Genomic DNA, 72089 nt, shown 5'->3' with positions numbered 1-72089 from the left:
AGAAAAGGTTTAGTTGGTTGCTAAATTGCATTGCGGAGGAAGACTGAAGATTACTGTAAATATAATAATAAAATGTTTTATCTTCTTGAAGCTTATTGTGTGGACTTAATAAATCACATCATTTCATTTTTATATATATGTACACATAAAAGAAAACTGCTTACTGATAGGAGACATTTAATGTTGACCTTCATGCAGTACTACTTGTCAACCAGTAGGTGTCCCACCTGATCACAGGATCTACATTTCTCAATGGAACAGTAGGGAGACCAACCTTCACATGCTACTTGTGTGCACCGTGTGAGTGCCTGCGCCTTGCGTGTGTGCGTGTGCCGTGTGTGCGTGGGAGCTCATTCGTTCTATTGCCTTCTGGAGGCTATTTTGAAAATGCTGAAACATTTTGTGTAATTTAGAGAAATTGGCAGTCTAGTTTTCCTTCGGGTGTACAGTGGACTTAGATCTTCATGTATGTGGGCTTACAGATCTTCAGAAGTGTGATCTTTTTGTTAAACATTTGTTTTTGGGCTTTTTATGCCTTTATTGGATAGGACAGTAGACTGACAGGAAAAGGGGGAGAGAGATGGAGTGACATGCGGCAAGGGTCGTCGAGATCGGGAATCGAACCGGCGACACATCAATATGTGGCAATGTGTAAGTGCTATGCGCCTGGACCAGTAGGCCAGCAGGCACCCCCAGGTGTGTGATCTTACAGATCTTCAGGTGTGTGTGCTTACAGAGCTTTAGGTGTGTGATCTTTTTTTTCTTAATTTTTATCCCACGATTTTGCAACCCATTTTCACCCAGTGCCAATTGTCTATGTAATCCTGGGCTCTGCTCTCCCTCTGCCGCGCCTGGGGAGACAACGGACTGACCTCATGCTTCCTTCAATGCATGAGTAGTCCAAGTTGTTTCTTTTCACCTGACAGGGGGGATTTCTCCAGGATGACATAGCGCGTGGAAGGAACACGTTATTCCAACCAGTTTCTTTCCCCTCCATCAAGCTCCCCGGCTGGCCAGGGGGAGGCATTATCGAGACCAGGATTACTGCATGTTTTTGTGAGGGTATCAACCCTAGGAGACACGGGGAGAACATGCAAACTCCACACAGAAAGGCCCTATCGCCGACCCCACCTAGGGTGTGGGCGCTGATGACGCGGAGGGAGAAACACGCCCCCAGCACCCACAGCGTCCCCCGGCGGGAATCGAACCCAGGACCTTCTAGCTGTGAGGCGAAGCGCTAACCACTGGCCATCTCGATCACCTGTTGGTGACAAACACAAATGCATTGTTATTCAGGTTGTTTGTTTTCATATCGGCACTGACGAGCGCCGATATCCTTGTATCTTTCATAAGTCATTGTTTTTTCTTCGTCCCTAAAAGGAATGCTCTATTTTATACACATTCATATGACAGTGTCATTCAAGAGTAGTGAAAATGGCTCATCTACGGTACAAGCTCACACTGCATCGTGACATGTTGATATAAGATATTATTGATCCTGGGGGGGAAATTCAGGTGCCAAAGACAGTACAATACAGTTAAGAACAGGACAAGGAGAAACAAAAGTACAGTAGAAACATCAAGCTTGAGCTTGATACATCTGCAATTTTAGTTAAAATTTTCTCCAAAAATCTGGACACTAGGTTTAAATGTTTAAAAGTTTGTCTGTGGGTTTTAAATAATAGCTACATTGGATCCATTGGAAGTTGAAGGTGGCCTAGCTTCTCTTCTATTAAGAATTGTAGATCCTGTGATCAGGTCAGACACCTAGAGTATTTTACAAATATCCATTGCAGCATTGCAGCTCAACAGTAGAACTTTTGGCACTTGCGCATGGGTTGGTTCAAATCCCAATTCCAATTCACAATTCCATGCTGTATAGAGGGATAATACTTTGTTTACATCCTAATCAAAATTATTAAAATGATTATTTTATCATTATTTTATGCTTTTTGTGATAATTTTTGAATAGAAAAACATGTATGAAGCTTATTTTTTTATAAAATATTTTCGAAACAATATTTTTATTTTAGCATCCGTTTTTCAAGAAAAAGTTGACTATAGCTCCTTTAACAAAGACACAGATGTCTTCCGCTTGAGTCAAGGCACGCGTGTAAGCAAGTTGCATGTCTTCAAACGAAACGACTCATGACTTATGCCCGTTTGAAGTTTGAATTTTCAAACGCTTCGTATAGCACCCCCCTTTGGCCAATTGGAATAAGATTGGTTTCAGTGATATTTGGACTAACCCTCTATATCTTTGCAAAATGCCATGAACGTGTAACTTTGCATGTATGATTTAGAGGCAGAAGAATAATTTGCATAAAACTGCAATATTCAGTGAATTAAAAAAAAATGTTTCGCCTTAAAAGAAATCTGACCAGACAGTTTGACCGTATGGTCCAAAGTTCATGTAAAAAAAGTTTTGTGCACGTGACACGAAAATCCCAGGAGGAGATAGATTTTTACTGTTTTTCATTATAATTCAAAGTGGTGGGAGAAGTAAAGGTCAGAGGTCAAAAGTCAGAGGGTAAAAGTTGTTTGGCATGAGGAGACGCATAAGTGTAGGTTTCATGGCTGTACCTCAAACAGAGCATGAGCTATACCTGTTCAAAGTCAGCCGATCCCCGTGTTATCCTCCCTTGGGATGGGTCTGTTATCACCCCTGTCATGCCTTGGCCAAGGCTCAGTAGTCAGACTACCAACTACCAGGAGCTGGTAGTTCCGATATCACCCATAGACTTGTCATTGCAATGCGCATGCGCCAACGCACGTTCTCTGGAATAACGTACTGGTGGCTCCCTGTGAGAATCGAACCCGGGTCTGAGTTTTACTAGTCCCATGCTCTACCAACTGAGCTAACGAGACGGTTGGAAAACACTCGTTCTTTTGTCTGCTCTTATTTTTGACAACGTGGATAGGCCTACTCCTTTATTTGAGCAGTCCCCTGGTCAAAATTTACTATTCTGTCCATAACGGCACATAATTCGGTAACGCCGCTGAGTCGGCTCAGGCGCCGTTCGCACCGCTCGTCGCGGCGACTCGGCTTCGCTATCGCTCGCCTCGGCGGCTCCTCACGGGGCTCATCGGCGCCTGAGACGGCGCGGCTCCGTCGTCTATAGTGGCGTGAACGGTAGCGTCGGGTGGCTGATGTCACTGGGCGCGGTATCGAATCTCGCTTCGGGAGCAACTTTTTTTTTCTTTCTTCTCGGCTGATATTAAGGTTGATATTGGGACTACCCAGCTACTGGTAGCTGGTAGTCTGACTACTGAGCCTTCTCTAAGGTATGACAATTTTGATAACAGTCCCATAGCAAGGATATGATAACACGTGTATCAGGTGTCAAAGTTTGCATTTTCAAAGGCTTCCTACAGCGCCACCCTTTGGCCGATTGCTCAAAAAAGTAATAGCACACGTTGCCACAGTAAGCTGAACACATTGATGTTTGTAGAAAGGTGCCAAAGTTAGGAGAACTGATAGATAAATAATGACAATAACCTTTCAGGCCTTTCAGGCGAGCCCACAATAATGACAATAACATACGTGTGCTCGCTTTCAGCGAGCCCACAATAACATACGTGGCCACTAATAACATATGTTGGCCACTAATAAATAAATAAATAAATAAAAACTATGTTGTTTGTATAGGTGAAACCAAATGTGAAAACCTTCCCAAATCAAGGACAGGTGATCAATATTAAACATTTATTACATTTTATGTTGTTTCAACTAAGCAATGTTAGTCCAAGTCTCAACGTGCGGTTCATTCCAATAATGTACACTCTGATGAACAGTTAGCACCACTTTATGTGTTGCTATGTCAACTATAATATATAATCAGAAGGCTACCTAGCATTAGTTACCATTTTATTTTGTTCTATTACTGCATACATGTGTATGCACTTCCAGACAGAATAGGCCTACATAAAATAGTAACCATTACATTGCAATAGTATTTGCGACTAAATGGTGGAAAGTCTAGTGAGGCACAAAAGGGTGTGGCCTGTATGGGAAGTTACGTTATGATCCAATGAAACCAGGGAGAAGAACCACGACCCCAAGGTGCATAGTCACACACGCACGCACGCACGCACACACACACACACACACACACACACACACACACACACACACACACACACACACACACACACACACACACACACACACACACACACACACACACACTCACTCACAACCTTCTTTGCCTATTTGAGCAGTGGTAACACCGTCTCATACAGTATATGCGTGACTGTCTTTATATGCCAAACTTTGCACACACACTCCTTGGCTGCCAAACCACAACCTCCAACCTCATTTCTCACATGCCCCTCTTCTAGCGCCACCATAGGCCGATTCTTGCAAAACACATTTTTGGACACTGCACCAACAGATTTGGCCCTAAAATCACGCAAAGTGGTACACAGTATGTCTAGAGTCCTGTCATCAACATGGATCTGTCCCATTTAGCGACACCATCAGGCCGATTTTTTCAAACACATTTTTGGACCCTGCTCCTACAGATTTTGCCCTAAGATCACGCAAAGTGGTACACAGTATGTCTAGAATCATGTCATCGACATGGATCTGTCCCATTTAGCACCACCATCAGGCCGAAATGGCACTTACAGGCCTATTTGTGTATACATGTGACCTGACGGTCTCTTATCTCCCGATTAGGGAGTCTTACTGGTAACTAGCTTTGTAGCCTAACTATGTAGCATGAGCTGCAATACCGCTGGGTGACCAGTGGCAGGCCTGACCATAAACATAAAAAGGTAGACGCCTCCACCGGCTCTGTGGCGTTCATAAAAAAGGATAGGCCATTTTTAAGGCAAGCTCCAGAAAATCATGTGTGCGTCACAGAAGGAGACATTCGGTAGGCCAATCAGAGGGGGAGCGTATCATCATTTCCACTTAACATCTGTTCGACGTACCATCTTTTCGACGCGGGTGAATGTTAACCTGGTGAAATGCTAACCTGATGACGTATGCTAATCTGGTGAATGTTAAGAACTATGCCTAAACCTAACCCTAACTCTAACCCTAACCCTTAAAAAGTATGGGAAATGTCACCAATCAGAGGCAGGACTCCCTCTTTCCCAGAGGCACTTGCTTTGGCAATGTGAATGTTTGTCTCCTCATGCCAATAAAGTTCATTTTATTTGAATTGAAGGCCTGGAAAACATGCACTGTGATTGGCCAGTAGTCACTTTGTGTGGCAGCGTGCCTTCCACACTTCTGCACTTCCGCCAATCCAAAGAGGTATCTAGCTTTATGTGGGTGACCAAGTGGCGCTGTTGAATCAAACGCACGCACGCACGCACGCACGCACGCACGCACGCACGCACACACACACAGGCGACCCGCGACCCCAACCCCCCCCCCCCCACACACACACACACACACTCACACACACGCAAAAGCCCCTTTTCGACTGAAGCTTTAGCACCACATTACACAACACTACACTACACTACACCTCACCCCACCACATAAAGATATCTACATTTTCCATTACACAAAAGTACCCATCGGTAAGAAACAAATTTACCCTTTTAACTGTGATTATAATACAATATAAATGTGTATTACAACTATCCTAATTATAATACACTATAATGGATTATGACTGTGATTATAATACACTATTAAGTATTAATGTATTAATAACTATAATACACTATAATATATTATAAAAGTGGTTATAACACAATATCATCTATAATCTTGTATATCATGGTGGTCTAAATGAAAAGTCAGTGAGTGATCAGTTATTATGAAGTGTTTGGCCCTGTTTGGCCTAGCTCAGACCTACTCAGCCTATCAAGTTTAGTACCACTTTCACAACATGGTCCTTGTAGTGGAAAACCTGGCGTGTGTGGGCGGTGTGGAGTGGTGTGGTGTTGTACCATGTAAGTGGAAAAGGGGCTTTTGCTTCACTTCAAACTTGGTTTGATTTCTTTTTACTATTTTGAAAAACATTGTGAACTTGTAGATCGTCTAATTGAGGTACTTCTAAATGTTTTTCAAAACAGTAAAAAAAAAAAGGTTTAGAGATAAGGAGTAAGGCATGGACGAAAATAGGCCCCAATATCTGCATCCCTGCCTGGCAGTGGAGTAAGGAAGTACTGATTTATATACGCGATTGCGCAATAAAGGGTGAGGCAGTGGGCATGGCCTGTCACAACTAAGAGACTGTCTTACAGATGCACAGTGTGATAGCTTGGACAAGAAGGTATTCGTCTACATTTTGATCGATGTCCAGCTGTAACTTCAAAACAGAAATGTGAGTTTAAATAGGTTGTGTGGATTTGTTGGTGGCAGCACTATTACTGTAGTATTTATATTTAACTCTGCCTGAGGTAAGCCTGAAGATCCATCTAAATTGTGTTGCAGATTTGTGAAGGAGTTAAATACTTTGTCTGTTAAAACTGACTCTTGCAGCAATCACTTTTAACGTGTGCTAACAGTATGTGATGAGTTATCACACTTTCATAGATTTCCATTGTAAAATAATTTCCATGTAATATATAGCCTACTGTATGGCCGAAAATGCAGTTGATTGCACATACAGTTGATTTGAATAGATATGTGATCAGTATGTGTGTGTGCTTGCGTGCGTGCGTGCGTGCGTGTGTGTGTGTGTGTGTGTGTGTGTGTGTGTTGCACGGTAAAGTCCAGAGTCCAGATACGCTATCGCTATGTATGTTAGTAGTAGACGGTGCAGTAACATACTGTGTAGGGTTAAAGCAAAGGAACGATGGCAAGAATATTCAAGAATATTGAAAGTTCAAATATTCAAAAAAAATATTATTGTTTCCAAAAATAACTCAAGAACAAGAACAAATGTAGAACTAGAAATACTGTTCCTTCGAAACAGTGTGGGCTCGATTCCAACCCAACAAATAGGATACTTTAAGGTACTGTAAGGTACAGTACCCTACAGTATTGTACTGTACCTTACTATACTGTACTGCACCTTACTGTACTGTACTGTACTGTACTGTAACTTACTGTACTTTACTGTACTCTACTGTACTTTACCTTACTGTACTTTACTGTACTCTACTGTAACTTACTGTACTTTACTGTACTCTACTGTACCTTACTGTACTGTACTTTACTGTACTCTACTGTACCTTACTGTACTGTACTGTACCTTACTGTACTGTACCTTACTGTACTGTACTTAACTGTACTCTACTGTACCTTACTGTACTATACTGTACTGTACTCTACTATGCCGTACTGTAACTTACTGTACTGTACTCTACTGTACCTTACTATACTGTACTTTACTGTACTCTACTGTACCTTACTGTACTCTACTGTACTTTACTGTACTCTACTGTACCTTACTGTACTGTATTGTACTTTACTGTACTGTACTTTACTGTACACTACTGTATCTTGCTGTACCTTACTGTGCTGTACGTTACTGTACTTTACTGTACTGTACTTTACTGTACACTACTGTACTGTACTGTACCTTACAGTACTGTACTTTACTGTACTCTGCTGTACCTTACTGTACTCTACTGTAACTTACTGTACCTTACTGTACTGTACTGTACTTTACTCTACTCTACTGTACTGTACCTTACTGTACTTTACTGTACTCTACTGTACCTTACTGTACTGTACCTTACTGTACTGTACTTTACTGTACTCTACTGTACCTTACTGTACTATACTGTACTGTACTCTACTGTGCCGTACTGTACCTTACTGTACTGTACTCTACTGTACCTTACTATACTGTACTTTACTGTACTCTACTGTACTTTACTGTACTCTACTGTACCTTACTGTACTGTATTGTACTTTACTGTACCTTACTGTACTGTACTCTACTGTACCTTTCTGTACTGTACCTTTCTGTACCTTACTGTACTTTACTGTACTCTACTGAACCTTACTGTACTTTTACTGTACTCTACTGAACCTTACTGTACTGTACATATTCTATGTGTTCTAGATCTACATTTTTGATTCTGTGTTTGGGAACCAGCAACTGTCAAATGGACTCCAACTGTAGTGGAGTATATTGAGTGCATATACTGTAGGCTAACAATCCCAGATCACATCTGTCCTCCACTATGTCTATAACCAAGGCGTTCTTCTATGTGGCCACTCCAGACTGAGGAGTGGAGCATGGCTTTTATTGTGTTTGTGGATCTGACTTGGAAATGCATTGGTTTTGATATCTCCCTGACAACCAACAACAACCACTAATATGGCTGACTGTCCCTGCGGGCTCTAGGATATATGGCTATGGGATTTACATCCCATCGCCCGGACTTGATTCTTGATCACAGCTGTGTAATCAGTAGAGTGGAGAGGGACATTTATTTATAGTTTTAACTATAACTATAGTTTTATACATCACACAGCTTAGACATTTGGATCAAATCAGAGAGCAGACCTGTGTGAACGCAATGATATAGATAGCATATCTGAAGTGTGAACACTGCAGCCACAGCGCCTTAACATAAACATGGGTCTATTATCCTTCTCTCCACTCTGTCCCCACTCACTAAACCCATTGGAAATGCATTGGGTGCTTAAAGTTAAAGATTTTTATTTTTTTATATTTATACTACAAAACATTTCAAAACCAAAAGTACAAGCACACGTGTCCTCAGTAAGCTGAACACATAAAAATTTGAATGGTGTTGAAAGGTGTAAGCGTTTAAGAGATGAAGCGCGCCAAAGTTTTGAGGAGATACACATATAGCTATAAACTAGAAAACTGTTCCTTCGAAACAGTGTGGGCTCGCTTCCAACCCAAAACAATAATAGTAAAAGTGTCAAGTTCCCAGGCAATGCTCTCTTTCATTTTACTGACGTAAAATGGTAATGCAAATACAATGTAGACAAGCAGTGTTATTACATGAACTTAAAGGACCAGGTCACCTTTGGGACAACCAGATCTTATTTTATTGTTGTGTGGGACACGATCAACACAATGTTGAGTTATTTTTTGTGTTCAATCTGTGTTTTTAGATATTTTAGTATTTCAGTATGCTACAACTGGTCATATGATGCATTTTGCATCATATGATGCATGAGATGATGCAATATCATGCTACAAAGCATCATATGACCAGTTGTAGCATGCTGAAATACTAAAATATCTAAAAACAAAGATTGAACACAAGAAATTACTCAGGATTGTGTTGATCGTGTCCCACACAACAATAAAATAAGATCTGGTTGTCCCAGAGGTGACCTGGTCCTTTAACGGTATGGACAATTAAATCAAAATAAAATTAAATTAAAGCTGCAAGCAGCGATGACCGGGCCCTCGCAGCTCTACCCACGTCACAAGGGGCAGCGGTTACACTATTACACTTATTGCCCTTTTACACTTATTGCCCTATTACACTATTACACTATTACACTATTACACTATTACAATTATTACACTATTACACTTATTACACTATTACACTATTACACTTATTGCCCTATTACACTATTACACTATTACACTATTACACTTATTACACTATTACACTTATTATACTATTACACTATTACACTATTACACTTATTACACTATTACACTTATTACACTATTACACTATTGCACTATTACACTTATTACACTATTACACGTATTGTGCTATTACACTATTACACTTATTACACTATTACACTATTACACTTATTACACTATTACACTTATTGTGCTATTACACTATTACACTTAATACACTATTACACTTATTGCGCTATTACACTATTACACTTATTACACTATTACACTATTACACTTATTGCACTATTACACTTATTGTGCTATTACACTATTACACTTATTGCCCTTTTACACTTATTGCCCTATTACACTATTACAATTATTACACTATTACACTATTACACTTATTACACTATTACACTATTACACTTATTGCCCTATTACACTATTACACTATTACACTTATTACACTATTACACTTATTACACTATTACACTATTACACTTATTACACTATTACACTTATTACACTTATTACACTATTGCACTATTACACTATTACACTATTACACTTATTACACTATTACACTATTACACTTATTGCGCTATTACACTAAAATCATAGTCGACTATACAAATCCTTAGTCGGGGACTGTGTGTGTGTGTGTGTGTGTGTGTGTGTGTGTGTGTGTGTGTGTGTGTGTGTGTGTGTGTGTGTGTGTGTGTGTGTGTGTGTGTGTGTGTGTGTGTGTGTCCCTCTTCTGTGTTGCCTAGAACTGGAGGATTGATTTTGGGGTTTGTATTGTAAAGTACAATGTGTGATGTCATCAAGTTGTAATTTGCAATACAAACCCCAAAATCAATCCTCCAGTTCTAGGCAACACAGAAGATGGGGAACTTTCTTTTTATTTCCACACAACTCCTCTAAGGTATATTAATGACATAGTTCAATATTGAAAATGGGTGGTCTTCCCCTTTAAGACGTGTCTGCCGAGACTTTCGCATTGTCACTGCAGGGCCGACTTATGTAAGGCTAAATCACCACAGAACAGCCAATGACAGCCAAGCCTTTAATCACAGCTGTGTCAATCAGTAGAGTGCAGAGGGACATTTATTTATAGTTTTAACTATAACTATAGTTTTATATATCACACAGCTTAGACATTTGGATCAAATCAGACAGCAGACCTGTGTGAACGCATTGATATAAATAGCATATCTGAAGTGTGAATATTGCAGCCACAGCGACTTAATATAAACATGGGTCCCTTTCCTCTGTCTCACTCTGCTAAACCCATTGGAAATGCATTGGGTGCTTAAAGTTAAACATTTTAATTTTTTTATAATTAAACTACAAAACATTTCAAAAAGAAAAATACACGCACACTTGTCCTCAGTAAGCTGAACACATAAAAATTTGAATGGTGTTGAAAGGTGTAAGCGTTTAGGAGATGAAGCGCGCCAAAGTTTTGAGGAGATACACATATAGATATAAATAAATAAACAAATAAATAATGAAGATAACATACGTGTGCTCGCCTTCCAGGCGAGCCCACAATAAATAAACTAGAAAAATATTGTTCCTTCGAAACAATTGTGGGCTCGCTTCAAGCCAGAAAACAATGGCTATAAAAGTACAAAATGTCAAGATCGCAGGCAGTGCTCTCTTTGACGTTACTGACGTCAAAGATTGGTCCATTTTGTTCCAAAAATGTGTTGTGCAAAAGTTGACCCGCTGGTGGCGCTATAACAGGCCAATGTAAGAAGGGTGGTATCTGTTCCTTGACCTATTGGGAATGTGCTTGCAAGATTTCACGCACATTGCAGGCTGTGTTCATGATTTGAGGTGTTTTTGGCTTTGGCCACTTTATCGCTGCTTGCAGCTATATTCATTATTATTATTTTTTTGTGTGTGTGCACTTCATAGGCATATTAGATAAAGGTCCTTAGATTGTGTGTAGAATTTTTCATGCAAATTGCAAAAAAAAATCCTAACGGGTTTAAGCGTTTCACAAACTGCTCAAAATGATATAGCGCCCCCCTTTGGCCAATTGGGGTAAGATTGGTTTTAGTGATATTTGGACTAACACTCTACATCTTTGCCAAATGCCATGAACATGTTACTTTGCATGTATGATTTAGAGGCAGAAGAATAATTTGCATAAAACTGCAATATTCATTGAATTTATTTAAAAAAGCATGTTTCAATTTTAAAGAAATCCGATCTGACAGATCTTTAGATATCGGTCCAAAGTTCACGTAAAAAAAGTTTTGTGCACGTGGAGCGAAAATTCCAGAATAAAAGCGGGTTTACGCGTTTTACAAACTGCTCAAAATGGCGGAAAATTGAAGGGCGGAGCTTACTTAACAACGACACAGATGTCTTCCGCTCGAGTCAAAGCACGCGTGTAACAAGTTGCATGTCTTCAAACGAAACGAGTCATGACTTATGCCCGTTTGAAGTTTGAATTTTCAAACGCTTCGTATAGCGCCACCCTTTGGCCAATTGGAATAAGATTGGTTTCAGTGATATTTTGACTAACCCTCTACATCTTTGCCAAATGCCATGAACGTGTAACTTTGCATGTATGATTTAGAGGCAAAAGAATAATTTGCATAAAACCGCAATATTGATTGAATTATTAAAAAATTATATTTCACTTTAAAAGAAATCCGACCAGACAGTTTGACCGTATTGGTCCAAAGTTCATGTGAAAAAGGTTTCGTGCGCGTAACGCGAAAATCCCAGGAGGAGATAGATTTTTACTGTTTTTCATATAATTCCAAATTGTGCGAGACCTAAAGGTCAGAGTTCAAAAGTCAGAGGGTAAAAGTTGTTCGGCATGAGGAGACGCATACGTGTATACAGGTTTCATGACTGTAACTCAAACACAGCATGAGCTATACCTGTTCAAAGTTCGCACTTTCGAAGGCTTCCTACAGCGCCACCATTTGGCCGATTGCTATAGAAAATAATAGCACACTTCGCCACTGTAAACTGAACACATTGATGTTTTTATTTTCATTTTCTCACTAAGTATGTAGGAGTAGAAAGGAACCGAAGTTCCCGTCTACTGATTGCCTGCCTGATAGATAAATAACTAGAAAATATTGTTCCTTCGAAACAATTGTGGGCTCGCTTCAAGCCAGAAAACAATCGCTATAAAAGTACAAAATGTCAAGATCGCAGGCAGTGCTCTCTTTGACGTTACCGACGTCAAAGATCGGTCCATATTGTTCCAAAAATGTGTTGTGGAAAAGTTGACCCGCTGGTGGCGCTATAACAGGCCAATGTAAGAAGGGTGGTATCTGTTCCTTGACCTATTGGGAATGTGCTTGCAAGATTTCACGCACATTGCAGGCTGTGTTCATGATTTGAGGTGTTTTTGGCTTTGGCCACTTTATCGCTGCTTGCAGCTATATTCATTATTATTTTTATTTTTTTTGTGTGTATGCACTTCATAGGCATATTAGATAAAGGTCCTTAGATTGTGTGTAGAATGTTTCATGCAAATTGCAAAAAAAATCCTAACGGGTTTAAGCGTTTCACAAACTGCTCAAAATGATATAGCGCCCCCCTTTGGCCAATTGGGGTAAGATTGGTTTTAGTGATATTTGGACTAACACTCTACATCTTTGCCAAATGCCATGAACATGTTACTTTGCATGTATGATTTAGAGGCAGAAGAATAATTTGCATAAAACTGCAATATTCATTGAATTTATTTAAAAAAGCATATTTCAATTTTAAAGAAATCCGATCCGACAGATCTTTAGATATCGGTCCAAAGTTCACGTAAAAAAAGTTTTGTGCACGTGGAGCGAAAATTCCAGAATAAAAGCGGGTTTACGCGTTTTACAAACTGCTCAAAATGGCGGAAAATCGAAGGGCGGAGCTTACTTAACAACGACACAGATGTCTTCCGCTCGAGTCAAAGCACGCGTGTAACAAGTTGCATGTCTTCAAACGAAACGAGTCATGACTTATGCCCGTTTGAAGTTTGAATTTTCAAACGCTTCGTATAGCGCCCCCCTTTGGCCGATTGGAATAAAATTGGTTTCAGTGATACTTTGACTAACCCTCCACATCTTTGCCAAATGCCATGAACGTGTAACTTTGCATGTATGATTTAGAGGCCGAAGAATAATTTGCATAAAACCGCAATATTGATTGAATTATTAAAAATTTATATTTCACTTTAAAAGAAATCCGACCAGACAGTTTGACCGTATTGGTCCAAAGTTCATGTGAAAAAGGTTTCGTGCGCGTAACGAAAAAAACCCAGGAGGAGATAGATTTTTACTGTTTTTCATATTATTCAGAATTGTGGGAGACCTAAAGGTCAGAGGTCAAAAGTTAGAGGGTAAAAGTTGTTCGGCATGAGGAGACGCATAAGTGTATACAGGTCTCATGGCTGTATGTATAACACAGCATGAGCTATACCTGTTCAAAGATCGCACTTTCGAAGGCTTCCTACAGCGCCACCATTTGGCCGATTGCTGTAAAAAGTAATAGCACACTTCGCCACAGTAAACTGAACACATTGATGTTTTTATTTTCATTTTCTCACTACGTATGTAGGAGTTATAGGAAACCGAAGTTTGAAGGAGAACTTGCTCTAGTATAGTATAGTATAGTATAGTATAGAAATAATTGTGGGCTCGCCAGTAACTGGCGAGCACACTTTAGATATTGTCATTATTTATTTATTTATCTAGTATACTGTAGACGGGAACTTCGGTTCCTTTCTACTCCTACATACTTAGTGAGAAAATGAAAATAAAAACATCAATGTGTTCAGTTTACAGTGGCGAAGTGTGCTATTATTTTTTATAGCAATCGGCCAAATGGTGGCGCTGTAGGAAGCCTTCGAAAGTGCGAACTTTGAACAGGTATAGCTCATGCTGTGTTTTAGGTACAGCCATGAAACCTGTATACACGTATGCGTCTCCTCATGCCGAACAACTTTTACCCTCTAACTTTTGACCTCTGACCTTTAGGTCTCCCACAATTCGGAATTATATGAAAAACAGTAAAAATCTATCTCCTCCTGGGATTTTCGTGTCAAGTGCACAAAACTTTTTTCACATGAACTTTGGACCAATACGGTCAAACTGTCTGGTTGGATTTCTTTTAAAGTGAAATATCATTTTTTAATAATTCATTATATATTGCGGTTTTATGCAAATTATTCTTCGGCCTCTAAATCATACATGCAAAGTTACACGTTCATGGCATTTGGCAAAGATGTGGAGGGTTAGTCAAAGTATCACTGAAACCAATTTTATTCCAATCGGCCAAAGGGGGGCGCTATACGAAGCGTCTGAAAATTCAAACTTCAAACGGGCATAAGTCATGACTCGTTTTGTTTGAAGACATGCAACTTGTTACACGCGTGCTTTGACTCAAGCGGAAGACATCTGTGTCGTTGTTAAGTAAGCTCCGCCCTTCGATTTTCCGCCACTTTGAGCAGTTTGTAAAACGCGTAAACCCGCTTTTATTCTGGAATTTTCGCGTCACGTGCACAAAACCTTTTTTACGTGAACTTTGGACCGATATCTAAAGATCTGTCAGATCGGATTTCTTTAACATTGAAACATGCTTTTTTAAATAATTCAAACAATATTGCATTTTTATGCAAATTATTCTTCTGCCTCTAAAACATACAAGCAAAGTCACATTTTCATGACAAAATAGTGTAGAGGGTTAGTTCAAATATCACTGAAACCAATCTTACCCCAAATGGCCAAAGGGGGGCGCTATATAATTTTGAGCAGTTTGTAAAACGCTTAAACCCGTTTTTATTCTAGGATTTTTTTTGCAATTTGCATGAAACATTCTACACGCAATCTAAGGACCTTTATCTAACATGCCTATGAAGTGCACACAAAAAAATTATAAAATAATAATAATAAATATAGCTGCAAGCAGCGATAAAGTGTCCAAAGCCAAAAACACCTCAAATCATGAACACAGCCTGGGATGTGCGTGAAATCTTGCAAGCACATTCCCAATAGGTCAAGGAACAGATACCAACCTTCTCACATTGGCCTGTTATAGCGCCACCAGCGGGTCAACTTTTGCACAACACATTTTTGGAACAAAATGGACCAATCTTTGACGTCAGTAACGTCAAAGAGAGCACTGCCTGCGATCTTGACATTTTGTGCTTTTATAGCCATTGTTTTCTGGCTTGAAGCGAGCCCACAATTGTTTCGAAGGAACAATATTTTTCTAGTGACAACTAGAAACTAGAAAAATATTGTTCCTTCGAAACAATTGTGGGCTCGCTTCAAGCCAGAAAACAATGGCTATAAAAGCACAAAATGTCAAGATCGCGGGCAGTGCTCTCTTTGACGTTACTGACGTCAAAGATTGGTCCATTTTGTTCCAAAAATGTGTTATGCAAAAGTTGACCCGCTGGTGGCGCTATAACAGGCCAATGTGAGAAGGTTGGTATCTGTTCCTTGACCTATTGGGAATGTGCTTGCAAGATTTCACGCACATCCCAGTTCATGATTTCATGATGTTCATGATTTGAGGTGTTTTTGGCTTTGGACACTTTATCGCTGCTTGTAGCTATATTTATTATTATTATTTTATAATTTTTTTGTGTGCACTTCATAGGCATGTTAGATAAAGGTCCTTAGATTGTGTGTAGAATGTTTCATGCAAATTGCAAAAAAAATCCTAGAATAAAAACGGGTTTAAGCGTTTTACAAACTGCTCAAAATTATATAGCGCCCCCCTTTGGCCATTTGGGGTAAGATTGGTTTCAGTGATATTTGAACTAACCCTCTACACTATTTTGTCATGAAAATGTGACTTTGCATGTATGTTTTAGAGGCAGAAGAATAATTTGCATAAAAATGCAATATTGTTTGAATTATTTAAAAAAGCATGTTTCAATGTTAAAGAAATCCGATCAGACAGATCTTTAGATATCGGTCCAAAGTTCACGTAAAAAAAGTTTTGTGCACGTGACGCGAAAATTCCAGAAAAAAAGCGGGTTTACGCGTTTTACAAACTGCTCAAAATGGCGGAAAATCGAAGGGCGGAGCTTACTTAACAACGACACAGATGTCTTCCGCTTGAGTCAAAGCACGCGTGTAACAAGTTGCATGTCTTCAAACAAAACGAGTCATGACTTATGCCCGTTTGAAGTTTGAATTTTCAGACGCTTCGTATAGCGCCCCCCTTTGGCCGATTGGAATAAAATTGGTTTCAGTGATACTTTGACTAACCCTCCACATCTTTGCCAAATGCCATGAACGTGTAACTTTGCATGTATGATTTAGAGGCCGAAGAATAATTTGCATAAAACCGCAATATATATTGAATTATTAAAAAATCATTATTTAACGTACAAACTTCTCACCACATAGCCTGTGTAGATATAGGTTCAAAGTTCATGTGAAAAAAGTTTTGTGCAATTGACGCGAAAATCCCAGGAGGAGATAGATTTTTACTGTTTTTCATATAATTCCGAATTGTGGGAGACCTAAAGGTCAGAGGTCAAAAGTTCGAGGGTAAAAGTTGTTCGGCATGAGGAGACGCATAAGTGTATACAGGTTTCATGGCTGTATGTATAACACAGCATGAGCTATACCTGTTCAAAGATCGCACTTTTGAAGGCTTCCTACAGCGCCACCATTTGGCCGATTGCTATAGAAAATAATAGCACACTTCGCCACTGTAAACTGAACACATTGATGTTTTTATTTTCATTTTCTCACTAAGTATGTAGGAGTAGAAAGGAACCGAAGTTTTGAGGAGAACTTGATATGACTAGTATAGTATAGTATAGAAATAATGACAATATCTAAAGTGTGCTCGCCTTATAGGCGAGCCCACAAATATTGTTCCTTCGAAACAATTGTGGGCTCGCTTCAAGCCAGAAAACAATCGCTATAAAAGTACAAAATGTCAAGATCGCAGGCAGTGCTCTCTTTGACGTTACCGACGTCAAAGATCGGTCCATATTGTTCCAAAAATGTGTTGTGGAAAAGTTGACCCGCTGGTGGCGCTATAACAGGCCAATGTAAGAAGGGTGGTATCTGTTCCTTGACCTATTGGGAATGTGCTTGCAAGATTTCACGCACATTGCAGGCTGTGTTCATGATTTGAGGTGTTTTTGGCTTTGGCCACTTTATCGCTGCTTGCAGCTATATTCATTATTATTTTTATTTTTTTTGTGTGTATGCACTTCATAGGCATATTAGATAAAGGTCCTTAGATTGTGTGTAGAATGTTTCATGCAAATTGCAAAAAAAATCCTAACGGGTTTAAGCGTTTCACAAACTGCTCAAAATGATATAGCGCCCCCCTTTGGCCAATTGGGGTAAGATTGGTTTTAGTGATATTTGGACTAACACTCTACATCTTTGCCAAATGCCATGAACATGTTACTTTGCATGTATGATTTAGAGGCAGAAGAATAATTTGCATAAAACTGCAATATTCATTGAATTTATTTAAAAAAGCATGTTTCAATTTTAAAGAAATCCGATCCGACAGATCTTTAGATATCGGTCCAAAGTTCACGTAAAAAAAGTTTTGTGCACGTGGAGCGAAAATTCCAGAATAAAAGCGGGTTTACGCGTTTTACAAACTGCTCAAAATGGCGGAAAATCGAAGGGCGGAGCTTACTTAACAACGACACAGATGTCTTCCGCTCGAGTCAAAGCACGCGTGTAACAAGTTGCATGTCTTCAAACGAAACGAGTCATGACTTATGCCCGTTTGAAGTTTGAATTTTCAAACGCTTCGTATAGCGCCCCCCTTTGGCCGATTGGAATAAAATTGGTTTCAGTGATACTTTGACTAACCCTCCACATCTTTGCCAAATGCCATGAACGTGTAACTTTGCATGTATGATTTAGAGGCCGAAGAATAATTTGCATAAAACCGCAATATTGATTGAATTATTAAAAATTTATATTTCACTTTAAAAGAAATCCGACCAGACAGTTTGACCGTATTGGTCCAAAGTTCATGTGAAAAAGGTTTCGTGCGCGTAACGAAAAAAACCCAGGAGGAGATAGATTTTTACTGTTTTTCATATTATTCAGAATTGTGGGAGACCTAAAGGTCAGAGGTCAAAAGTTAGAGGGTAAAAGTTGTTCGGCATGAGGAGACGCATAAGTGTATACAGGTCTCATGGCTGTATGTATAACACAGCATGAGCTATACCTGTTCAAAGATCGCACTTTCGAAGGCTTCCTACAGCGCCACCATTTGGCCGATTGCTGTAAAAAGTAATAGCACACTTCGCCACAGTAAACTGAACACATTGATGTTTTTATTTTCATTTTCTCACTACGTATGTAGGAGTTATAGGAAACCGAAGTTTGAAGGAGAACTTGCTCTAGTATAGTATAGTATAGTATAGTATAGAAATAATGACAATAACTAAAGTGTGCTCGCCTATAGGCGAGCCCACAATAACTAAAGTGTGCTCGCCTATAGGCGAGCCCACAATGACAATATCTAAAGTGTGCTCGCCTTATAGGCGAGCCCACAATAATGAAGATAACATACGTGTGCTCGCCTTCCAGGCGAGCCCACAATTAATGCTGCTTGCTATGAAACAATAGTTCCAAACACTACTGTAGTGTAGTTTGATACATGAACCACGTGAACAATCTTTAAACAGGTCTGGACAGGGAAAGTTAAGCCAGGGTAGGGTTACAAGTACATGAAGAAACAAAGCACACAATGCAAACACAACACTCCCACATATATCCATAAACAGTGGAAATTCTTAATGTCTAAAGGCCAGAAAGAGAGACAGACAGAAATGGACAGACAAAACACTGACATTCAGTACAACCGGTATTACTACCAGTTGTACTCAGTGGGGCATATAATATGGGAACAGCAGCCTATCGAACAGAAGATTTGTTGATTTAGTGTTTCATAGCCTATGATGTGCTTAGTTCCAAACACTACTGTAGTGTAGTTTGATACATGAACCACGTGAACAAGCGAGATCAAAGAGAGCCATATAACAATCTTTCAACAGGTCTGGGCAGGGAAAGTTAAGCCAGGGTAGGGTTACAAGTACATGAAGAAACAGAGCACACAATGCACAACACAACACTCCCACATATATCCATAAACAGTGGAAATTCTTAATGTCTAAAGGCCAGAAAGAGAGACAGACCGAAATGGACAGACAAAACACTGACATTCAGTACAACCGGTATTACATAGTTGTACTGGGGCATATGGGAACAGCAGCCTATCGAACAGAAATGTTGTTGATTTAGTGTTTCATAGCCTATGATGTGCTTAACCTAATGTTATCAAGTGTGAGTGTGATAATACGTGTTGTGAGCTACCGGTACAACTGGTTTAACTGTACTTTTGTGGCACTGTTAGCTCCCTTGTTACATTCCTGAACCTTTCTACCCAGGAGAAACAAATAAGTGAGAAGGAGAACGTGGATAAAACATTGGGAACCAAGTCAAAGGAGGGTCCACTCCTTGCCTGAGGCACAGGTCAGATGGAGGAGGACCAGGAGAACACAGACAAGCCCCCAGGTGGTCTTTCTTTGAAGAGCAACCAGGAGCCTACCAAACCAGAATTCAGGTATGATACCATTCAGGGGTCATTACCATGGCAGCTGGTGATGGACATCAATATTTAATTTTTGCCATGGAAAATAATGCAAAATAATATTTTAAAAGACATTCAAATGTATTCTAATGGTGTCATAGGCTCTATATTGTACAATTTCATCAGTAGACAGCTTGTTTCCATCACAACATTTACACTTAATTGCAAAGGTGAGTGGGTGTGTACAGTATCATACTATTATAGATATTGCTCATTGCTGGCAATACTCTCTCTCTCTCTCTCTCTCTCTCTCAATTATTGACAGTTAACTATAAGAACAGGCACATCTTGTCCGTACGCCCTTCCTTCCTTCTGTAACGCCTCAATCTGTTGATATCACGTGACATCACATGAGATCACCTCATCAAAGATCAATCCCCGGATATCCATACATGGAAACGACTGGATCATCACCTAGATCTCCATATATGGAGATGACCTTCACATAATTCCCAGATGATTCCCTGTTAGGGCAACCGCACTAATAGAATCCCTTTTATGCCATAAAAGGGGACAAGGCCTGAGAGACAGATACTGACTCACAGCACACGGTTGGTTCTACAGATCTCTGTGCATAAAAGGGATTGTATGTATGATGTCAGACGCCATAGACGTCATATAACGAGTAACCGAGTAACAATGTCTGGGGTCTCACAGCACATGGTTGGTTCTACAGACTCCAACTTTTGCACACGGATAGCTCAGATTATTGCCTATGTTCTCAGCTGCTTATATCTCCATATACATGGATCTCCATTTATGGATATCAGGGATCTCGTCCTCTGCGCGACCTCGCCCTCGAGGTCGCTTTTCGTCCTTAGGCGTCTTACTGGTAAAGTATATGATAGAATATTGTGTGCTCTGTGAAGTCCTGTATAGGGCCTGAAGAATCAACAGAACGTTACTTGAGAATGGATCAATGCACTCCATTCTGACCAAGTACACTATGCACTTCTAAATAGTAAATTGATTCCAGCTGTTTTATCCCCCGCATTTTGGCTGGGTTACAACACATACACCACCTGCACTAAGTGAGTGTGTGTACGGTATGTGTGTGTGTGTGTGTGTGTGTGTGTGTGTGTGTGTGTGTGTGTGTGTGTGTGTGTGTGTGTGTGTGTGTGTGTGTGTGTGTGTGTGTGTGTGTGTGTGTGTGTGTGAGAGTGTGTGGATTCTGGAAGAGGTTGGACTCTGATGGAATGGAGCAAATAGGAACAAGTCGCAGCACATTAAGACAGTATTAAGGCCCTGTTACAATAATTTAATGCGAAGGCACCAAACTTTGATCAGAGCAGATGAGCTAAATTTTAGGTTAGGAGTTCCTAGGCTGTGGATGGAGGATTAACATGGATTATGATTGTTGCATACTGTAGGTGCCGTCACCATTTTGAAAGTTGTATTGCCAGGAGGGACAAATACGAAAAATGTCAGGTATTGTCGGGTTTCTTTGTGCGATTCTAAGTAGCGGTTAACCATTACTTCACTAAATTTAGCGGGTCCCATACTCCCATCCCATTTACAGTTTAGGGTGAATAGGGTTAGTAGGCCTACAGGAAGTGTAACACTTTCTGATCATTTACATTTTGCATGATTGAAATTATGATCTGATCATTTTCATTTTTGCATCGTTTAAATTATGATTCAAATGTCAAAAGTATAGAAAATCATCTAAGCCAAGTTTTAGTTTATACACAAGATAATTACACAATGAGTTTAGCAACTGTCAAACATCAAAGCAATGAAAGCATGACAAATCTGCCTGATTTGAGCAAAACACATTTTTCAATACAGATTTTGTCCAAAAATTACACAAATTGGTAGATCTCTACAGTCCTGTGATCAACATGGATCTCCGATTTTCCATATATTAAGAATGGCTTCCAAAGTTTGCAGGATTGGTCAGTTTTAAACAAAATGCCTCAAATCATGACCTCAGCGCATAATAGTGAATCGTAGCGACATTCGGGCAAGCGCCACCCTCCCTGCGTTCTCATTGGCTGAATGCAAGACTGAGAAAACATGGACACACCGACATTACCTTTCCAACAAGTGTGACGGAGGCACACCATCTCAAGTGACCTTGTAGCCACGTGAGACACCGCCATGCAAGCTAAAGCGAGGGAGTCACCGTGTCGAGCGTTAGAAGTTGTAAACCAGGGGGCCAGAATAGTAAATACTGTTTGTGGTTGAACTGTCACTCAAAGTGCCTCTGGCCAATCGCAGTGCGTCTTTTCCAGGACTGAACGTCGCTACCATTCACTATCATGCGAACACAGCATGCAATTTTGGTGAAATCGTGCCCACTAGGTCGGGATAGAAATGCCATTTAAAAGTGTAAGACTTTGTATGCACACTCCCTAGAGGCCAAGGAAAAACCCTTGCTCTGTATTTTTTTACATCTGACATTTTTTTATACATCTCCTTCAGATTTTATCCAAAAATCACACAAATCAGTAGACACAGTAATACAGTATAGTCATGTGGTCAAGACGGACTTGTAATACATAACTCTTGGCCTCGAATTTGGCCTGGCAGAGAAATTATTTTGGTTGTCATCTTGACAGGGTTCATGATGACAGACCAGAGTCTCCTGTACCCAGCTGTGTCTCCATTAAGAGTGACCACTCTATGGGTAAACCTATTAACTTCAAAGATGGACATCACTCTACTGATGAGAAAAGGTCAGAATGTGTTGTTGTCATTTTATGTTATAGTTGATTATTTATATACCGGTATATATATATATATATATATATACAATTCTTATGGTTTGAAATAATAAAATGTATGTCATAAATAGCTCTGTAGCCTATTAAATCTAATTATAACATAAACATGTATTGTTCAAGCAAGATTTAAACATGTTCAAGCAGGGAATATTTCTTTACTGTGGTTCAATGAAGATAATGAGTTAACTATTATTCTCTTATAATGTCATATAGCCTGTACCGGTTGTGTCTAAAGGTTTGACTGGCTTGATAATTAACCTCGCATCAAAGGGGGAAAGTCTGGTATTCGTTATAAAACTAGCCATGTGATCCTGTTGACTACAACAAAATACAACATGACGTAAAGTTATCTTCGCTCCCAACCGGATCAGAAACCCAAAAATGATCCCAGGCTACTTGATAATAATCCTGCTCTTTTTAGACTTTTTAACTGATGAACATCTTCCTCCCTCCCTTATTGTGATGCAGTCTTACAGGCATTCACCAACGTCAAACGTCAAACGTTGTCCTATGTAAAATAAGACCATATAAAAGTATGTTTTCATGTTGGTTGTCATTCTGTCAGGGATCACCCAGCTGTGTCTCCATGAAGAGTGACCACTCCAAGGGTAGACTTATTGACTTCAAAGATGGTCATCACTCAACTGATGAGAAAAGGTCATAATTTGAAAAGAATGGGTATTAATTAATGATTTGCTTATAGTTACAATATAACTAGTTGTGCAGTGTGGTTGCCGGGCATCATCTGGGAACCAGATGTAGAGGTCAGCTCCATATATGGAGATCTAGGTGAGATCTAGGTGATGATCCAGTCGTCTGAGTCGTTTCCATCTTGGAATCAGATGTAGAAGACAGGGATCTCCATATATGGGCATAAAAGGGACAAGGACAGAATTAATTAATTTGACTCGTGCCGTGGCAACCACACTGGTTAAACTGACACAATATGCCCATATATGGGCATTCCCAGACATGGGCTTAATATTGATGGCATAAAAGGGATTCTATTTTATGGGAATTCCAAGATATGGGCTTAAAATTGACGGGCATAAAAGGGATTCTATTAGTGTGGTTGCCCTAACAGGGCATCATCTGGGAATCAGATGTAGAGGTCAGCTCCATATATGGAGATCTAGGTGGTGATCCAGTCCTCTACATGCATGGATATCCAGGGTTTGATCTTTGATGAGGTCAGCAATGTGACAACAGCTACTGTAGACTATTGACGTAGAAATCCTACTTAATTTATGGACTCCATAGCAGAATTGAAACTCTCAAAAGATCAGCAAAACCTTGACTCAGAAACGATGTTAAAAGATAATAGAAAACATGTATTTACAGCGCTGTAACAGTCACACAACACACACATACATCCTTCACCAACGACAGACAAGACAAGACTGCCTTGCCCTACCCTGTCTCTCAGTTAATAATTGGCTAAAGTAAAAACAATAACACATTCTTGTTAAAAAGCCAAGAACTCATCTCCTTCACACGGCCGTAAAACAAATGGGCCACTGACTTGCTGCCAGCTGTGACCTTCCATCCCATACTCCCTAACTTCTGACCTTATCTACAAATAGTGTTTACATCCAAGTTCTCAGCGTTCAAACTCAAACTAGCAAATGTATTCACTACTAAGCAATATAACATAATAATAATATAATTTAATTGCACCTCATCACTATATACATTGAGGTGTTACTTATACTCACTGACTCAGATACGGACAAGGTGTTACGGTTTGCATAGTTAACTGCGACCTACGGTCACAATTTAATACAAATTAATTGAAAATATATGTCACACACAATCTAAATAAACCTAAAACATGTAATATAATGTATATTGTATACATTATCTTTAAACATCTTTCTTTGCTGGTCATTTTACCATCATGTTGCAGATTATTCAGAAAGGTCTTTATTCCTAAATAACTGTTCATGCCACATGGTTTTGCACTTTGCAGCACTGTAATTGTATGGGTGGCACTGCAAGCCAATCAGAGTCCATATCATGAATTATGATACTCTAAAGTTTTTTTCCCCCTTCTTTCTTCTTGACAGGGTTCATCAGGAGGGACCAGTGTCTCCTGTTCCCAGCTGTGTCTCCATGAAGAGTGACCGCTCTATGGGCCATCCTATTAATTTCAAATATGGACATCACTCTACGGATGAGAAAAGGTCAGAATTTGAAACAAAGACATATTGTTAGGTAGAGATATAGGTGGGGCCTGTGTGGGGAGTTGCATCATGAGACATGAAGAATCTAAGTGATAAAGTGGGTTGTTATGCCACCATGAGGTTCATTGGTGTAATGTCTTTGTGGCCAGTAGAGGTGGTTGGGCCTTTACACCTTTCCAATGTGATAACTGTAAAGGGCATAGCAGTGGGCGTGGTTTTCTGGTACCAAAAAATATATAATAATCTGGCATGCATTTATTCCCATAGAGAGAGGATATATATATATATATATATATATATATATATATATATATCGGTACATACATATTTAAACATATACATTTATATAGGCCTATGATATACTACATTTAATAAATACTCTTTGTTTTGTGGTCATAATTCACCAGGATCCTGGATGGCTTGATTCTAGGCTTAAAATTATTGATATACATATTCTTTTAAATCTCTATGGGAAAAATGAAAGGCCGATTTTTGAGTGGCACCAGAAAACTACGCCCACAGCTATGCCCTACCGTATATAGCATTTCTGATTTACCGGTACTCTACTGTAGTTTCCTAAGGCAACCACATGAATCACTAGTGTGCCTGCAGTCACTATAATCTGTAATGTGTGCATGCCATTTCTCTCAGGTTTGTGTATACTTGCAAATGAACTTCACTATATTGCGCCCTTTTTCATGTCATTTTCTGTATTGCCTTAAAAAGAACAGAAAGAAATTAGTTGTGATTTTATTGGAATGCAAACTGGTCGATTATTTCTCACAATATATTGGTCACTTAGTTGTTAAAGCTGTAATCCATGGCATATTGCAATGAATAAGATATTATGCCAATCTTCCAATGATAGACTGTAGAGTATGTTAATAAAATATAACTAGTACTGGACATCTGCAGAGGTTGGAGGTGGTCTCTCCGCTCGTCTAATGAGAAATTGGTGTTGAGTAAAGTACCACTACCTATGGCCTGATGTTCATAGCGCAACATCCCACCTGTGCAAGTGGGGATTGCTTCTTGGAAGAGTGGTATAAATGTAAAATAAATATTTGATGTTTTTCATAAAACTTAGGTCTTGATATAGAAGGCGTTTTTTCAGAATCGGCCTCAGGTCAAAATTGGTTACACTATGCTCCTACGCTTCAAACAACCTGCAATTCGAGATTTCTGTGTGCAGCCATGGATATAATTAATAACTACATTTGATAGAAAAGTGAAACATTAAGAATATCTCCAATCTCCTGTGATCAGGTCTATGAGAAAAGAAGAAAAATCACTGCCTGTTTCGGGGACATCAGGAGAAAGGGTATGTCAGACCTTCTGCTTGATACTGAGTAATTCATTTTTAAATGAATAATTATTAAGCAATAATTAGCTATATCCAGTATATCTTATTGTCGCTGCCAGGTGGAAACATTGTACAGTATGTCCAAGTACTTTTCAGAAAATGGGGAAAACAGTCTGTGTTCCATTGGATTCAATGTAGTTATTATTTAGTCACAAGCTCTTATTAATATTTTCATTGGTTAAATATTTATCAAACCCACAGACATTCTTTAACACTTTTAATCTGGCATCCCTATTTTGGGCATGTCATTATACTATAGGAGAACTTTACTAAAATAGCTAAAATAGCAGATCTACAAGCACTCAAAATACGTCGGCTATTTTCACGACTTTTGCACGTCACCATCATGCAATAAATATTAAATAAGGCATTACTTTGTGGAGAAAAATAAACAATGGAATATGGACATAAAAGCTTTTTGCCTGGATAGCGACAATATGAGCTGATAATAATGCAACCGATACACCTGTCATTAATATGCTACATTTTTCCATTATATTATGCAGAGATCAAATGTCCCAAATGAATTCCCTCTTATGATTGAGGACTGGACCAAAGAACAAGTGAAACAATGGTTGGACGACAACCTTCGAGTCCCACAACAAATTGCACAGCATCTGTATGACGAAGAAATGTCAGGAGCTTGCTTGGCTGGTTATGAAAAACAAGACCTTTTCGATTTAGATGTACCGCGTGCGCAAGCAATGCTAATCTTCCGGCAAGTTCAGAGATTGAAGGAGGAGGCAGAGACATCTTCTAAAGAAACAAGGACAAACGAAACAAGGGCAGAGACACACGATGAGACTGCGGAGGCGGAAACAGTGTCACTGGACTCTGGACTTCAAAGTCAAAGCTCCTCATTAAAACAGACAATGAGAGATGTGCAGACACTGAGAGAGAAAATCAAATCTCTAACAGCTCAAGAAAGAACAGGTGGCAAGAGCTTAGACAGACAAACCCCCAGCTCTTCAGTAAAAAATGACGAAGTCACAACAGCTTTGGGGAGGCACATACGTTTGACCCGGCGCTTTGACAAAAGCGACCCAACCTTCATTTACAGTCAAAATGATATTCTTCCCCCTATGACTGGTCCAAGCAATCTCCTCGATCCTGTGCACGAGTACCACCTCCTGCCTCGCTTAGAGGAGGCCAGTGAAAAAGAGATCCTCTATGAATTCACAAAGGAAGTGTTTTGCTTTGCTGCAAGCTGCATGAATTCACGCACCAACGGCACCGTTCATTTTGGAGTAAATGGCCTGCCAGAACAAGCACATGGTCAGATCATTGGACATGATGTCACCTCTTTCAATACTTATAACGAAGCATTTGAATCAGGCCTAAAGGAGCACTTTGAAGAACAACACATAAATGCTGCAAAAGTGTGCATCAGGCCTCCCCAATTCTTCCGTGTCCAGTGTCCTGACGGAACAATGTCAGACAAATGGGTAACGGAGGTTGACGTTGTCCCAACATATGCAATGACACAAGAGAGAATTTTCCATTCTTCCTTACATATAGCATCAGCAGGGAAAACACAGCAACACAGCAAAACTGAATGCCTGTTTGTCCGAGTTGGCAATAAGGCCGTTAACGTTTTCGCTGACCCAAATCCTCGGAAAGCCCAGGAGGAGATGAAAAGAATAACTGACAAAATAAAATGTTGGGCAGCGGCACGCAAGTCTGCAGAGGAGAGGGATATTAAGCACCCCTATCAAGGACATCAAGGTCAAAGGCTTAAGCAACTGATAACACTTGGAAGAGACACATTGGAGAATTCTCTCCAAGTCCTAGTTGTCACTGATAAGTGCAACTCAAGTCAACTGGAGCACCTAGATTTTCTAAAAGAGTTGAAGTTATTTGCAGTACTTGAGTTTGACCCTGAATCTGAAGTCAATGGAACATGCAATTTCTATCGCAGGGATCACATAGCTAATATTCACTACCCAAGGATGTACAATAACCAGGACGGCATCTACACAGTCATTGAAAAGCTAAACCTGTTTCAGCAAACAAGCTGGGTCTTCTGCAATGGACGGGCAAAGGAAGAAAGTGATATGGACAAACCACTTACTACTAGTGAATGGCTGAAGAAACGCTCTGGAGAAGTCAACAACATGGTTTCATTTCTCTGCTCTCCAGATTTTCTCTCGAGGCGACAACTACTTGTTATCTTCATTCTCCACTCTGCAGTTACTGATATCTCAAGCCCCTTTATGGAGACCTTTTGTGCATTCCATCGTACATTGGAAGGAGTTGACAATATGATGTGCATATGCAAAGACTCAATTGTGTTCAGCCAATGGAAACAGCTGGTAGAGAGCCGCTGTAAGGAGGACATCACAAGTAAATGTATCTATGAACTGAGTCTTGATGAAATCAATTGCACTGTTCAAAAAGTAAAGGAACCACAAACACGGTCTTCCAAGAGATACCTGCCGTCCTCTGGCTCAAGCTCCGTCCTCCTGACTAAGAAAGATGAAGAGTCGATGACTGTTCTAGACATCTTGAGCGAGAATGAATGTGAAAACACAGAAATTGAAACAAAGGAGACTTACCAGGAGTTCAAGATGAAAACGGAGGAGGAATTTTACAGAGGGGGTCAAGTGACATGGTGGAACTTTTATCTCTCAGAGAGACCAGGCTGCCTGCCGTTCATCAAACGAGACACATATGATGAGCTCTACAACTTAATCACTCCAGTAGAGGGCCACATGTCTCGATGTGTCATGATGAATCTATTCCATCACCCAGGTTGCGGTGGAACTACCCTGGCAATGCATGTTCTCTGGAACTTGAGGAACAAATTCAGATGTGCGGTTGTGAAAAACAACAAGGCACTCAACAGTGAGATCGCACTTCAAGTCACAACCCTGCTGACATGTGGCAAACAGGAGCAGTCAAACTACACACCTGTTCTCCTCTTAGTGGACAATTGGGATGACATAGAGGACCTAAAGCAGTGCATTCTGATGAGTATGGCCAGTGTGAGGATGCAAGGGAACAACCTCATGGTAATCATATTGAACTGTGAAAGAACACAGTTCCCTCGTGAGAGCTCTAGGGATAGTCGCATTGCAAATGTGTTTATCACCAATAAGCTTTCCTCCTCGGAACAGAGCTTGTTTTCTGAGAAACTTCGACAGCTCAAGGATTACCACAAAAAACCTGATACATTCTACGCCTTCATGATCATGACAAACAACTTTAGTGAGAATTACATCAATAATCTGGTGAGCAACATCCTTAAAGATCTGGATACCGCAACCAAACAGGGAAAGCTCCTCTCTTTCTTGGCTTTGCTTAACACTTATGTTGATGGATCCTTCATGTCTCTCTCCCAATGTGAAGAGTTAGTTGGTATCAAGAATACCCTGTGGAAGAGAGAAACTCTTGAGGAAAAAATGAATCCCTATTCCACACTGCTGATCCATTTCACTGTTGAAGAGCATGGCACCTATCAGGCAGTACGCTTCCTGCACCAGAAGATTGCTAGCAACTGTCTTAAAGTTCTTAGCCAGAAACACAAGCTTTCCCTTGGTGATATAACAATTAACCTATTGCACTGCGACACTCTGTACAAATCTTGCATGGGAAGGGATCTCCTGATTCAAAGAATCCAAAGTATGCTCATCAGACGTCAGAGAAAAATAGAGGGAGATGACAAAGACACATGGTTCTCCCCTTTGATTGAGGCAATACATGAGCAGGAAGGTCCAGGGCAAGTTGAAGAAGTTTTGAAAAGAGCAATAGTCACATTCGACAAAAGTGCAACTTTGCCACAAGCGTTAGCAAGATATTTCTGCCTCAAAATAAAGGATTTTAAATCAGCCATCCACTGGGCCAAGGATGCACAACAGAAACAATCAAAAAATTCCTACATTGCAGACACAGTTGGACAGGTGTACAAAAGCCACCTGAAATATGAAATGGATCATTCTGAGAAACTCACCCCTGAGGTGCTTGACGAATGTGTAACATTGGCTCGCATGGCTGTGAAGGCATTTCAGGATTCTCAGAAGCTTGCCAAGAACGATGAGGCAATAGATCCATTTGATTTGCACACAAGAAAAAGACAACGATCCTACAATACATCAGGCTACCTAGGAGAGATGGAGGTAATGATGATCCTTTTTGACATCATCAAAGAAATTCCCTTTTTCAATGGGTGTGAAAGATACAAGAGGGATAAAATGCTCCAGTTCCTCAAAGGTAGCCGGTCAGTGAGCAAATTTGACGAACCCAGCAATACATCCAGCAACAGCTTTCTTGCTGTCCTGGGAGACCATGAAGAATTTCTGGTCTCTCTGAGGCCGAAGGTGAAAGACATTTTCAGTTTCTTTGAGAACTATTTTACATTACTAAAGCCTAGGTCATTTGAGACAGAACTAGCAGAAAACAGAAACAAGCGCAAAATATCTGAGTACTTCAGAAAATACACGCAACTATTCTGTGAGTCGGAAAAGGAAAAAGCATCTGAGAAGGCCAGTAATCCCAAACTTAGTCTGCACCAAGACCTAGTTGATAAACACCACTCTCTGGAAGTGAAACGAGCAGACTCATTTACTGGGCTCTTACAGTGTTTGAACGAGAAGTCTGGTGCAGAAATGGAGTGGATTCTAAACAAATGGAAGTTCATCATTGACAACTCGCCCAATACGAACATGTCCAACACGGTCAACTTCATCATGGCCAACGTTGTCCTTCAGAGCATCAAGCCCAATTCCAAACTGTTGAAGAAATATGATGATTTGGTCTCCTTTCTCAAAGATGCACTCCTAAATGAGGGGACTAATTCAAACAGAACAGAACTCTACTACCTTGCCATGCTGCTCATGTGGCCCAGGAGGGACCACATGCTTGAAGACCCGGCAGTGTGTAAAAGCATCAGTATCTATGTAGCATCAGCTAAGAAGTCATTTCATCGCCGTTTCTCTTACTTGTTTCCAGCAAGATCTGCAATCACTCACTTCTTCCTTGGGAATGGTAATGGACTACAGAGGGTAGTGTCAAAATCGAAGATTGATCAAATTGTTTTAAAACGGCAACCTTCTTCCAGTGGTCACATCAATCCAAACCAAATGTGGCTGAGTGGGGAAGTGTGGAAAGAGCCTGAAGTCAACAAGCTACTGCTACGGGTAAAAGGGAAATCAGAAAACAACAATATCTACGTGTATTATGGTGGCAACATTAAAATACCAGTGCGTCCTGTTTACCTGGGTGGACTTCGAAGTGGTTGCAGCCAAGAGGAAGTGACCTTCTACCTTGGATTCAGTATGGAAGGTCCTGTGGCATATGATGTTAAATATGAAAATGAACCATGAACAAATCTCCTCACTGTAGATGTAAGTAACATATACGGAATAGCAATATAATGTATCTGTTAATATATTTTACTCAGATTTTAAAGAGGCAATACATGGTACTATCACAGTTCTACTAAAACATTCATTATTCACAGGCTATAACATGCATCTTATCTAAAGAGACAAATTGCTTATTGTTTTTATTATTTAATTTCAATGTTACTAAACGTTTTGTTTTTCTTTGTCTCCTGAGCAGATATTGGAGTTGGATTGGATTTAATTTGCAAATCTATCTGACCCAGGGACAGTCAGCCATCATGGGGAAAAAGCCTGATGTGTGCAAGTGCTCAACTTTTGGTTTGCCTGAAATCAAAAAAGAAAATGTAATATATCAATACTTTGTGCGTACTCATTTCCCACTACAGATGCAAATGATATGACCTACAAAATGCTAATTTTCAATTGGCATAAGTATAAAAAAAAAAGTTACATGTTATAGAGGCTATTTTGCATGATGCAGGTGTGCATTGTGAGATTTCAACTTGCCTTTGTTGTGCCTTGGAGACAGAAGTTTGTGGTAGACATTACAATTATTTATCTTTTGTAAATGCTTATTCTTTTCCAACTGTTTAAATTATATAAAAGATGTCATTCATAAAATCATTATTGGGACAAATTTTAAAGTGGCAAAAGTGCCTTTCTGTAAGCATACTCAGAATATGACCTCATTGTACAATCATCCAAGTTGAAAAATAAATTCAGTGTGTGGATTAAAAATAAAGTGCATGGTTTGCGTTGTCAGTCAGTAGACTTTTCATACTGTAGTTTGACAGACGTTGGAGACACATCAATAATATGTGTTCATACTGTAGTTTGACAGAAGTTGGGCCATTGCTCTGTTTGGTTTAAACCATAGACCGTAAAAAATATGGACGGTCATTGTATTAATGGTACCCAGGGAATGCTATTGGCTGCCAACGGTCACGTGCAACCGCAGGGATACTTGGGAGAATGTCCTGAGCTGCCGAAAATATAGCACACGAAGAAGATAGCCACGCCCCTCCTAAAGCACACCCTGCTTTAACATCAATTATAAAATAAATGGGAACATAGTTTCACAAAACCCATGTATCATGGTGATTGAAACGAGACTTTAAACTAGCGACGGGAACCATACGGTATTTATGACAATGTTTATTAAGGCAAGAAAATCAAATGTAAAGTTCGGGTGAAAATGAATGGAGTCCTATGGAGACCATATTGCTTTTGGTACCAGAACAGCGCAACTAGTTTAGTTCCGGGTTTGTTTCATGTTAAATCCGGACAACTGGGCCCCTGGTTTAAACCCTGCCTGCCTGTGCCAATGGGAAATAGCCAGCAGAGGGCAACTAAGATATGCCACTTCCAGAACAAAATAAAACCCAAAGCTTTACAGCCAAGATTTCAACTCAGTTATTAGCCTACACGTAAGGTCACTCTATCCATCACAATGGCAGCCTTCAGCTGGGGAGCTGTGTATATTATTTTAAAAGAAGGCCGATGCACACCTCGAAGGTTATAGTGATATAGTGTTATAGTGCGTATAGGAACAAAAACTACTGTTTTTGTTCTCCACAACTGAAAATATTAGGCCTACAGTATATACAATAAAAAAAGATGAAATACAGAGATACCAGGTTTCTGCCCAACAACAACATTTATGCACGTTCCTGGAAGAATTGTGAGCAACCATCCATGTCCAACTCTGCTCTTTGTGTGATTATACTTGTGCTCCTGATAGCAGTTGTTCAAGACACAATATGACACAATCATAATCTGTTCAATGAAAAGTACTGTATGAGATCTTCACACAATATCATAGAATAGAATGGAATACGTTATTGTCATTATACTGCAATGCAACAAAACATTACAAAAGTGTGATCTGTTTATTTCTTTATTAATTTAACCCTGTGTGAACCCTAAAAAATGCTTTCAACAGGCTAAAAGCTTTTTTTTTTTCAGCTATTACTTTCAATAGTGTGATGTCAAATTCTATATATTGTACACATATTGACATTCGCTCACATTATTACAATCTAATGCTTTTGTCCAGTGTCTATTATGCTGATACATTACACTTTTAATCAATGCAACAAGAAAAGGGTTGGTTGCGAAATTACATCGCTGAGGAAGACTGAAGATTACTGTAAATATAATATAATACAATGTTTTATCTTCTTGAAGCTTATTGTGTGGAATTAATACATTCATCATTTCATTTTTATATGTATAAAAAAGTATATATATACTGTATACAATATAACACCTTTTCATACAGTCAATAGCTATAGACTGCTGAGTTGTCACGTCATCACAACACAAAAAGATCAAGTTCACTCATCATCACATCACATCACCAAGTTCAATCCTTAACAGACAGGGCTTTACTTTACGAAGAAACGTGCAAATTTGAAAATTGGAAATACAGGGTTTCTACCTTACAGTGACAATATACTGTTACATGTGATTCTTTTTAACTTAACTTTTTCATGTGAAAGACCACCAAAATATATTGTGTTTGTCTGCAGAACCCCATCTGAACATATCTTGTACCAGGGACACCCAAAAGGGAACATTTGTGTTAAACATTTTCAAAATTATTCCAAACATTTCAACATTTTTATTTTTTTATATATTTTCATAAATAGCTGATTGCGGCGTGTTCTAAGCTTGCAGATCTACTATTTTTGATTAGCCAAAGTATAAAATAGGGTTAAAGTGGTCAAACTGATTGAGATGTTATATTAACAAAATTGCTGGAGTTCACCGGACCCCACTTTGAGAACCACCAGTAGGCCTACGTGCACTTTCAAATCAGGAATCTTCGTTTAACCAATAGAGTGTGAAAAATGACCCATAATAAAGCCAGCTTTAAAATCTCAGATTTACATGAACACTTATTTGTTTTACATTATTATGTACATGTAGAAAGGGCAGATGTAGGAAAGACCATTCAATACTTTTCAAAATATGTGGCTTTATTCTCATAACAATACCCAGCATTATGTGCACAGCTGTGTAAATATATATATGTGTATTTCATATATAAACGACATGGTTTGTGAACATTAATCTGTTCAGTCGATATCCACCCCTCTCACTGTGTTTGCATAATATAGTTTAATATTTACATAACCCACCTGTCTCATAAGAGTTACGTTTAATTATGCTACAGTTTTGAACTTACAAGCTATGATGCTTGTATTATTCTTTATTATACAGTAGTAAGTACATTTACTCCAAAACTGTACTTGAGTTTTGTTTTGCTTTACTTCAGTATTTCCCTCGTTTGATACTTCTACTCCACTACATCTCAGATGCAAATAGCCTATTGTACTTTTTACTCCACTACAATTATTTGGCAGCTTTAGTAACTATAGATACTTTGTAGATAAGGATTACTGAAACAAAACATACCACGTTAACCAACTACGCCCTATTTCATGCTTAAGTCGATTTGGAAATACAAGCTCACAACACGTCGCTCTTCGAAGCGTTGTGAGCTTGTAGATCTGCTTGTAGATCTCTTAGTGACAGTTACACACCTGCAACGACAACTGAATTCATACTGAACATGGTACAGTTAAGTTAGTGATTGGATGTGACCTGATCATTTTCAATTAAATCAGGTGTGGAGATGACTGCATGCATCTCAGCCATGATTCATGACAAGACGCACTGTAAGTGAGCATCATCATCATCATCATCTTCATAGCAGAGGTCTGGTTAAACACAGCGCTGAGTTAAAAAAAATTATGTCATATAATTACTGCATATCCTTAGCCTATATTTGTAGTATTGTGGTGTTTTAACAAGCCTACAGTTGTATCTGTATCTGTAACATGACTGCGTGGTTTACTTTGGACTTAAAGCTGCAGCCTGTAAGATTCATTTCTGGGATTCAAACCATGTGGGGGAGACCATTCTACCGCTCTGAGAGATATGAACATATCACACCCATACTTCATTCTCTACACTGGCTTCCCATCTCCTTCAGGATAGAGTATGCCTCACCCATCAGTGCATCCACAGCAACGCCCCTTCCTATCTAAAGGAACTCATTGAACCCCTGACCTCCACCCGCTCCCTCCACTCCCTTTGCTCTGGAAATTCTAACTCACTAAAGGGCAAAAAGACTAATTTCAGCACTATGGAGGACCGGGCCTTCTGCTCAGCTGCTCCTCGACTGTGGAATGTCCTCTCCGACCACCTGAGAGCACCACAGTCCACTGATGCTTTTAAAGGGGGACTAAAGACTTTTCTTTTTAACAAGGCATTTGCCTAGATGGACTTATGGATGCCTTATCTGTTTTTAAACCTTTTCTTAGCTGTGTATAATACGTGACCACTATTCTGAATTCATTCATTTTGTTGTTTTTCGTTTTTTATTATTATCTTAGTCTATTTCAATTCTTTCAGTTTTCCTTTTAATGCAGCACTTTGAGATTTGTTTCAAATGTAAAGTGCATTACAAATAAAATGTAAAATCATTATTGCTCTTCTAATAGAGAATCCCTGCTGCATACCCAGAGGTTACTGTGCTTATGTATGTCGAGCGGTACTACTTGAGATTGCCTATTTTCACCAACCGTTTCCCCCAGAATGGGAACATACTGTATAGGGTTCCGTCCCGGACTGCAGCTTTAACCATAGCCCTAGAACAGGGATATCAAACTCAAATACACAGTGGGACAAAATGTAAAACATTTCAAGGGACGGACTGGTTCAATGTTTATTTAAACGCAGGCTTGCGGTCACGGGCCCTCGATATGTGCCAATGCACTAGAGGTGCATTGTGGGACTTGTAGTATTATGGTGGTGCGTGTGTAGCAGAGTGATTCACTGCCTCAGCCTGATGGCTAAGTCTAATATCTCCCCCAGTCCATAGGGATATCCCTTTGGTCTGATGGTTAAGATGTTGGACGTCATACGGGAGACCTTGGTTCGAATCCCAGGTGCAATATACCAGCCAATCTAATAGTTTTTAAATATCATCCCGCAGGCCAAAGATAATTCATTCACAGGCCTGATTCGGCCCTGGGCCTTGAGTTTGACATATGTGCCCTAGAAATAGAATGTCTGTGATCTGACTGACATACATCCATGTAATCCAAATACAGATAGATCGGTCCTATCCGCTCACAGTTAGCGGACTGACCTCAGCGGGATAAATGTTCTGTGTGTAATCACCTAAAATGAATTCCTGAGACATGGAGTCAGATATTGTCCTCTAGTTTCATATCCCTTCGAAAGTTCGGGCAGAAAACATGTGTTTAGTAAAAAATATCTCCAATTTCCCACAGGCTTCACACGTACGCGTAGATAGGACCGATCTATGGCTGTGCATTTGGAATACATGATAGAGATGCTCTGATTGCGATTTTTGGGGGCAATTGATCAACTGGAATCAGTATCTGCCGATACCAATATTCCCGATCACAGCGTCAAATCCATCAATTATTCTATTTATTTTGTTACTGTAGCAGCATTTATATATTTAATGATGCTTCTTGCAAAACATTGACATTGTATATTAGCCTAATTATAAACATTAGGAGATGAGAAAGTATCATGAATTGACAACTGTTATATTGCAGGCTGAGGTCATTTAGGATCCAATTCAACACTTGGAATTGTAGGAGTTGAAGCTGAAGTTACATTCAGTCGCACAGATAAATATTGTGAAAATAGCTGATCTAGCTTGTAGATCGGCAAAGCCGATACCGATCAAAGCCGATAGAGGCATTATCGGACTGTCGCAATCACTCACCGATCAAACGGCACATCTCTTAATACATGAGAAATGTATGCATGTAAGATCACAGTCACAGACATTCTAGGGCTACTTCAACCCGTGCACCGGGTTTCACTCGGGCATTGCGACGGGACAGATGACGAGCGGAGCGTCGTTCCTCCCGGACTTGTTGTTGCAGGGGCTGAAGAAGGGGTGGATGGTGTCGGAGAAGCCGTCCATGAAGGTGTAGATCAGCACCTTGGCGTCCACGTTGTAGAAGGACACCAGCCCCTTGTCACAGTCCACGTAGATGCCGATGCGCGAGGGCCTGAGGCTGAGCGACAGGGCGGTGGAGGGCTCCGTGCGGAAGGCGTAGTCGGTGCGGTCGCGCAGGCTGAGGAACCAGTAGCCGTTGGCAGGGCTCACGGTGATCTTGCCCTTGCGGTTGACCGAGCGACTGGCCACTCCCAGGTCCCAGTCCGTCTTCCCGCCAACCTCCACCTGGACGCAGAGAGAGACGACATTCACAGTCACACAAGTGACGCCAGTGCACGCCACGTACTTGTACTTACACGTTTCCGCAGTGGTGGAAAGTAACTAAGTACATACTACAAGTAGTGTACTTGTACAAATTTGAGGTAGGCCTATTTCCAATTTTCAGTATTTTTACTTCGACTACATCTCAGAGGCAAATATTGTACTTTTTACTCCACTACAATTATTTGAAAACTTAGGTTACTAGTTTATAGATTTTGATTATTACTATTATTATTACAAAACATATACCCACTTTAGCACTATTTAAACACTGGCTATTTGAAAATAGCCAGTGTGACCTTATAGAATATTTTGTATACATTTTAGACTATGATAACTTGTGAAACGGGACATTCTGCATAATGAGCACTTTTACTTTTGGCATTTCAAGTATATTTTGATACCAATATTTTGTTGTACTTTTAATAAAGTAAATTTTGATTACCAAACTTTAAACTTAAACTTTTAAAGTGTTGAGTGCTTTTTCCACCACTGCATTTCCTTATATTTTTTGTAAGCTGCTTATGAAATAAAGAACTTATAACCAATATGCCTTTTGGGTTAGGGTTAGTATTAGCCTACTGCCTACCTCCCAGTAATGTCTTCCGGAGCTGAAGCCCTCACGGGCGAGAACACAAACCACCCTGTCGAAACGCTCCGGGTTGTCTGGCAGTGTCTGGTTGCGGTCACCGCAGTACACCTGTTTACCATCCAGGGATAGTATGAGACGTGGATGGGACGTGTTGGGGTCCAGTGTGATGTCAGCTGAGAGAGAGAGAGAGATTTGATGTTAGACTCTAGGGGCCTCATTTGGGTCATCAGAGGATGAAAACTGATGGCAACTTTGATGTTGTATTACTTCTCAGTTCTTTCATGTTGAAATAATAATATAATATAATACTTACTAACCCTAACCCTAACCCATTTTTAACACCCTTTACAATCTTGCAAATCTCAAAGTGCTACAGGGTTTAAAAACAAGGCATCAAAACAGCATAGGCAACCAAACAGTTACATGATGGGACCCTAATAGGCTAAACTAAGGGTCAAATTAAAAACTATAGTAACAACAACATGTTGTGTGTGTTGTGTTCATGTAGAACTGGATTAAACGGTTTACCTGCATATTCTTGAACCCTCCTAACCTCTGCAGCGGAGAAAACAAAAGATGGAAACAGGTTGAAGTTAAAGATGATAAAACACACTGGTTTGACAGACAAATCTGCTGGGCAGTGAGAACTCACTTGGGTTGGACCTGGTTACTGACTGTTCCGATGGGGACCTGTGACCTGTTCACATAGGAAAGAACATGGTATCGAGATTGTTTGTTGTCATTATTGTATAACCACTTAAAAAGCTGCAATCCGTAACTCTCGTGTCGTACTCGAGACCCCCACTACATATGTAGTGGGGGTCCCTGCTTCATCTCTCTCTCTCAGCTAAGGGGTCGCTGAAAACGTTGAAGACCCCCCTGCTCTAGATTCAGCCCTTGGTCCCTCGGGGGTGAGAACTGAAACTCCCACCATTGAGCTAATGAGAGCATGGCTGCTTAGTGCTTAGGCTACTTCATGCAGTACTACATGTCAACCAGTAGGTGTCCCACCTGATCACAGGATCTAAATGTCTCAATGGAAGAGTAAAGGCCAGAGACCAACCACTCCACATGCTAGTTTATTATTGCATTAACATACTGCACCGGGCGTGCGTGTGTGTGTAAAGCCCCGGGATTCAAACCTGGGTCTCCCGCATGAAAGTCCAATATCTTAACCATTGATCCAAAGGGATATCCCTATGGACCGAGGGAGATACTAGACTGTTGAGGCCATCAGGCTGAGGCTGTGAATCACTCTGCTACATGTGCGTGAGTGCGTTGGAGCTGATTAGTTCTATAGCCTTTTGGAGGCTATTTTTGAAAATGCTGAAAAATGTGTGTAATTTGGGGAAATTGACAGTCTAGATGTCCTTGACCTGGTTGAATGGACTTACAGATCGTCAGGTATGTGTACCTAAAGATCTTCAGGTGTGTGTGTGTGTGTGTGTGTGTGTGTGTGTGTGTGTGTGTGTGTGTGTGTGTGTGTGTGTGTGTGTGTGTGTGTGTGTGTGTGTGTGTGTGTGGACTTACAGATCTCCGGCAGTTTCCTCAGCTCCTCCTGAAAGCGCTCCATGGTCTGCGTAACGGACCTGAGGACCGCTCCTGAGGTCAGCTCTGACATCACATGGGCGTCCGACCAATCCTTGGTGGGCGGGCGGCTGGAGAGGGCGGGGAAAGTCTGCAGGGAGAGAATGGACACACAAGATTAGATCATGATTTTTTGCTATTTGAGGGGTTGGGGAGGGTAGGGCCTCGGGCCTGCCCAGTTAGGGCAGTTAGAGTGACCCTGACACGCAGCAAATTGGTCGTCGGAATTGGGAGTCGAACCTGCAACACGCTGTCAGCCTCGGTGCTTGGACCGCTACACTAGCCTCCCACCTTGAACATTTTCGAAAAGATCTTGAAAAGTAGAGAACTACTGATTTAGAAGGCATTTTGTAGAATGGGCCCCAGATTAGGGTGTAGGCGGTGAAGTACATACAGCGTTAAGTCCGCCCCATATATGGGGCGAGAAGATTGCCTGCTATATGGGGCGAACTTAGTTTAGTTTCGTTTTTTAAACTAAACTAAACTAAGTCCGCCCCATATAACAGGCATTTAAAAAAAAATTGCATCCAGGGAGTGTGTGTGCACAGTCTGGCAGCGACCAGGCCAACGGTGCCGGAGATTAGCTGGTAACGCACGGACGGACAGACAGACGGACACACACAACATTTCTGCTTTTGAAAACAAATGTTACAAAGTGCAACATCCCAATGAAACATCAACAAAATGAGTTACAAACAAAGCAGCAACACATCAGAATGAAATGAGCCTGTAATGAAGGTGAGCTGGTCCCACCTTGAGGAAGAGGACATAGTCTTCAGACTGGGCCAGCTGTCCCAGTGCAGTGCTCCTCTTCCTCAGCTCATCCAGCTCCTTCTCCAGCTCCCTGAGGAGACCCTGCGCTCTGTGCTCTGCCGAACGCCTGGCCATCTCGATCACCTGTTGGTGAAAATCACAAATGCATTGTTATTCAGGTTGTTTGTTTTCATATCGGCACGATATCCTTGTATCTTTCATAAGTCATCGTTTTTTCCTCGTCCCTAAAAGGAATGCTCTATTTTATACACAGTCGTATGACAGTGTCATTCAAGAGTAGTGAAAATGGCTCATCTACGGTACAAGCTCACACTGCATCATATGTGACATGTTGAGATAAGATATAACATTACACCACTGAGATAATGATGTTACTGATCCTGTGGGGGAAATTCAGGTGCCAAAGACAGTACAATACAGTTAAGAACAGGACAAGGAGAAACAAAAGTACATTAGAAGCATCAAGCTTGAGCTTGATACATCTGCAATTTTAGTTACAAATGTTCCCCAAAATCTGGACACTAGGTTTAAATGTTTAAAAGTTTGTCTGTGGGTTTTAAATAATAGCTACATTGGATCCATTGGAAGTTGAGGGTGGCCTACAGTAGCTTCTCTTCTATTAAGAATTGTAGATCCTGTGATCAGGTCAGACACCTAGATTTTACAAATTTCCATTGCAGCATGCAGCTCAACAGTAGAACTTTCGGCACTTGCGCATGGGTTGGTTCAAATCCCAATTCCAATTCACAATTCCATGCTGTATAGAGGGATAACAGGCAAATGCTGACACAAATATTTAAAAAAAATCAATATATATTTAAATTCGCTTCTTTTAAACTAAGTAATGCAGATGTTTAGTAATAATTCAACTCTTGAGACTGAGAGTGTACCAAATGGACCCATATATAAGGCCCCACGAGTTAAAGATCGATAGGCATCCATTTGGTTACCAACTCTCCATCATTTAGCTGGGGACCACCTGGAACCCACTGCTCTTGCAGGGTAGAATGGGATTCTGAGCTGCTTACCTCCAACACTTCAGACTGGCAGCGTTCCACACTGGTGACGAGTTGTGAAAACACGCGCACGCTGCCACTCGTCTCTCTCTCCGCACACGCCTGGGTCAAAACAGGAGACAGCGGGCGGATTCAGTCAACTGAAATGTTTTAGTTAACAGGCAAGTTAGAGCCATTCTAATAGCCTAGTCCAGGGGTCTTCAACAGGGGGTCCGGGACCCCTAGGGGGTCCTCAGAGTTACTATAGGGGGTCGTCCAAATCTTTGTGTGATAAGAACTTTTTTTTTTCTACACAAACTTGAACCCTAGTATCCCTATTCCGTGTGGAACATTAGCCAAGAATAGCCGATCTACAAGCGCCTCGCGCTGCGAGGCGTTGTGAGCTTGTAGATCTGCTATTATTGGCAAAGGTTTGGTGTAGAGTGAAAAGAAAAACAGACTAAGTATTGACGGTTCAAGTCGTTCAATGTCTAAAAATACACATTAAACCAACAACCTACACTGATGATATTGCTGTCAAACAAGTCTAAGCTGTCTCAGAAATGTATGAAAAAGAGTAATCTGCAACACAATTTTATACAATATGTAGAGGGGGTCCCTGCTTGATCTCTCTCTCAGCTAAGGGCTCCTTGGCCCGAAAACGTTGAAGACCCCTGGCCTAGTCGGTGATAGTGATCACAGTTTACCTTTATGTGCTGCAGTGATGTCTGTATCTCCTCCACTTTGCGCTCTCTCTCTGAGATCAGATCCCTCAGCTCCACCTCGGTGATGCCTAACTGGGACTGCAGGAAAGGACAGAATTAGCACAGAGTAGATGTGTCACGCGTATACTGGAATCAGTTCCGTCACATTTGGAGCCGATTCTGGAACCGGTTTTATCACACTGTCAGAGCTGGTAGTGTTGGCTTCATGTATGCTAAACAATTACAATACCGGTGGTTCTCAAACTTTAACATTTTAAGGACCACCATAACTCAGAGAATGCACAAATGGAACTAAATGGACCCATAAGGGTCCATTTGTACACTCTTATTTTTTTCAGCAAATGTTGATTTAGTCTTAGTCTTTTGAATAACACACCATTTAGTCTTAGTCCTGTCTTAGTTTTCTGAAATCGTTTTTGTCTAGTCTAGTCTTAAATCGACTAAATATCAAAACATTTTAGTCTTAGTCTTAGTCTTTTTGGATTAGCCTTATTTTAGTCTTTTAGGATATGTTTTTTAGGCTAAATATAACCACATAATTCTGAACAAGTCGTTGTTTTCTACTGCCTGTCACTTGGTCAAAATAAACCATAGTCCTACCTAAAATATGTATTTGGCTTTAATTTCATTGCAGTTACATGCCAGTGTTAATTATTACAGCCATTAGTTTTAGACTTAGATTAATAACACAAATAATAGTCTTAGTCAAGTCCCTCTTAAGAGGCAATTGCCATTTAGGCCTAACCTATAGTTAGGCCTAAATCAGAAATTAGCCTACAAAAACAAATATGTTGCTACATACTGTACATGTACTGTAAGCCCCTCCCATACACTAAAATGTGTACCCGGCCTGAATGGGTTAAGGAACCGGAGTTGTTAAAATCCCAAAAGAACCCTACTGTGATCCTTATACAGTACCACTCCTCATGCCAATACGCAACAACACGCGAAAGCCCACAACGTCCACCTCATATCACAGTGCTTTGTGGGCTTGTAGATCGCCTGTTTTGGAAATACAGTAGGGCTTATAGTGATAGTGCATGGTTTTCATAGCATAGAAATATTTTTGATTTACAACCCATATTAACAGCTAGGGAGGATTCCTCTTTCTGTCTGTTCTGGCCTTTCTCTGTGTTCCAACAATACCCTTGGTGCATTTCATGAGCCTGCCACTCCCATATACGGTCTATTGCCATCATCACTTCAACCTGACTCGTATTGTCTTAAGTTGAGATCGTTATTTTTGTTGTGAAAACGGCAAAACAGGTTGTCCACCAACGGTAGCATCTTTAGAGCCAGGATAGTTCTCACATTCACGTAAACCATTCAGCTAAGAGACAGACGTGTTACGGCGATGAATGGAATGCAAGCAATGCTATTTTCCCTTACAAATCCTTTCACCAGGCAGCAGTGGTGGAACAAGTTAAAGCCGGGCCCTGCGGCAAAGCACATGATTGACCTTTATGCTCTTTTCGGTCGTAAATCGAGTTCACAAAAGCACTAGATGCTGTAGCTGGTGCTAAATAAAATAAATAACCCATAAAGCTTGGCATTAAATTGCTTTGCATCAAAACAAACACATGCCCCGGTACTGCGTGTCTTACAAGCCTTACTACATTTTTCTCATGCAAATTCAAAGCATTTGAGACATCACATCATGAAAATTTGTATGCTATAGCCTATAAGTTTAGCCTCATGAAGCCAGACTATAGCCTATCACAAGGGCAAAACATTTTTGCACCGGCAGATTATTCTGATACCAAGCTAACATAAGTTAATTTCATCCACTTATTTATTACATTTGTATTACATTTTTTGGGGCGGGGGGCTTTTATGCCGCTATTGATGGGACAGTAGACTAGCAGGAAATGGGGAGAGAGATGGGGAGTGACACGCAGCGAAGGTCGTTGGGAATGGGATTCAAACCTGCGACACAGTGTCAGGCAGGCGTTGTAGCCTAGGGTGCCCGGAACTCCACGCCGGCGGCCCGGGCCAATTTCATTCACTTCTTTACACCTGGTCCTAAACCTGTGAATAACATTCGTTCTTTGATCCTTGAACAAAATAACACTGGATGCCTGCCTGCACAGCAACAGCGTCCATGTAATTTTGAACCCCCGATTCATTCAGTTACTACAACCACTACACTACATTATTACCTGTGATGGGCCCACCTGACATGCCAGGGGGGGCATGCATGGCTAGCTATGAAATAAAGGTAGGGAGCAGCAGTGTTGGCACCAATTAGCCAATTGGCTAATTGGTGCCACATATAGCACCAATCACCCAACAGCACCGATCACCCTACTTGCGTACTCTGCACAAGTAGGCCATATTTTGGCTACGAGTGCACAAGAGGCAAGTTGGCACCTCGACAGAGTGCAGTCTAGTTCTATATTGCAATATTGATACTTTTACTTTAGTAAAACATTCGAGTACTTTTGTCCACCGAGTGCATCTCTCCTTTCCGACATGTCTCCATTCCGACACTAACCCTATCTCTAACCCTAACCCTAAATCGAACCCCCATGGGAGTGTCGCCACTCCGACAATAAGAAGTCAATTTCGGAGAGGCGACATGTCGGAATGGAGAGAGCCTCCCTTGTCCACCACTGGCCCCTGACATGACTTATTCTTGATGTGCCATTCTCTCCTGGCGGGGATAAAATTTAACATACCTTCTTGATGTGCCATTCTCTCTTGGCGGGGATAGAACTGTGCCCGCGGTGCTCTGTGGTCTCCAGACACACGCTGCACACACACGTCTGGTCCGTGCGACAGAAGAACTCCAGCCCCCTCTGGTGGACGGGACACAGTGGGACATTGAGGGAGGAGTCAGAGGGACCGCTCAACGTGTACCTGTGATAGTGGTAAATATACATTGTATATGTTATACTTCTTTTTGAGCGGTGCTCCTGGAAGGAGCTAAGCTCCAACTTGTGGCTTTGTCCGGGCCCTAGAGTGTGGCCTACATCTGGCCTACATCTTGGCACTAAGCGCTCAAAGTTTGTTGTCAGGGCTATGAAGCGTGGCCTACATCTGGCCTACATCTTGGCACAAAGCTTGTTGTACTCCCAGGGTCACATTGGCCAAGCTTCACAGGACACTTAATGAAATTAACTCATGAATAGCACCGCTCACTTCACACTAGGTGTGATTTTTTATTTATTTTTTTATTTCAAGGACACAGGGTTTGAAATGCATTAGGCAAAATACCCCCATTTGATCTGATCTTTTATCTATGGGACTACAGTGATGTACAATGTAAAGTTATCTGTATTAATTTAACTGAAAATCTAAATTAAAAACCAAATGGACCCATAAGTGTCCATTTAGTCCCTAACTATACAGGTAGATCATTTAGCTGAGGACCCCCCGGCCTGAACTCTTTCAATGACCCCTGGGGGTCCCCGGCTTCACGTTGAGAACCAGTGATATAAAAAACAAGAGTTTGTTGAGGGTTAATTGATAATCAGTCAATTGTAGACAAGAATTAGTCAATGTTTGTTGAGAAACTGCAACCTGTGGACTCTTTCTCCTGCCGCAAGGAAAGCAATTTCTCAGCAGGCACAACAGCTAAGAAAACACAATTCTTTTATAATTAGAGATAAATTGGAGCTTGGCATTCAAGCCCAAGTCCAACAGGACTTTTAGTCAGATAAAATTAAGGCAGAGGTTGGACAAAATTGTATTATTTAGTTTTTCAACTGATTCTGTTGGGAAATTAGGTCTACTAGCCAGGATAAAAAATCTACCATGATCTGCTCACTGCAAATACCCACAGTGGCCAAATCAAGTTGGGCTCCCATCGACTTTCTATACAGGAGGAAAATACCCAGGAAAGAAATCTGCTTTAAGTAGGATGTGAGGGGTCTAACTAGGGGTTTGTCATGATGCTGAATCCATTGCAAGCATTTGTTTTGCACAAAAAACATTCATTGGCCCCAGAAAACGCTAACAAAAGATGATTTTTTTGATGACTCATCACTTTTCATCACTAAACCATCATTTTCTGGGGACATTCTTAGCCCAAGGAATGTTTTTTGTGCAAAACAAATGCTTGCAATGGATTCAGCATCATGACAAACCCCTAGTTAGACCCCTCACATCCTACTTAAAGCTGAGTTTTTTTCTGGGTATTTTCCTCCTGTATAGAAAGTCGATGGGAGCCCAACTTGATTTGGCCACTGTGGGTATTTGCAGTGAGCAGATCATGGTAGATTTTTTTTATCCTGGCTAGTAGACCTAATTTCCTAACAGAATCAGTTGAAAAACTAAATAATACAATTTTGTCCAACCTGAGTGTATTTTTTCCCTAGATTTACTAGACTATTTACTTGACCTGGTATTTGATGGAAATGTCTCTCCCCCCCCCCCCCCCCCCCCCACCTGAAGTTTTTAAACCTAAAACAAAGGGTTTCCCGCCTCTTTAAGATGTTGTGTGATATACAGTAATATGGAAGGACCACCATTGCTAAACTTTAACGGTAGGCGACTCCCTCCCCGTACTTTCAGGAAATCCCAGTGGAGCTATAACACCTTTTTGTTTACCATTACTGTCAATGTCCTGGTAATCTATTCAATTGTCAATGTCCTTTGTCAGTAAAACGCTTTATTTTTTGTCATCTTCGATGATGAATCAGGTGTACGGTTAAGCGGCACAATACCTGCGAGGGGGTGAGTAGGGCGGTGGGAGGTCCAGGTGCCCGTGTGTGTGTGTCCGATCGCGAGGAGAAGGGGGCGGGACATCGACGGGCTGGCTCTGTGTTTGGATGGGCGTAGAGTTAGGACGGGAGACGGGCGGCGGAGGAGGCGGTGCCCTGTCGCCCGCGGGCCGCTGCAGGCGCGTCATCAGCTCTGCGAACACACTCCCTGGCATCCCCCCTGGCATCCCCCCTGGCCTGAGGGAGGTGGACGGCGGATGGTTGTGGTGATGTGGATGGTCCTCCGCCTGCCCTCCACCTCCGCCCGACTCGCTGGTGGCGGCCGGTGATGCTTCCGCCATGTCGACCATCTGTTTGAACTGCTCCGTGATCTCCTTCAGGGTCCTGTTGACCTGGAGGTAGCAGATTGTGCGAGAGAAATAAGCCAACTAGGTCTATGAAAACAAGCCCAAAAGAAGTGATAAGAAGCTATAGGCCACATGAGCACAAAACAGATGATCTACAAGCTCATCGCGATGCGTTGTAGATCTGCTATTTTCAAAGCAAAATCTTGACAAAAATAGATGACATTTTGCAATATTTTCTAATCCACAAAATCTTGCATTGGGGGTCTCCAACCCACATGCGTTTATAAGACACCATTTTAAGTTTAGGCCTACAGCATCCATCCATCCATCTTCAACCGCTTATCCGGAATTGGGTCGCGGGGGTAATAGTTCCAACTGAGACCTCCAGATTTCCTTATCCCGAGCAACTTCCTCCACTCCCTCAGGGAGTATACCGAGGCGTTCCCAAGCCAGTTTGGAGATATAATCCCTCCATCTGGTCTTTGGTCTGCCACGGGGTCTCCTCCCAGTGGGACGCGCATCGAGGACCTTCCTAGGAAGGCGCTCCAGAGCTAATGGTTCCTGACTGTATTTGTCTTTTGCTTAAATTATTCTCCACATAAGGTTCTACAGTGTGCCTGTCCTTTATGAGACAATAAGTTTACATTTTAGGTTTATAGGCTACCAAATATCACTACTTTTCTTCCTATGCAGTAATAAGAGGACAGTTGGCAACACTAGTGCTCACACCCACCCATGGCTTGAATCTCGGTCACCGCCGTAATTTAGTCTCGCGTGGCCAGACTGTTGACTCCCACAATTTGCAAATGCTCCTGTCATAATAAAGTCTGGGAGACGAACGTTTTGATCATGAATATCCGGCATGCAGAAGCGATAAAGAGGAAGTGAAGCCTCCTCCCCACCTCAGTTTCGTTTTTATAGTCGCGCACATTTATCCTAATATAAATAAAAAAATTCTAAGCATATATAGCTTGCTGCTTATCAGAAATTACATTTTAATATATATATCTTTGTGAACGGAAATGCCAGCTTCTGTGACTTGGATTCGGGAGTGTAGTTTCAGTCTATATAGCTGTGGTTCTCAAAGTGGATTTCAGGGACTCTCAAGGTTCCTGTATGAGGATCTAAATCGACCCTTACAAGGCTGTAACTCTGACAGCGTACACATGGAACCAAATGAACCCTGTCGGGTCCGTTTGGTTCCATTTATACGCCGTCAGAGTTAAGGGAAGACCTTGACATTTGAAAAGTTTGAGAAACACTGCCATATATCATTCGGAGAATGTGGAATAGTCGTCTGGCTACGCGAGGCCGTACGTACCTGGAGGTCGGGCCGCTTGCGGAAGGACTCCTTGCAGAGCGGACAGAGGCAGGGCTTGGCGCCGCTGCCGCCGTCCCAGTAGGAGGAGATGCAGGCCAGGCAGAAGCTGTGTCCGCAGGGCGTGGACACCGGGTTGGTGAACACGTCCAGGCAGATGGAGCAGGTGAACTGGTCCTCGGACAGGAAGGCTGCCGACAGGGCCATGACCACCAAACCCAGTTTACCCACGAGCTGCAAGAAAGACAGTTTACAATTTAGGTCAGAGGTCTTCAACATTTTCAGGCCAAGAAGAGTGAGAGATAAAGCAGGGACCCCCACAACCTTTTCAGAGATTCCATATAGTTTCATCGTTTGACAGCACGGTCATCAGTGTATTTTGGATTCATGTCTATTTGTTTTCAGATATTTAACCACTTGAACCATCAATACATAATAAACTTGACCTTTCACTCTGTGCTTAGTGTGCTCTTATTCCCCTCTACACCAAACCTCTTTGCCGAAAATAGCCGATCTACAAGCTCACAACGCCTCGCGCTGCGAGGCGTTGTGAGCTTGTGTTTAAACCTGTAGCCCAATCAGGGACCAGTATCTCTGGCAACATCATCATTAACAGCCAATGAGGGACCAGCATCCCTGGTGATGCCAGCGGTGATGTCACTGGCATCGCAAGTGATGCCAGGTGCCAGGCGCGCCACGAGGTGCGCTCTGCTGGTGCACACGTAGGCCATTTTACACAAAGGTGCAAGTTGGCACCTCGACAGAGTACAGTTCTAGTTTAATTTATATTTGGCTTAATACCAGATCTACAAGCTCACAATCTGTCGCATCACAAGCTTGACTTCAACATAACAGCGAGTCAAAGCCCTGCTACCAGCCCCTATGATGATTAACACAAAATAGGTTGTTACCTATAGGCCAGGAATACTAAAACTTTTGAACTTGTGGGCCACATTAGAAAAATGTCAAGGGGCCACAGGCCAGTTGATAAAATGACATTACTTAATAACTTTTCTCTTTTATTTGCTTTATTTCCACATGAATTAAGACAAGTGCAATGTGCATTATTTTATGGCTTGGAATTCCATTTATATTCTGTCAATGACACCATTTGTAATCAAAGTAATTTGGTTAATTTTCTCTCTTTTTAATAATTCTGTGCAATTAGCATATTCCACGAAAACACTAAAACAAACTAATGTACATTTTGTCTGCTATTTGCCTGGGTTGATATCTGTCTGCATGCTATCAAGTGGAATAACATTAAAGATAGCTGATCACATCTCTCTTTCAATTGCTTCACAATGTTATTATGACTTGGCCCACATTCAACACCAATGGCCTTTTACAGAAAATAAACTTGTGAAAAAGATAGTTAGCCTATGGCTAAGTAAAATAAAATAAGCTTAAAATAGATTACCCAGACTGTTTAGCTACCAAATGGCTAATTATGCAGTTGTTATTGTAAGTAGAGCTACAATACATCTCTCTTTGATTTGCATTAGGCCTACAATGACACACTCTATTGGGCAGAGCCATTATCTCTGGAACGCGAGGTCCAATCTGCTCAGTTTAAAGCTTTTTGGATGCATGTCTTTGAGGACATTAAGCTGGTGGGCCAGTCAAAATTGCGCCGCTGGCCGGAGTTTGAGTATCACTGACCTAGGCTATGGTTTATTTTTTGGACCCACAATAGCAGCAGGTGAGAATAGGAGTGAGAGATTGGCCTGAGAGTGGCCGTTCTACATTTTGTTGTGAAAATTACAGATTATATCAATCAAACAAACCAACAAAATCCTGTCTATGTGGTTCTACGGACCATTGAAGGTCCCCGTTCCACAGGTTAGGGACCCCAGCTCTATAGGGCCCTGTTGTTCCTTACACCCATCTGCTTGCACATATAGAAGAAAGGCCTCACAATCCTGCGATGTTATCTGCTCTTAGATTATGAGATAATAACCTGTACTGTATATGCAATGGCCTAAGTAAGGGTGACGGAACAGGAAAGGTCATGGGGTCACCAAAATCAATAGGGCCCATCCTTGCTTAGCACGGTCATGCCATTCTGCCCATTCTGTCAGCCTATAATGTGCAGTCCACATAAAGTAACATCTTTATGTAACGGAGTAGGCTATACTACACCAGTCTACTCTACACCAATGCAGTGCATGTTAAAATAATCACATTTATTTCATTCTGTTCCTGTGTATCTATTTCATGCACAGAAAGTCAGACAATAAGACAGCAAATGTGGGGGCGCCCGCCGGCCTACTGGTCCAGGCGCATACCAATTAGGCATTGCCACATAGGCATGGATGACTGGCGGTGGCGTTGGTTCGAATGCCGATATGGATGACCTTTGCTGCATGTCACTCCCCATCTCTCCCCCGTTTCCTGTCAGTCTACTGTCCTATCTATAAAGACATAAAAGACCGAAAAAAGGAATACAGCAAATGTGCATTTTCCTCTCTGTCTCTGTCACTATCTCTCATTGTCTCTCTCTAAATGCATTCCTTTACATAAAGGAATGTGACTTCAGTGGTGTATCTTGTAACATTGTGTCTTTACCGGTGCACAGGTAGAACTGCCACATTGTGTGCAGTAGCCAGAAGTCAATTTCACAACATCAGGAAATTCAGGCTTGATTGCAGAACAGTTAGACTCCATTACTGATCATGAATGGGACTGTTTAAATTAACACACACACACACACACACACACACCCCCACACACACACACACACACACACACACACATGTAAGCTATATATGGAACACGGAAATATGAAAGATCTGCGTGTCATCCTCATGTTTCCTCATGTCGGAGTGGCGGGATGCACCCGTTTCCTCGTGAGGCATTTGGATTGGTTTTGACTAGACTTTTAAAATCAATAACGCAATGTGTCTGTCTGTCTGTCTGTCTGTCTGTCTGTCTGTCTGTCTGTCTGTCCGGCCTAATATCGCAAACCACCGGTCCGGTCAACAGCAAATGTCTTGTGTGCACGCCGCACTGCCCATTAGAGGCCAAGGAAATAAAGTATATCTTCTGTCTGAATAATAATAACTAGAGTTGTGCATGAGGTGAGCCGCCTGGATCATCGTTGCGTTTAAGCATGGCCTGAGTGGTGAAGTGGGGAGATGACGGTCATCAGGATATCGAACTGATTGAATCTCGTTCTGTGGTGGAGCTGGTGCCTCTACAGTAAAACTAACTGACTGAAACCCTTGTGACACTGCCCATTTATGGGCATGCTGTATAACTGTGGATGGGGGGGAAAGCTTAACCAATCCTCAAGCTCGCACCACTCTTCCATTGAACTCAGTGGACATCTGGGATTTTGGGGTTACAGAAACGGTTACATAAAAAGTCCATTGAACTCAAAATAGCAGATCAACAAGCTTATACCGCGTTGCATTAAGACAAATTGCGAGCTTGTAGACAGGCTATTTTCAGCAAAGACATTGGTGTACAGGGGAAAAAGGAAGGGGGGCCAGTTATAAAGCCCTGGGAGACACCGGTCACCAACATACAGGCCTAAGTGGTTAAAATGCAATAGACACTAACACATTGGTGGAAAAAGTACCCAAATGAGTATTTCTATATTGCAGTATTGATAGTTTTACTTCAGTAAAAGTATCAATAAAGCAATATAGAAATACTCTGTTGCAAGTCATCAGTCCAGAATTCAAAATGTAGTAAATCATGCGGAGTGTCTCATTTTAAGTTTTCAAATGTATAAAAATCTTTTGAAAACAGCAGATCTACAAGCTCACAATACGTTGTGACGTGACACATTGTGAGCTTGTAGATCGGCTATTTTCAAATGGTCGAAATGCATATACTGTATAGGGTTGAAGTGGTTAATGTATGTTTTGTTATAAAAATCAATCTACAAAGTAACTAGTAACTAAACTTCTCAAATAACTGTAGTGGATTAAAAGTACAATATTTGAATCTGAGATCTATAGTGGAGTAGAAGTAAGTACCGGTATTTGAAATTGGAAATACTCAAGTAAAGTACAAATAGCTCAAAACTGTACTTAAGTACAGTACTTGAGTAAATGTACTTAGTTACTACACACTACTGAAAACAGTACAGGTAGTGTCATTCCTGTAGTTCCATGAGGGATTCGGCTACACTCGCAGGGGTGGGCAACTTTGATGATGGAGAGGGCCACTATATTTTCACACTCACTCCAGAGGGCCACAATGCATATACATAGCAAAAATATTTTTTTCTATTTTTGAATTGGAATCCTGAAAAGTGACTTCTTTCGTTTTAATTTGCATTTATGTTCTTATGTTAATTTATGAACTTAAATACAAATACATTGGACATAACAAATATAAAAACATTGTAAGACTAGTCATTTAGCTACTGATATAAACTGAAGTAATTGAAGCGGTTAATTTTTCCATGTTTGGAATTGTAACAGCTGAAATCAATAATATATCAGTACTCTAATGATACCTGAGGGCCGCATTAAGTGAAGGTTGGGGCTGCATGTGGCCCCCGGGCCGCCAGTATAGAGTGACATAACTTCACAGTATGTAGAGTGACATAACTTCACAGTAAGACTACAACTACGATGGCTGAGAGAGCCCAACATTCTGCACATTCACCACAGCACAAGCAACTTGAGACTTGTGTAGCAGAGTGGCTCAGAGGCATGTATCTATTCTGCATCTAGCTTAAGACAAGACCCAAATTCAGAGTGGACATTTTTAACTCAAATCTTTGCTTCTGGGGGTCCGTGACCGTGGAATAAAATATTTTGAGATGGGGTCCGCGGCCAAATACATATCATTTTGGGGGTCCCTGACATGACAAAGTTCAAGAACGACTGATACAGCAACATACATTTTTTTCTCCAGAAAACTGTCAGAAATTATAAGACCTTTGTAAAATCGGGCCTACAGTATATCAGGCCGAAATCATATTGTACTCACGACCCACAAATGGGTCCCGAACCAGTGTTTGGGAAACAGTGGCTCAGAACCTATGCCTGAAGTCTGAATACCCCCCACCACCGACCCACTCCCCCAATATGTTTGGTTTTATGTTAGTGTTAATGTCTCGTCCATGGGGAGACCTTGTGCGCGCGCGCGTGCGTGTGTGTGTGCGCGTGCGTGTCAATATAAATTTACCTTACTTTGAAAACTTTAGCTATTAGAGGACTGCAACTTGACCTTTTTCTGATTATGATTTCTTAAACGGAGGTAATGCATCTCTCCTTATCTACTAACTCATCCACCACAAAAGCTCTTAGTGCAGTTTTACCATATCAGGTGCAGAGAGGCATGTGGCTCCTATGTGATGTGGGAACGGAGTACGGAAAATGTATTAAAGGTATGGTGAGAGCTTGACCCTTTGGATAAAACACCTGTGGATTTTAACATTCACACAAACACTTCAGGGTTATCTTGTACTCAAAAGGCTAAAAGAGGTCATCCAAATGCAGGATAAGACTTAAATTACATACCAACTCGTACCCATTCATAGACTCCTGTGTGCTAACAATAGCATGCTTTTGATGGCAGGGGGAAAAGTGCCTAAGTAATGCTAACAAATGATTGATAATGGCACAAAGTGGCCAGCATGTTTTGTTTGTTTTGCTTAGTAGCTAATTAAGTGATAAGTGGCAAAAGTGTTTCTCAGGCTATTAACAATACGGAGCAGGAATGCTTATTTCTGGAATGTGGACAAATATTTAGCAGCATGGGTAAAAAGGACCACTTCGAGAAATGCCATCCTACAGCGTGTACGTGACGTCACACGTCACACTTTTCCTATTCTCATATCTCCGCCACCGTTGCCCCGATCCATGCCACCCCTCATGTCTCACATGCCCCTCTTCTAGCGTCATCATGAGGCCGATTCTTGCAAGACACATTTTTGGGCACTGCTCATACAGATGTTGCCCTAAAATCACGCAAAGCGGTACACAGTATCTCTACAGTCATGTCATCAAAATGCATCTGTCCCATCTAGCGCCACCATCTGGCTGATTTTTGAAAAACACATTTTTGGACAATGCCCCTACAGATTTTGCCCTAACATCATGCAAAGCACTACACATTATCTCTAAAGTCATGTCATCAACATGGATCTGTCCCATTTCCCATATTCCCTCCTGATTGGTTACCATTGCCTTCTAATGTTTGTGTATGCGACCTGGCAGTCGCTTATCTCCCAATTTAGGGAGTATTACTGGTTTATCCAATTGTAGCTCAGAGAGAGTGTACGAAATTGGGTGTCTCTGTAGACAAAATGTAACCATTGTCGGTCCATTTGTAACCAAGTGGACCCTTGTGTCTATAACCCTATATAGCCTGAGACTGTTCAGATGTAACCATGTCTCTGAGCTAAATTGACACACAGAGATGGTGTTACAGTGTAGAACAGTGGTTCAAGTGGATTCCAGGGACTCTGTGGGTTCCTTTAGGGCAGGGGTGCCCAACCTTTTTTGACCCAAGGTCTACTTTGAAAATGTGCCACCTAGCTGAGGGCTACCAGCCCAAAATGTACCGTAACACCCATTCAATATACATGTAAAAAACAGAAAATATTAATAGATATTATAACATTGTACTCACTGTACTGTACTGTAATCATACTGTATAGTAGGAATTGTAATTGAATGAAACGATTGCAACTTCTCACATTGGGCATACAGACAGCATGACCATTTATTGCACACTCTGCATATTATGCACTGACAACACAGTTTAGTTTTTTTCTTTTTTTCTTTTTTTTATAGTTTTTTTATAGTTTTTTTTTTGTCCTTTATTCCATGTCAGTCTCTCTACCTTAGTGGGAAACCTGGCACTGGGAAGAGGAGGCTAGCTTGTCAAAGTCAGGGTTGTATGAGCTGGTTGCAAGTTTTAGGCAGGCCACAAGGTGCTCATCTGTCATTGTGGCTCTGTACTTTGACTTGATGAACTTCATGTGAGAAAAAGCAGACTCACACAGGTAGGTTGATCCAAATTCAAATGGGTCTGAGCGGCTTTGGAGCGAGGAATTTCCTCCGCTCCATTCCTCCGCTCCGCTCCGCTCCAAGCCGACCCTATTGGGGCCGCGCGCCGCATGTTTCCAACAAAACAGAGCCGTGCGCAGTAGCCTACTAGTGCAGTGAAGCCTTGTTGGCACCGCGGAGATGGAGAGGAGAACAGACAGAGAATTCCCTTTATCACGATTTCACTCATCCACACACGTAGGCTATGTTTATAATACATAGCCTACCTTGTGTCAGTTAAGTTATATATCACCAGCCAGTCAACGGATACGAATTCAAGTGAGACTGATTGAAAAACACACGCCACGACTCGCCTCCGTCTCTCGGTTGTGGTGATTAATCAATAACCAGCTGGATTTAATATTGCCCGTCTTATTAAAAAATACAATGCCTTAGATTAGATGGCGTCTTTTGTAACAGTGAACGCAGGTCTCCATCAAGCCGAGGCTCACGTAACGTTACCGCAGGCATTTGTGTTGGGAACACTTGTTGTGCAAAGCAAAGGAGAAAGTGTTTCGCATATGGTAGCAAAATCCTTTTTTTATTTTGGCTGGTGACTCTGATTGACGACCCTGAGCGGAGCGTGGAGCGAGCGCGGAGCGAGAAATGCGAAAATCAACGTGAGCGACGGAGCGGCGGGGAGCGGAGCGGTGCGGTGGCTGACCAGAGCGATGAGCGAGCGGGACAAGAGCCCTCTGGAGCGCGGAGCGGCTTTAGTTGCCGCTCCACTCCGCTCACATGCTCTGCTACACGTTGAGTTGAGTTCAGTCAACATCATCCACTCGCTCGGAGTCGTTTCACTGAAACGCCCGATGTATGTCCTCCCCCCCCCCCCGAATTAATAAATTATTTCTTTGAAATCATCTCGCGGTCCACTGGTAACCAGCCCGCGATCTACCGGTCGACCGCGATCGACTGGTTGGGCACCCCTGCTTTAGGGGTTTCTAAATTGACCTATACAAGTCTGTAACTATGACAGTGTACAAAAGGATCCAAATGGACCCTAACAGGTCCATTTGGTTCCTTTTGTACACTGTCAGAGTTAAGGGGAGACCTTGAAATGTGACAGTCTGAGAAACACTGGTGTAGAAAACAGTGGTTTCCAGTGGTGTTTGATAGGTGGGTGTAGGGAAGGTTCCATACCTGCAGGTGAGGTCAGGTGTCCCGCCAAGATTCCAGAATGAGTGATGAGTGGAGAGATACGTCCAAAGGTTGTGTCAAAGATGCTCTCTCTTTCTCTCTCTCTCTCTCTCTCTCTCTGTAGCTATAGTAGTTGTCTCCCACTTTCTTCCAACAGGATTTTATTTCTGTTTCTTCCCCAATCTTTTTTTTTTTTTTTGAACAGTGAATTCCCCTCTTCCTCTCTGTCTCTCAACTGCAGGTGACCCGCCTCCCCACCAGCTTATCCAATCCAACCGGCTCAACAGGTGCAGTACGTCGCTCAGGTATGCTTTTCAAAGCATTCTCTCTCTCTCTCTCTCGCACAATACATCCTGCTCCTCTCCAACACCCACTGCAATTATCTCTCTCTCTATGTGTGTGTCCACTTATGTTTTAAACTTTTTCCTCACAGTATGGTCAGTATCTCTGTCCAGACAGTGCATTAAATTGATTATTTTAGCCTCAGCTTCAGTGGCATTGAGATGCATTGACACACACCTCACACATTCCACACGGTGTGTGTGTGTGTGTGTGTGTGTGTGTTTGTGCGCGCAGGCGCACACACATGCCTGTGTAAGTGTGTGTGTGTGTGTGTGTGTGTGTCTGCATGTGTGTGTGTTTACATTGCTGAGTCACCACTCAGTGCTATCTCATTAGCAATTCTTTTCACTGACTGAAACTGTCCAAGTCATGTCTGCAATTATTAGTCAGTGCTGCAGACTGTCTTGTTTTTTGCTTTCTACCTTTTTCACTCGTTCAATGTATTTATGCTTATAATCTTTGCTTGGTGTTTGTGTAAGACAAGGGTCCCCAAACCTTTCAGGCCGCGACCCCCCAAAATAATCCCACCTTGACAAGCGCTTGGAATTGTAAGCATAATACATTTAGTTTGACTAAATATTATAAACATATATGAAAATAGCCAAACTACAAGCTCACGCCTCGCACAATATCTGACAATTTGACCAATTTGATATTAAAAAGGTCTTAACGGTCATTAAAGTGTAACATAAAGGCCTGTCCATAGTCTCTGGGAAACCGAACGTGTCATCGGAAAGGTCCGGTTCGACTACAAAATGACATCACTTGCGACTTCTGAAAGGCATTACACAGAATCAGTGTTGATTTCATTGACTAAAACTATGACGAAAAATGTTTGTCACTGACGAAAACTAAATAAAAACTAAATAAAATCTAAGCTGTGATGACTGAAACTAAGACTACATATATTGACAATTTCGTCAACAAAATAAAACTAGACTAAAACGTTGGGGAGGGACTAGTGAAGAAGAGAGTAATTTGGTTGATCTCAGGTGTTGCGTGCTGAAAATAGCCGATCTACAAGCTCACAACGCGTCGCAGCGCGAACCAAGTGTAAAATCAGTCATTACGATGCGATCAATGCTAAAATTAGACTAAAACTAAAACTTTTCAGGTGACTAAATCATGACTAAAACTAAATGACATTTTATTCAAAAGACCATGACTAAAACTAAATCAAAAATTTCTGTCAAAAACAACATTACACCGAATTAAGAGTTGTAAATCTGCACGTAGGAAAGTTGGAACTCTCCAAAGAAAAGTTTGGTTTCGGAGAGACTATGGACAGGCCTTTAGAAATGTGCAGAAACCCTATATACCATACATGGGCAACTGGCGGCCCGGGGGCCACATGCGGCCCCCACCTTCACTTAATGCGGCCCACAGGTTAAAACCGGAATTCTGAAATATATTATTGATTTCAGTTGTTACAATTACAACCATGAGCTGCTTTAATTCTGTCAGTCTATCTTAGTAGCTTAATGACTATTATAGTAGTATTAAAATGTACTTTTTATGTCCAATGTATTTGTATTTAGGTTCATGAAGTTAGATTCCAATTCAAAAATAACAAAAAATTATTCAGGATTCCAATTCAAAATAAGCCAAAAATAGACGATCTACAAGCTCAAAACGCATTTTTGCTTATTTTGTATGAGATACTAGAATGACAAAGTAGGACATAGCAATATGCAATGTGGCCCTCTGGAGTGAAGGTGGAAATATAGTGGCCCTCGCCATCATCAAAGTTGCCCACCTCTGCCCTGGGGGGTTCTGTTCTGACCCCAGGTTTAGGAACGACTGGTGTAAAACACATTGACTTGCCTAACTAAATAAATGTGCTTAGCCTTACAGTCCTAACCACTCTGAAAACAAAGGTTGTCCAATGTTTTATCAGTGACATAACATGCTTCCGTTTTCCACTTTCTTTCAGTTACCCCCGGCTGTACATCCATGTGCCCCTGGGGGCAGACGTACTCCATTTGAGAAACGCCTCAGGACAGTTATGTTATGTTCCAGACTAGTTCCCAGGGCGGGGTTGCACCACCTCACACTAAGTTCAAACGTAGCCTAGTTGTAACATAAACTAGGCTACGCTTAGTAACTCACTTAGTTACAAACTAACTAGTAGTTACTAAGCCTCTAGTAAGGACTTTACTCCCTAACTTAGGGCAGAACTTACGTTCTGGTGGTGCAACTGGCCCCTGGAGGGGTGTAAAGTAACGTTTACTTAAGTACTGTACTTACAGTAAGTTCAATTTTGAGGTATACTTTACTTGAGTATTTCCAATTACCAATTTTCAATACTTTTACTACCACTCCACTATACATCTCAGGGGCAAATATTGTACTTTTACTATACTAGTTATTTTAAAACTTTAATTATAGTTACTGTTAGATTTGTATTATTATTACAAAACATACATTAATTGGTTATAATTATTTTTTAAGATAATTTAGTACCCTTTCCAGCACTGCTAGTTTCTCATTGGTTTTTGCATAGCGCTGCAGTGGCTCAACAACACCATTGGGACACAATGGATCTGAGATCTCAATCAGTTGCCACACTGGATTTCAACCATCCTTTAAACTAATTATTGTTTGTTTTTAAATCTCTGAACAGGCTTCTCTGTGTCTAGCTGACTGTCACACCCTGACTAGAGATTTGAGATGGGCTGATCAGTTTGTTGCTAGATGTATCTAGCCCAGGAGACCTACATTTTTTTTTTATTGATTCAGTCTCCCTGGCTTTCAATACTAGTCGAGTTTGACTCTCTTATTGGTCCTCATGTCATGTCATTAGTGCAGGGGTTTTCAAAGTGGGTGACAGGGCACCCTGGGGTGCCGTGACGTCAGTCCAGGGGTGCCGCAAGATAATTTGATAATATTTGGAATTTATTTGGACACTTGAAAAAATATTATAAGTACAAGTACAAAGTATAAGTACAAAGTTATTTTCAGTCAGTTCTAACCAAAATGGCTATTATCTCAACATTATCCTCGCAAGAGTTCCGACAAGATGGCGACCGAGTAGGACGCGTTTGTTGAGCTCTGTGGAGGTGCATAGTTTTCACATTTTTTAAGCCCATTTTTTACTGCCTTTATAGTTCTTTTGAGACTTTAAACGCCCAAAACACTGGTGAGCGTCTGTTTTTGCAGTTGTTTCGTGTTTCATGCCGAATACGATTAACACGAGGTCGAGGAGTACCAGGTCTCCGACTGCAAACGCCGACAACATGGCCGGCGCAATGCAGGGCGACGCTGACGCTCCGGTTACAAAGAGCATGCTGCGCGAGGTCCTCAAGGAATCACTGAAAGAGTTTATGGATGGTTTTATTCAACCCATGATGCTTGGCTTGGAGAAGAAATTACTGAAGAAGATTGATGACTTCGGAAAGGAGCTGCGTCCTGCAGTCGCCACGCTGAACACGACCGTGGCTGAACAGGGGGAGGCCATTGAGAACTTTGGTTCCTCCATGGACAGTTTGCAGATGTGTATCACTGAATTGGAGAGAAGATGTGCTAATCTGGAGGAGAAGCTCGTCATAGCAGAAGACCGGAGTCGTAGGAACAACATAAGAGTGATTGGGATCTCTCCTGGGCTAGAAAAGGCTGACCCAGTGGCCTTTATCCAGTCTTTTTTGCAGAAAACATTCCCCGACGAGTTTCCCGACTCCCCCCCGGAGGTGGATCGTGCTCATCGGACCGGCAATCCACGTTCTGATAAGCCAAGGGCTTTCCTGGCAAGGATCCATTTTTTCCGGGTAAAGGAACGCATACTCCAGCTCTCCAGGAAAGCAGGCCAACTGACATACAATGGCAAAAAGGTGTATATTTTCCCCGACTGGTCTGCTGAAACATCAAAGAGAAGGGCAGCTTTCGGGCCAGTAAAGGAATTCCTACGTTCCATCACCGCGGAAGGGGTTAAATACGGAATAAGGCACCCGAGCAAATTCTGGATAACCGTGGATGAGGCGACTTCTACTTTCAACTCACCCAAGGAAGCTCTGGCCTTTTGCAAGGATAAGTTCAAGACTCCAGGTGCTGCGGACGAGACTCTAGCTACGCAGGATGATGAGACGACAGTTACAGAGAACTAACTTTTACCAGGGACACTTTTGCTTTCGTGATCGCGTGCTTTCAAACACATTCTGCCGATGTGATATCCTTTTGCCTTTAATGGACTGTTGGTAAGCTGGCTGGGACTTTGGAGATGACTTTTACGCAGCGTCTTTCTTTCCTCACTCTCTCCTCCTCCTCCTCCCCAAAGGGTGAGTTGTTAATGTAAGCCTACTTATTGTTTTGGACTCATCATCTGACTTGACGTTGTGTTTTCAAGTGTTTCGTTTCATAATACCTATTTTATTTGTTTTATTTTTTAACAAGATCTGTAAGCAGATGGGTGTTACTCGTTTTAATTTAGGTTACCGCAAGGAGAGAGGATTTAGGGCTGCTAAAGCTATAAGCATAATTCACTATCTTTTTTGTTTGAATATAATGGACATTGTTCTTGTTATTATTGTATTCCTTTTCTTTGCTCTTATTGAGCGTTGTGCTGCTTACTATATAGGTCTAGAGGGTTTTATCTCTCTCTGTTAGGCTTTGTCTAACGTGTTCCGTGTCGCGGTTCGGACGGAGCCTGCTCTCTCTATCGTCTTCCCTCTATGTCTCTCTATCTGTCTCGGCTTTCCCTCTCTCTCTCTCTCTCTCTCTCTCTCTCTCTCTCTCTCTCTCTGGCTCTCTCTCTCGCTGTGTGTGTGTGTGTGTGTGTGTGTGTCTTTCTCTCTCTCTCTCTCTCTCTCTCTCTCTCTCTTTCTGTTAGGTAATGGCGGCTATGTTGGTTGTTAGTTTATGGTTCGTTTATGCCGCCTAAAACGCTACTTTTTCGGGTAGGAGGGCGAGACTGGGCTTTGGCCTTTGTATTGAGTAATCTAGCCTACTGTTTAAGGTGAAACAGATATAAATAATATGGTCTAAATTGTGAAGGCTCCGCGGTTCCAGAGACCACTCGCTCTCCCGCCCTTTCTCTATGTCTCTCTACCTATCTCTGCTTCTCCTCTCTCTCTCTCTCTCTCTCTCTCTCTCTCTCTCTCTCCCTGGCTCATTGACTCGTTCTTTTTTTTCCTTTTTTTTCTAATCTCAATAGCTGGCGGATGTACGATCTCGTGGCGCGTTGGCTCTACGTGCTTGTGGATCCGCTGTCTGGGGGGGGGGGGGGGTAGTTATTTACCTACTTTACTTGTTAAAATGTTAATTTACTTGTTAAAATGTTAATTTCTTGATGGGGGGAGAGGGGAGCTCTGTATTGGGATATTTATTTTGTAGTCGTGATTGGGTAGGTTCACTGTTTGAAGTATGGTAGTTTACTGTTTAAGACGGAAACAGACTTAACTAATATGATTGACATTTATCTAAGTTTGCACTGGCCTTTTGGGCATGTACAGGGAGCTGTATATGGCGCAGTATGCATTATGTGTGCTGTGTTGTATATGGTTTCCTGATCATACATAACTGTGTTTTATGTAAATACTTATGTATACAGACTTTTCTTTTCTTTCCTTTTTTTCCCCCTTCTAATTAGTAATTGTGGTTTGTATGCATGGATGCATGGGGGGGCTGTATGTGGCGCAGTATGCATTAACACTGTGTGTGCTTTGCTGCATATGGCCCCCCGGATGTGCTTTTAATTTCTATTTCTAACTACATATGTAAGTGCATATATTTTTATATCATATACACTGATTTCCTTTTTTATTTATTTTTATTATTAATATTATATTAGTGCCTTGTCGTGGTGACAGCCTTATTTCCACTTATCTGTCACAAGTGTTTGGTTATTTGCATTAGCGTGGCTTATAGGGCTTTATCACATTCTAAGTGGGCCTAATGCTGGACTGATTATTATTATTACAGTTGTTATAGTCCCCTCAATTTTTTTTTTTCCCTTTATTCTTTTCTTTTTTCTCTCCCCCTTCTTTACTAGAAATGTTAACATACCATTCTCATTTATTTAAGTGATATGAAGTGGGGAGATTGATCATAATTTGAGCTGATGGAATGTTTAAGAGCTATTCAGCCACAAGAAGGCACTTTTTTGTTGTTGTTGTTTTTACTTTGGTGATCTGTTATATATTTACATAACCACCAGAGGGCAATGTATGGTTACTTTTGGGCAGTTACTTGTTTGCACTCTCTGACAGAGTGAAATGAAGGTTGACTAATAGGTTGATGGGGTGGGGAACTGTTTTTGTGCACTCTGATGCTAATGGGGTTTTCCCCCTCAAGCTTCAATGTTATGTGTTTTTTTATGTTCGTTTGATGTTGCTTTTTCCTTTCTGTTCCTTTTGGGGTTGTTTTGTTTTTCTGTTGGGAAGGTTTGTTGTGAGGGACCAACTAGGAAATTCTAAAATGTTCTACTGTGCTTGCTGTGCGTATGGTTTGAACCACAATTATGACAGAATATAAATTTCTAAGTTTCAATGTAAGGGGAGCGAATATACCGCATAAGCGAACCAGCATTTTGGGGGTTTTGCGATCTAAATCAATTGACTTTGCATTTATACAGGAGTCTCATCTTTTAAAAGAGCATTCCAACCGATTGGCTAATAAACATTATCGTGTTTTAGCCTTTTCAGCTGCTTCTTCCAAAACCAAGGGAGTAGCCATATTGGCTAGACGTAACCTTAGGTTGGATTCTTTGGGTGATTGGTCTGACAGTGACGGGAGGATAGCTGTTGCTAAAATCCGCTTGGAGGGTAAAATGCTAGCACTAGTCTCTGTGTATGCTCCAAATGTTTTAGACAAAGAGTTTTACAAATTACTAACTAAAACCTTATTGGAACTGACGGATTTCAAAATCATTGTTGGTGCTGACTTCAATGCAACATGGCAACATAACCTAGATAGATCCACTGGGGTAGAAAGCAGAGAACAAGCACTAGCGTCTGCAGAACTACGTGCTTGGGCAAACTCAACTGGCTTACTCGACATCTGGCGTTTAATGAACCCAACGGTTAGAGATTTTTCTTTTCTGTCGGGTAGGCATGCTTCATTCTCTAGGATCGATTACGTTTTTGCCCCTGTTAGCTTGTTTCATAAAATTGCCAAGGTAGAGTTGCTCCCAATGTCACTCTCGGATCACAAGGCGGTGCTGTGTGTTGCTTCACTGAAACAGGTTATAGATAGAGCTCCTAGATGGCGGTTTAACACCACACTGCTGCGCGATGCGGCATTTGTAGCTCAGTTTCAAACTGGTTTGCGTGAATTTATAAATATCAATACAGGCTCAGTTGAGGATCCCAGAATTCTTTGGGATGCAATTAAAGGCTTTATCAGGAGTAATACAACCCTCTATGCGTCCACTCAGAGAAAATTAAGGTCAGCCAAACTGGTGGAATTGGAATCTCGGTTTTCTACTTTGGATAATTCTCTCCAAAATAACTTTGATGTTAGTACAGCAACTCAGAGGGAGCTAGTTAAGAAAGAAATTAACTCCATTCTCAAGCGCCGCTCAGAATTTCAAATGAAACGCACAAGGCAAAACTACTATTTTAATAGTGCAAGACCCAGTCACTTACTGGCTTTACGTCTTAGATCCAATGAGCATTTTGCTGATATTGTTAGTGTCAAATCAACAACGGGAGCCATGGTTACAGAACCCAAAGAGGTCAATGCCACGTTTCGTGCTTTTTATGATGAGCTCTACACCTCCGAGGTCATTCACGATGATGCAGTATGCAATAATTTTTTATCCAACATACAGTTACCAACCCTTAGCGAGGCGGATGCGGAAGCCTTAGATAGACCGCTCCATCTGGCGGAATTACAGGAAGCTGTGCTCGCAATGCGTAGGGGCAAGTCGCCTGGTTTGGATGGGATACCCCCTGAACTTTATGCCATCTTTTGGGAAGATCTAGGTCAGCTGATGCTAGACATGTTTCGATATGCAATTGAAAGTGGCTCTTTCTCCAGGGATGTGAATGTAGCTATTATATCATTATTGTTGAAGAAGAACAAGGATCCCACAGATTGCGCAAGCTATAGACCGCTTTCACTTTTGAATTCTGATCTAAAAGTTTTTGCTAAGGTGCTTGCGCGTCGCTTGCAGGGTTTTATGACCACCTTAGTACACTGTGATCAGACAGGTTTCATAGGAACTAGACTAGCCTCTGATAATGCTAGACGACTATTGCATATCATCGATAGGGCTAAGGAGCTGAGGACCCCCGCCGCAGTGTTGTCGCTCGATGCGTTGAAGGCTTTTGATCGTCTGGAATGGTCTTACCTGTGGGCTGTACTAGATAAAATGGGATTTGGTGCTTCATTCATACATTTTGTTAAAGTACTTTATTCTAATCCGTCAGCGATGGTCCTAACCGGTAAGATCTGTTCGCCGCTATTCACGATTGGCAGATCTTCGAGGCAGGGTTGTCCCCTTAGTCCTCTCCTTTTCGCACTTTCACTCGAACCCTTGGCTCAGACAGTGCGTCAGTCTGCAGATATTACTCCTGTTTCGATTAACAACACACAGCATCGCATTTCCCTATATGCTGACGATATTCTACTGTTCATTGAGAATGCACCACAGTCAATTACTCATGTCCTTCAAATCTTTGATCAGTTCAGTTCCATTTCCGGCTACAAAATTAATTGGACGAAGTCAGCCCTTCTACCTTTAAATGATCAGATGAGATCTGCTATCCTGCCGCCCATAATCCCAGTAGTAAGCCAATTCAAATATCTTGGCATAGATATTTTCCCCTCTCTTCAGGCTATTGTTAAGAACAACTATGGTGACACTCTAAATAAGATTTGTCTTGATTTAGATAGATGGTCATCTTTGCCCAACTCTCTTCAAGCTCGAGTTTCAATCATAAAGATGAATGTTCTTCCTAGGGTTAACTTTGTAAGCTCTATGCTCCCTTTGCCACCACCGCCGCAATACTGGAATAAGCTTCACTCTTCGATATCTAAGTTTGTGTGGAAAGGGAAACGCCCTCGTCTTAAACTTTCTCTATTACAGCGTGCTAGAGATGATGGCGGCCTTTCATTGCCCAACTTTAAATTTTATTATTGGGCCTTCACGCTCCGCCCCCTTTTAAATTGGTTTAACCCAGCAAATAAGGTTTCTTGGAGAGAGCTTGAGGAGAGTTTAGTGCAGCCTGTTGAATTGAGAGATCTTATCTATTCAAACATAACTACACATCAATGCAAAGTTCGCTTTGGACCTATCATTTCTCATTTAGTGGCAGTATGGAGAGCAGCTGAAAAGATGTGTAAGATTGATTGTAAATGGAACTTATTTTCCCCAGTGTTCAATAATCAAAGACTTTTAATCGAGGATCGCCCCATTCGCTTTCCAAGGTGGAGGGCTAAGGGGATTCGTACATTAGGGGACTTATTTGATAGAAATGGTTTACGACCTTTTCGAGATTTGTGTGACATCTTCAATCTGCCTGGAAATACCCTTTTTTTCTACTTCCAACTGAGATTGTCCATGAGGACCTATGGGGTCCCATGGCAAGCTCCCCTTAGATTGCACCCCTTCCATGAGTTTATCTGTGATGGTAACAGAACAAGAGGTTTGGTTTCCACCCTCTATGGTTTTTTATTAGACTGTAGTTATGGGCCCCTATCTGTTGATACTGTTTGGAGGAATGATGTACCAAATTTGGACCCTGACTTTTGTTGGGACACAGTGTGGTCTAACATTAGGCTATCTTCTAGAAATCCAGACCATCAACAAATTCATTTAAATTTTGTTCATCGGACTTATTTAACTCCCCGCAGACTATGTGCTATGAGGATTTTGAATAATCCCAACTGCACTCTCTGCGCCTCAAATAGTATTGGTACCTTCCTTCACATGGTTTGGGAATGCCCAAATGTGTCGTCATTCTGGAATATGGTTGCCTCAAAACTTTCAACTATTTTTAGTATTAATATCATATCTTCTCCTTCTTTATTTTTATTAAATGACGTCTCACAGTTGCAACTAAACAATATACGCAAGCGCATCTTCTTTGCTGGATTAACGGCGGCGAAGAAGATGGTAGCTACGCGGTGGAAACCTCCTCATACGTTAACGTTTCGCCAGTGGGCCTTAACCTTTCTAGATATAGTATATTTAGAGCAGTCGATAGCAAGGTTACACGGAGCAAAAGAAGAAAACATTAATATGTGGTCGGACATTGCAGATAAGCTTAAGGCTATGATTCAAGAAATCACTATATAGTGGTAACAGCCTAGCACAGGCATGCACTATTGTACATTCCGTGTTGGTCCGGGGAAAGGGGGTGGGTGGGTTTTCTTTTCCTTTTCTTGTTTTGCTATTGTTTGTGTTTGTCTGTTAATTGCATTTTTCTTTTGATTAATGTTTTACTTTTTCTTGTTCTATTCATATGTATGTCTCTAATTTTATGTTATGGAAAATAAAAATAATTGATAACAAAAAAAAAAACATTATCCTCGCAACATAATCACTAAAATATCGTCACTGTCGGGCAGAAACCTCGTATCTCCAAGTTTCAAATGTGTACGTCTTTTGGTCAAGTAAAGCCCTGTTTCATCATACAAGACTGTCGCACAAAACTAGTGAAAACAGCCGATCTACAAGCACACAACGCTTCGCGATGCGTTGTGTGCTTGTAGATCTGCTGTTTTCACTAGTTTAGTACATTTTATAAATGATAAATAAAAAATGAACGGTTTTGGACATACAAGGTTTCCACCCGACAACGACGATATGCTAGTATAAATATAAGGTGCTGGGAGTGAAAATTATAATGTAGGGGTGCCTTGGATTAAAAAAATATTTATGGGATGCCCTGAGACAAAAAAGTTTGGGAACCCCGGCCTGCATTAGTGTATTCAAATCGCACCTTTGCCTCTGGAACAATCCCAGCAACCTTGAGCTTGAAACAATTTGTGGGCGTTGACACATCAAATACACAAAGCACGTTGCCATGTTAGTACAACAACCACCACATCTGCTATGCCGTGTGGCATGAGCACATGGAGGGAACCTCATGACCTTCATCCCCAGCTCAAAGACTGTGTACGTCTGTGTAGACCAGTGTTTCTCAACCACTGTGCCTGGGGACCTTTGGTGTGCCCCTGAGAAGGGTCAAGTGTGCCCCTTGGAACTGCTTGAAAGCCAGCATTGTATTTATCATTTTAAAAATGATTTAAACTAGTGAAAACAGCCGATCTACAAGCACACAACGCCTCGCACCGCGAGGCATTGTGTACTTGTAGATCTGCTGTTTTCACTACTGTTGTGCGACAGCCTTGCATGATGAAGCAGGGCTTTACTTTTGCGAAGAAACTTACAAATATGAAACTTGGAGATACAAGGTTTCTTCCCGACAGTGACGATATTTACACCCCCGTATTATGTTGGTGTGCCCCTGGATTCTTGGGACATGAAAAGTGTGCCCATGCAGAAAAAAGTTTGAGAAACACTGTTGTAGACATACACAGGGGTGTCACACCAAATTCTGGGCCCTGGGTACAAGGATTCACTGCGGCCCCCCCTTGAATGTTCTTCATAGGGGGAGGGGGTTAGACTGGGAATGCATTATTACGCATTCTTTTTTGCGTTAACTATTGAAAAATAGCACATACACAGGCTCACAGTGCGGCACCGAGTGCCGCGCTGCAAGCTTGTAGATCTGCTCTTTTTGAAAAATCGTGAAAGGTCTGAATATTTCAAATCCTTCTAAGGTTTTTTGAAAAAACGTCAGTGGTGGTCAGTGATGCTCAGACTTTTTCATGTCACCCTAAAAAAGGATATGTATTTGGCCACGGACCCACATCGCAAAATATTTAGTTACAGGGACACAAGAAGCTGCCACTTTTTCCCCTTTAGTCATTGTCCACAACATGGACATGTGCGAAACATCATCTCTCTCTATAATGAGTTAACCCTAGAACACTAATGCCGGGTGATTTTCATCTGCACAATTATGTTGATGTGATTTTCATAATGTCGCTGATGTCTGAGGTGGGTCCATGGGTCCTTGGGTACAGTGGCGTCAGTTGAGAAAAAGCTAAGGTATGAGGCGCGCGTGCAAGACACCAGTCATGTTTAGTTTAGTTTAGGCATTTAGCAGACGCTTTTAATCCAAAGCGACTTACAATAAGCAGATAACATCACAATAACCTTAGCAGGCACCTGTCCTTAACAGGCATATGATACATTTATTTTAAGTACATTTTATTTTTCCCCCGCTACGGTTTCTTCGGCTGGATATGGCAGCCTGGAACGGTTGTTCAAGTGCAGCTAAACTTGGCATGTTAAACGTGCCACAATTAACAATAATGCATTGCACCTGTGCAGCTGACCTGCGGAACCTGGGAATATACCATTCTGTCAAGATGGGGAGAATAAAAGTGTGGAGAATATAATTATAATACCTTGTTAAATTGACCATTTTGTTAGAAAAAAAAGGGGGATAGGGCCCCCCATGATATCATTTTCTTTTTTTGTGAAATTTCAAGTTGAAATATTAAAGATTACCGGTACCTCAAATTGCCATGGAGTGTTGTACTTTTTTTTTCTGGATTGTTGTACTTTAATATAAATTATTCTGATGAGAAATAGTTTTCATGGAATAGCCTATATTAGGCTATCGGGTCAAATATAGCCGGCGTGAAGAATGGTGTGACAAAAAGAAGCGTTAAAAAGCGTTAGTGTCCTAGGGTTAAGGACATTTAGTTTTGCATGTCGTTAGCCATGGTGGAACGGTGTGCTGTGATGGAACACGCAAATATCTGACACAACGTCCACTGGTGTACAGTACTGTAGTGCCTGGGTACTGTACAGGGGCATCAATTGGGTATGGCAGGGGTATGCAGCTGCCATACCCTGGGTCCAGGGGGGAAAATAAAAGTTACTTTTAAATATAAATCCATGAATGTCTCTTTGTCTATCTGTGCTGGTTATGTTGTTAAATTACAGTAAAATAACTACAAATGCAAAATCTAACATAATGGTCAGAAGGTATTATAATTATATTCTCCACGCTTGTATTCTCCCCAGCTTGACAAAATGGTATATTCCCAGATTCCGCAGGTCAGCTGCACAGGTGCAATGCATCATTGTTAATTGTGGCACGTTTACTAACATGCTAAGTTTAGCTGCACTTGAAAAACCATTCAGGCTGCCATATCCAGCCCAAGAAACTGTAGAAACCTGTGTAAAAAACTGACAAAAGTCTTTTTTTTCGTGTGAAAATAGCCGATCTACATGCTCACAACGCCTCACAGTGCGAGGCGTTGTGAGCATGTAGATCTGCTATTTTCACAATAGAACCGTGTTATCCAAAATGTAATGCCTCTTTTCCATGAGGTCTCCCATCTTTGCCATACCCTAGCTTTTGCTGAACTGACGCCACTGGTACTGTAGTCAGTGTAGTGTACACAGAGCTGCATGCCTTCATGCTGACAATGTGCTGCCATCAGTGGGGGAAAGTAACAAAGTACATTTACCCAAGTAGCCTACTGTACTTTATGGGAGTATTTCCAATTGTAAATATTTTTAGTACTACTCCACTACATCTCGGATTTATTTCGATTTAGTTGATGCTTCATATCCATATTTATGAGCAAAATCTTCAGGGTGCTTAGTTTATTTTTGGAACAGTTCCCTAATGGGGATCTCGACACAACAAATAACATTGGGAAACAGGGAGATCAGACTTTGATGGTTCATATGAGCAGTATATCATGGTTTTAAACCAGGGGTGGGCAACTTTGATGATGGTGAGGGCCACTATATTTCCACCTTCACTCCAGAGGGCCACATTGCATATTGCTACTTCCTACTTAAAGTAGGAAGTAGCAATATGTAGGCTACTTTGTCATTTTAGTATCTCATACAAAAGAAGCAAAAATAGCAGATATATACAAGCTCAAAACGCAGTTATTTTTTAATTGGAATCCTGAAATGTTAACATTACATTTTGATTTAATTTCAAACACCTCTAGTTATATAGTCATGTTGACTCTATGAACCTAAATACAAATACCTACATTGGACATAAAAAAAAATACATTTGAATACTACTATAGACTGACAGAATTAAAGCAGGTCACGTTTGGAATTGACACAGCTGATATCAATAATATATCAGTATTCCGGTATTAACCTGCGGGGCGCATTAAGTGAAGGTGAGGGCCGCATGTGGCCCCCGGGCTGCCAGTTGCCCATGTATGTTTTAAACCCAAAAGCTTTATAGTAAGTACTGTAAGTTGGTCGGAGGGGTTTATCGTCAGACCTGTTCCATCAGATCCAAGTACTTGCATGAGTGCTGCAACCAAATCGTCTGCGTTTATGGACACACCGTATATGGATATCTCTGCATCTCTGTCTGTCCTTGTCTGCCCATATACATGGATATGCCCATATTTGGGCATATTGGTCGGATAAGCGGCTCTGGACAACGGGATCTCTATATATGGGCACGTTGACTCCCTCGGGTCACAATAACGATAAGGAGGTATTTGGGAGAAAATATTGTGACATTAGATTCTGTGTATGTCGCCCAGCCTGGACGTCTAACTGGATGTCTGGTCTTCATTAGGAACTGTA

At 41.2% G+C, this 72089-nt stretch overlaps 2 protein-coding genes across 2 annotated transcripts; one reads left to right on the top strand and one right to left on the bottom strand.

The window, feature by feature from the left end:
- Window positions 1-19995: 19995 nt before the first annotated feature.
- On the top strand, window positions 19996-31701 carry LOC308282030 (sterile alpha motif domain-containing protein 9-like; the record flags this gene model as incomplete). The annotated part of the gene is made up of 3 exons (XM_080722378.1): window positions 19996-20081; window positions 24901-25017; window positions 27441-31701. The coding sequence occupies 3 exons, from the start codon at window positions 19996-19998 to the stop codon at window positions 31699-31701; spliced, it is 4464 nt and encodes a 1487-aa protein (XP_080578504.1).
- A 5890-nt stretch (window positions 31702-37591) lies between these two features.
- Window positions 37592-49205, bottom strand: btr01 (bloodthirsty-related gene family, member 1; the record flags this gene model as incomplete). The annotated part of the gene is made up of 11 exons (XM_080722377.1): window positions 37592-37960; window positions 38586-38761; window positions 39117-39143; window positions 39241-39285; window positions 40119-40266; window positions 40929-41072; window positions 41978-42067; window positions 42652-42747; window positions 45348-45528; window positions 47337-47725; window positions 49002-49205. 11 exons carry the CDS (start codon window positions 49203-49205, stop codon window positions 37592-37594), a joined length of 1869 nt encoding a protein of 622 aa, XP_080578503.1.
- Between the last annotated feature and the right edge of the window lie 22884 nt (window positions 49206-72089).

This window comes from Nannobrachium achirus (genome assembly GCF_963921795.1).
Source record: "Nannobrachium achirus genome assembly, chromosome: 3".
NCBI classification, from domain to species: domain Eukaryota; kingdom Metazoa; phylum Chordata; class Actinopteri; order Myctophiformes; family Myctophidae; genus Nannobrachium; species Nannobrachium achirus.
This window is presented reverse-complemented; position numbering and strand designations above follow the sequence as displayed.